Source organism: Nicotiana sylvestris, chromosome 4 (assembly GCF_000393655.2).
Source record: "Nicotiana sylvestris chromosome 4, ASM39365v2, whole genome shotgun sequence".
Classification (NCBI taxonomy): Eukaryota; Viridiplantae; Streptophyta; class Magnoliopsida; order Solanales; family Solanaceae; genus Nicotiana; species Nicotiana sylvestris.
The window spans coordinates 148,764,859-148,836,947 of NC_091060.1; the positions used below are offsets into that span (position 1 = coordinate 148,764,859).

General features: G+C 37.3%; 2 protein-coding genes and 1 long non-coding RNA gene across 3 annotated transcripts; all 3 read right to left on the bottom strand.

The window, feature by feature from the left end:
• Positions 1 to 11,278: 11,278 nt before the first annotated feature.
• LOC104228204 (uncharacterized) lies at positions 11,279 to 13,109 on the bottom strand. Its single transcript, XM_009780634.2, has 3 exons — positions 12,378 to 13,109; positions 11,859 to 11,973; positions 11,279 to 11,746 (listed from the first exon to the last, which is right to left on the bottom strand). Exons 1-3 carry the CDS (start codon positions 12,843 to 12,845, stop codon positions 11,319 to 11,321), a joined length of 1,011 nt encoding a protein of 336 aa, XP_009778936.1. The 5' UTR covers positions 12,846 to 13,109; the 3' UTR covers positions 11,279 to 11,318.
• Positions 13,110 to 20,367: 7,258 nt separating this feature from the next.
• On the bottom strand, positions 20,368 to 27,806 carry LOC104228205 (kinesin-like protein KIN-7N). The gene is made up of 18 exons (XM_009780635.2): positions 27,355 to 27,806; positions 27,177 to 27,266; positions 26,502 to 26,620; positions 25,925 to 26,038; positions 25,749 to 25,830; positions 25,547 to 25,614; positions 25,367 to 25,423; positions 24,768 to 24,910; positions 24,583 to 24,685; positions 24,420 to 24,500; positions 23,663 to 23,731; positions 23,526 to 23,585; positions 23,280 to 23,432; positions 22,382 to 22,642; positions 21,838 to 21,924; positions 21,396 to 21,554; positions 21,047 to 21,301; positions 20,368 to 20,814 (listed from the first exon to the last, which is right to left on the bottom strand). Exons 1-18 carry the CDS (start codon positions 27,500 to 27,502, stop codon positions 20,368 to 20,370), a joined length of 2,496 nt encoding a protein of 831 aa, XP_009778937.1. The 5' UTR covers positions 27,503 to 27,806.
• A 5,506-nt stretch (positions 27,807 to 33,312) lies between these two features.
• LOC104234851 (uncharacterized) lies at positions 33,313 to 33,872 on the bottom strand. Its single transcript, XR_011406632.1, has 2 exons — positions 33,558 to 33,872; positions 33,313 to 33,457 (listed from the first exon to the last, which is right to left on the bottom strand). It is a non-coding gene; the product is annotated as an uncharacterized lncRNA (long non-coding RNA).
• Positions 33,873 to 72,089: the final 38,217 nt, after the last annotated feature.

Here is a 72,089-nt window from a genome sequence, read left to right on the forward strand (position 1 = left end):
CAAGAGCAACCCCTTATATGCTGGTATACAGTACAGAGGCAGTCATTCCCGTTGAGGTAGAAATTCCTTCCTTAAGGATCATACAAGAAGCAGAGCTCGACGACGTAGAGTGGGTGAAGAGTCGTTACTAGAAAAATAGCTCTTATAGACGGAAAGAGAATGAATGCAGTTTTCCATGGTCAGCTCTATCAGAACAGAATGTCCAGAGCCTTTAACAAAAGAGTCAAGCTAAGACAATTCACACCGGGGCAGCTAGTGTTAAAGAAAAATTTTCCGCATCAAGATGAATCCAAAGGGAAATTCTCTCCTAACTGGCAGGGTCCATACATGGTTCATCGGGTTCTGATAGGAAGAGCCCTCATACTTGCAGAAATGGACGGAGAAGTTTGGACAAAGCCGATAAATTCAGACGCAGTCAAGCGATACTATGTATAATCTTTATGCTTTCCTTATATGATGTAATTTGAACTATGCCTGACCTGATTCCCGTTTAAGAGGAGATACATAGGCAGCCCTATGGGTTCAGTCACAATTCAATAAAATTTCCATTTCCCCCGCTATTGGAAACTGGGGCAGAATTTTGAGGAGGACCCTCAAAATTCCGAAGTCGATTCCAGCCATTTATCATTAACAGTCATCAGAAGCAACAACCCAGTAAACTGGGGCAGAATTTTGAGGAGGACCCTCAAAATTCCGGAGCAAGGGAAGTTGCAATGTCTTGAACCACGTCGCAGTCGTTAGTTCATCTAAAGAAAACTATTCTTAATTATGTACTTATGTTATACTTTTACTGAATCATGCATGTTTATTACTAAATTGCCTTGTTTAGCAACGCTACCCTAGTGATATATACGGTATCGCTGGATCAAAGCCGAGAAGGTCAAGCAAAGCCATCGGGGATACGAACTAACCTTTTCCCCTTTACAAACTCACGATTTTTCTTTGGATGTAGGCACTTGAGTTGCAAGATCATCAAATATACTATACGCTCACTCACAAAGTTCAGGAATACAACTCTCTGAACCGTTGCACTTGCTCGCAACTGCTATCCGCACAATAGTGTCCCCAGCAGGCACAATATCCCCAACAATCACGATACCGCAATCCGCTATCAGCTAAGAAAACTCTATTGCCATTTGCCATTTTTACTTCCTGCATAAGGCTACCATTCTACCTTCTGAGACTAAGCTCTATCTCCATCTGCATTCTTTGCATTGCATAAGGCTACCATTCTGCCTTCCGATACTGAGCTCTGTCTCAATCTTCATTCTCTACATTGCATAAGGCTACCATTCTGCCTTCCGAGACTAAGCTTTGTCTCCATCTGAATTCTCTGCATTGCATAAGGCTACCATTCTAACTTCCGAGGTTAAGCTCTACCTCCATCTACATTCTCTGCATTGCATAAGGCTACCATTCGGCCTTCAGAGGTTAAGCTCTACCTCCATCTGCATTCTCTACATTGCATAAGGCTACCATTCTGCCTTCCGAGGTTAAGCTCTACCTCCATCTGCATTCTTTGCATTGTATAAGGCTACCATTCTATCTTCCGAGACTAAGCTCTGTCTCCATCTGCATTCTCTACATTACATAAGGGTACCATTCTACCTTCCGAGACTAAGCTCTATCTCCATCTGCATTCTCTGCATTGCATAAGGCTACCATTATGCCTTCCGAGGTTAAGTTCTACCTCCATCTTGCATGGCTGAAAGATCGCTACTTCATTTACATCTTGCATGGCTGAACGATCGCCACTATATTTACATCATGCGTGGCTGAAAGATCGCCACTTCATTTACATCTTGCATGGTTGAAAGATCGCCACTATATATCGCCACTTCATTTACATCTTGCATGGCTAAAAGATCTCCACTTCATTTACATCTTGCATGGCTAAAAGATTGCCACTTCATTTACATCTTGCATCGGCTGAAAGATCGCCACTTTATTTACATCTTGCATCGGCTTAAAGATCGCCACTTTATTTACATTTTGCATCGGCTGAAAAATCGCCACCTTATTTACATTTGCACTGGTTGAAAGATCGCTACCCTATTTACATTTGCACTGGCTGAAAGATCGCCACCTTATTTACATTTGCACTGGCTGAAAGATCGCCACCTACTGCATCTCATAGGTTGAAAGATCGCCAAATCATCCAAAGACGTCATTGTTCAGAGGCATCATTCTCATGGCCCGAGAGCACTATTTCATGGCCTGAGGACCCCTTTTATCTTTTGCATGTCATTATTCAAAGGCGTCATAGTTTGGAGGCATCATTCTCATGGCCCGAGAGAACCATTTCATGGCTTGCGAATCCTTATTATACGCTTCATGGCCCAGGACGTCATGGCCCAGGACGTCATGGTCTGAGGACGTCATCCTAACCGTCCAAAGACAACATTTCATGGTCTGACGGGAACTTGCATCATGTTTAAATTTCCACACAACATATTGTTCATCTGCAGGTAAACCGGAGAGAAATGGCCTCTCAGCAGGAGCAATCCCGCTCCAGTTCCTGCAGCCCCATTAGGCCTTAACCATCCAGCCCAACCTAAACATTGCGTCCGTTCTTGGAAAACCTCCATCGGCATACACCGCCAACGGATCCTGAATTACATATGGCCTGATTCCTATAAGACCAGGGATATGTAGGCAGCTTAGGAACCAGAGCACGGTCAACCTTTTCAAACCATTTCGTTCAGTCAAAATTGGCCATCATATCTTTACCCGACAACTTTTTCATCCTTCCCGGGTAAAGAGGGGCAGCTGTTGATACCCAATTTTTTTTCTATATATTTTTTATATACAAAATACTTTCTAAATAGCATATGTATACATATATAAGCATGTCCAAGTGTTTCATTATTTTTCCAATTTTTAATAGATTTTTAAATCAATTTATTGCCCTATTTTAGCAGTACAAAAACCAATAATTATTCCTCAAATTATTATTTTGGTGATTAACTTATTGTATTCTCATGTTTATACCAAAATATAGTTAAGGTAATTTTTACACATTTTTACAAATTTATTTAGTATTTTTAAAGCTAAATTGCATATAATTGTAATTTCAGCCTATTGTAAGATTTAATTGCGTTTATAATTACAAAATTGATCCCAGTATTTTTAGTTTAATATTTGTGTATTATTAATTAATTTAGTACCTTCAATTTGTTTCCAGAAATCATTTTGCTATTTTTTATAAAAATAAAGAGAGAAAAAGTGGTTATTTAATACTAGCCCTACCTATTTAAATTTTAGCCCAAATCGACCCCCCAATTAACACCAATTTCAATTTCAAATGGACCGGCCCAATTCCTAAACTACCCGCCCCTGATCCAATTAAGTTCAACCCGCCCGTCCCCCTATTAAATCCAGGCCGTTGATCAAAATGATCAACGGCCACAATCCTTCCTTTCATTTTTTAATCCACCAACACCCCTTAACCCTAAATCATTTCACCTATCCAACCGCTTCTGAAACCCTCCCATCTCTCAAAATACTCTCGAACCTTCTCTAACCCTAGCCGCCTCCCATCCCTTCTACCTTGAAACCCACCGGGATCCATGGCTTCTCAGGCTATGGAAGTCTTATACTCACTTCCCCTTGCTCTTACACACCTGATACCTGAAGATTCGAGGCCAGGCCTCGAAGGTTTTCACCAGACCTCTGCCGATTCAAGGTTCCAGAGTCATCGCCGGCTTGCTCCGGCGTACCATGGTGTTTTGAGCCTGGTTCTGACCTCTCCGACTCAGATCAGTGACCTTTTCAAAGCCTTTCTCATTTCTAGGGTTCTTCTGAAACCCTAACCCTTCGAGGTTTTCTCCGATCTTTTTAGATCTATTGTGTATTTGTGCTCTCATTTAGTTTTCAAATTATCTCCCTAACTTTTCTTTCGAAAATTACTTTTCAAAGTCTTTCTTTTACGATTTAGGGTTTTCTGAAAATGCTTAAGTGTTTCTCTGACTTTCTTTCCCTTTTCTTTTGTGTGTATTTGCCTCTATTGTGCTCTATGTTTTCCTTCTACCATGTATGTTCTTCTACTGTGCTTTCTATATTCCGTTCTTGTATGTTTTTCTACTGTGCTTTCTATATTATGTTCTTGTATGCTTTTCTACTATGTCCCGCTATTTTCTTCTACTATGTTCTAGTATGTTTCGCCTATTGTATTCTTCTACCGTGTTCTTAAGTGTTCTTACTATTTTTCTTCTATTGAACTTTGTTTAAGTTTCTTTTAAAAGGATCTTCTTAAGCATGCTTTCTTCTACTGTTCTTATCAGTCTTTTCTCATCATGTTTCGAATTAGTTTCTTTACTCTGTTTGCCTTGAACCCCTCTACTGTATTTACATGTTATTCATGAGTTCTGTTGCTGGAAGAAGCATGTTAGAAGTTTCAGTTCTTTTCTGAAACCTCTAAATATGTTTTGATTCGACTACTTGCCTCCTCATCTCTGTACTTGATTCAAGGTGGAAATCCTAGAATTTGGGGGTTCTACCGAGGTTGATTGAACTAGGGTTTTATTTTAGAACCCTTAACTCTTTCAGACTGACTTTGAGTCTCTGAACTGAGTTTGGACATCTTTGTTTTCATACAATACTGAACTTTTTGCTAAACTGTTCTACACTGGATTTTTTCTACTAATTTACACGACAGTCTTCTTTCATGCTCACATGCTCCTTATATATGATGAATTTTCCTATAAATGGTTTTCAAATTTGCAATTAGTGCAAACTTCCTTCTGAATATAGCTTGATTGATTTCTTTCCATCTTTTACTGATTTCCTCTGTTACTCGACTTAAGTAAAACCCTTCTTCATCTTTTCTGACTTGGTTCATTCATACCAAATCTCAGACCTTGTGATTTACTGGCTATTAATTGACTCCCTTACCTTATTGTCACAAACAGTGTATTGTCAAAACCCTGTCCTTAAATAACCTTTATGTATTTTCCCTCAATTGAATGCTTTACACAAAGTGTTTATTCAATTCCTTTCCTTAAATGATTTTACTCGTTTTGAATCTGAATCCCTTAATTAAGGGAAGCCTTGTGTAATTGATTAATAATCAGTTTTCAAACTATTTTCTTACCTTATTTCTGCCTGCTTTCTACACTATAAAAGGCACGACCCTTTTTACAAACACACACTTCAGACTTCACAATTTCACAATCTCTTCTAAACTCACACTTATAGTATTTTGTCTTCCTGTTTGCACTTTGACTTTTACAAGACTACTGCTTTTTCTACTTATTTCTTTGAAACTGGTATGTCCTAATTTAAGTTTCAGCATCACCCCAATGTGTTTACTTACAGTCTTTGTATCCATGTCTAGTTTATTGTTTTCTGTAGAGTTCGACATTTAGCTTAGTATGCATATGTTCTACTGCCTGTTTCTGTTGTGAATCTTTGCTCCCTATCCCATTACCCCTATGTGTTTGTAAACGGTGGCTTAGGGCATGGAAATATGAGTTGTTTTCCATGAACTGAGCTTTGATCCAATGGGGTCTTAACCTCTAAACAGGCTGGAGGGTGTGCCAGCATATCCCATTGTTGGGTATACCCATCAACCTGCTCTTCTTGTGCTCTCGCAATCCCCCATTCCTTATATCCCTATGTATACTGTTTCCCTTTCTTTTTTCCCTTTCAGAATTCTACACTTGCACTCTCTCCTAGTCTCTAAGTTCTGGCCCCCTCTTGTGAGCCTTGCCTTGGGACCTTGAGTTCCCTCTAAACTTGGACACCTGAGGGTTGGCCCTTCCACACTGCACTATGGCAATACATTTAGATGTAAGCACTGCCCGGAGTTCTTATGAAACTCTTAGGAAACTCTGACACACCCAAGTGGTAGAAAGGCTTTGAAATATGATCTTTGGAGTTGGTTTACTTCATACTTCAGACAGGAAGTCTAAATCAGGCTCTCCTTGGTTGTAATTTTCAACTTCTGATGTATTTTCTTTACTTTATTTTTTCTGGACTGTAATAACTTTGTAATAAACTATTGGGGATGTCTAGTGAAAAATGGGAGGAATAACTATGTGTGTAAAAGGGGTAGATATCCCGCTCATAGGGAATTTCTGATCTCTGCATATCACATAGATATCCTGCCTATAGGAATTCTGCGCTTTCATATGTAGATACTATGCTTATAAGGAATTCTGCACACATATAGATATCTTGCCTATAGTTTTTCTGAAATTCTGCATTCTCATATTAGATGACCTTACTATAGGAATTTCTGCACTCTCATGTAGATACCATGTCTATAATTACTCGAAAATCTAAATTCTGCATATGCATGTAGAAAATATGCCTATAGGATTTTCTGAATCTTGCATATCCATTTATCATTAGACAAACATGTTAGGTCTTAGTAACCAACTGCAATTAGATATCATGTTCATATAGTACAGTACCTAGATATCATGTTTGTAAGATTTCTGCATTTCACTATGTCTATGAAGGTGTTCTAAAATCGACAAACGCATAAAAACATGCCTATAGGAGCTTTAATCGAATCTGAATCACCTTACTCGTTTATAAGCCTAAAATCAGCAGTAATAATGCATTACCAGTTGCAGAACTGGCGATCTTTTGCTGAAAAACTCGCCTTTCTTTCTTCAGTATGTAATCAATTCACTTCATTGTTTCTGGAATCAGTAGATATCATGCCTATAGGTCTTCGTCCAGCACTTAGGCAAGCCATAAGGTGAAAGTTTATAAACTGAATCAGATTTTATATGATACAACCAGCAGGCAGGCCTGATTCGGGCTTCTTATCTGAACTATGTAATAAATCAGTCTGCCTCGACCCTTTAAGTTTTAATCAAACCCTAAACAGTACATGCAAGTCGTGTTACATTATGTGCTTTCTTTGGTTTAAAGGAGGTCTGTTTGAGCCCTTGTATTTGTTTATATGCTTCCCCAAACTTGCTATATGTGTTTTGTTTGTCGCCTTATTATTTTACCTTTTGAAATCACAAATAAGCCCAATACCTCCTCCCTCTAAGATTAGTAGTCCCAAGTGCCTCCGGGGCTGATAGGATTAGGGCGGGTAATAGCATGCAATAAGTAAACGAGATCATTCCGTGCTTTAATACCTTAACGGGGTGGGAGAGGTTAGATATGGATATGATGACCACGCGATAACATCACGTGTACCCCTCACTGAGGAGTGATTACCGGATGTTGTGTGGGGTGATCCATATTATTAATAAACCTAGGACCCCCCCCCCTTCCCTTTGTTTTCTTTGTTTCTTTTAAATCTTTTATAACTATTTCTTTTAAGAAAATCAACTCTTTTTAGTTCCTTTTTCTTACTTTTGTTTAGTTGTAACCATTACGTGAAAATCCCTTCTTATTTGAAGCCTTTATTTGCCTATGTGTTATTTGCACTTAAGCCACAACAATAGTTTGGTCACGAACCATACTAGTGGATTCTGAGGGGTGCCTAACACCTTCCCCTTGGGATAATTTCAAGCCCTTACCCAATCTCTGGTTACTCAAAACAAACCTTTTTAGTGTCCTAATGCACTTTAATCATTAGGTGACGACTCTTTTATGCAAACCCAATTGACAAAAGGAACGAGTTGTCCTCTCAAATGTCATAAACCCGATTTCGCGAGAAAAAGCGGGCGCGACAGCCTTTAGATAAACAACTTTAACATAGTAATCAGGTAGCAGGAGATGATAGTTTGTGCCCGCGGAATAATATGAGCAACTTTTACCTCAAAGGAGTTGCGACTATTATTTATGTTGCACGGGGTGATCCTTTAGGTTAAAAAATTTAAGACCCCCTTTCTTTATGTACTTGTTATTTACACATAGTCATTTAACATAGATCAATGTAGTTGTATCCTTGTAGTCGTTAAGATTTGTGCCGATTGTCATGTGTCATAATAAGACTCTTCGACTTCTAAATTTCCCTTTATTTACTTGATCACCTAGCCTAAATACATAATCTACATATTTTAAAGTTCGGCCGGGACCCATAGTTGTGGACCCCAAAGAGTGCCTAATCCTTCTCTTTGAGGTAATTTGAGACCTTACCCGATCTTTGGTGACACGGACTAGTCAAACAGAGTTATTTGCAAATAGGTTCCCTAACGCGCCTTATAATTATTAGGTGGCGACTCTTCTCTTTTAATACCCATTTAAAAGAGTTGTCACACGTCGAAATCCGCTTTCGTGAAAAAATGGGGCGCGACAAGCACGACCAATATCATAAGTAAGAGAAACTCTATAAGAAAGACTAGTGAACAAATAACGGATATATGTATGATATTGTCCAAAAAGCCTAAAGATATCAGCTCTGCAAGTATTTCTAGGAATACCTTTAAACAAAAGGTTATAAATTCCTTGAATATAAGTAATAAGATATGGTGAAGCAGCAAAACTAAAAGGTAAAGTTTTTATTGGCTGGGTGGTTATCTACCATATTCCTACAAAGTTGACTCATTCCCCCTTGCTTACCTCCGGTCTCATGCTTATAAACTTCCTTACAAATTTGCATCTTCATAAACTTTATCTTCTAGTCTTTCAAAAAAATTCCAACACTTACTTCTTAATCTTCGATACTTCTTAATAGAGAGCGAAGTCGGGTGTATTACAACGACCTCCGCCCCTAGTATTTGACTAGCAGTACCGGGTGTAGGTGGTGTTGTTTCAAGATTATCAGGTGATTGAATATCATTTAAATTATCACCTATACCATAATCTTCTTGAAATTGCTCATAATCTACATTTAAATTTCAGAAATATGTGTAAAGCTACTAGAAGAACTAGTACCACCTCTTAATCTTTTAGGATTTTTACTCTTATTACTACCATCCCTACTAGTACATACTTTTTTGACTGCTCTAAATATATCCATTATGTAAATTAAATTAAAAAACTTAATTAATAATTCTAAATAATAAAATAAAAATATACACCAAAAAGAGAAATAGATAGAACGAGTGTACCGGGAGTCCGGATACCGCAACTAATTTGATATAATACTTCAACTGATATTTGATGATATTGATACCACACTTCACTTGAATACTTGATATTTGATAATTATATTTTTGTAGTGGCTAAAGTAAATATTTGATGAAACTTGAAATAATAAGTAATTGACAACTTGAGAGCAATAAACAATATTATCAAGAGCGAATTGAGAGAGAATTAGAGTAATAAGAGAGCAAATTATGAGAAAAAATAAAGAAAATGGGGGAGAGGGGGATATTTTAAGTTTTTAAAAGGTTAAAATTGTAATTTATCAATTTTGTGGGGGCTATATTATTAAGGGGGGGGGCCTAAATGGCTAAAAATGCAAAATATGGTCGTTTCCCAATGCTCATTTTTGAATTTGACTGTTGGCAATAGTTAAAAAATTTTTTATATAAAGGTAATCGGGTTGGACCGGGCTGTAGCCCGGTAAAAACTCGATAGTGGGTTACCGGGCTAACCGAATTCCGGGGCATTGGTTATCAAAAAGGCCTGCCCCATCCGGATACAGCCCTAACCCTCCCCGACCTGTCCCACCTCCTAGCAGGTGGATCGGGCTGACTCGGACTAAACCGGGTTGTTAGGGAGCTGGCCCGGACCGTTTAACAGGTTTAGTTTTAATCCTTCAAATTTCCTTAGTTAGAGTCAGTGAATTTTTGATATGACTCAAAATTAATGATATTTGACTTAAAATATCGTTTTCTGTAATTTGATATGAGAAAAGAAAAATTCAAGCAAGAATAAATATAGGACTAATTTAGTTTTGAAAGTTGTGACATACTATTTGATTAGAGTTCTTGGAATTGGAATAAATTCGACCATGGACAACGAAATTTGGTGATATTCTCCATCTAATGAACGGGGAGCTTGTTTTAATATCATGACAAAACTGTAGAATGTAGGATTAATAACTTCAGCATGCATTAGCATGAAGTTTTAGCTTCAACGTGAAACAACTTCATGCAAGTGTGATTCTGAAGATGAATCTGGACAAGTTTCTGGTTTTTTGATAAAGGTGCTGAGAGGAGAGGGGGAGATCTTTTTCACGAATGAGGTTGCAGATCACGCGATTAATGCGTGATACAGGTTTTATATCTTTTGTCAGGGGTATAATTGTCATATTTGTGCGAATTTTTTGTCAGCTGGCTACCAAATTAATAATTTTTTAAAATATGGTGCATGTTAAAAGGTGTCATAAATATAGGGTGCAGATGCAAATCCCCCTTGTGTTTTGGGCTATTTCACACATATTAAGGGATTCACATTTTAGCATTAATTAACAATCAAATTGACCATATTAACCTTAATTTATTCATTGAAAATATAACAAATACTCTAAGCTCTTCACTCCAAGCGCAACTTTAAAAAAAGAAGTTAATTTCTTTTTGATATCTGAAAATAAAATATTATGGATCACAAAAAAAGGCCGAAAAGTCAAATAAAGTGGATCAGAAGGAGTACACTTTTAAGAAAGTACCCCTATATAATTTTGAGACAAAATAATAATTTTTTTTAAAAATAGAACTTGTAAATTGGACCACTAGAATGTCATATAAATTTAATTTTGTTAAGAAGAGATGGATTCATAAACTCTAGGACGCAAGTTTGGCTTAGGTATATGTCTAATGGTCGTCCTAATCACATGTAGCTTTAGCAATTTATATGTCCGAAGAATGACTTTTTCAAAGAATTGCTCAACTTCAGTTTAATTTCACATTTATTTAAAGGATTTAATTCACGTATACTAGCAGTATAACTTATTTTATACTGTCGGTGCATAATATATTTGTTATAGCGGGTCACTTGGATTATTTTTTAGGTAACTGTTTCGTATTTATCATAGATAGTTATATATAATTATCTTTTATACGACCTGATAGTATTATAAAATATTATTTAGATTATCCGTGTATAAACGTTGAACTCATAGTCATATTAAATTAATATTACGTGAGATGTGCTTGACAATCCTTTAGGACAACATTCTATATTTATTTATTTTTTTGCACTTTCTAGTATTTGAAACTCACCTATTCAACTAATTCGGATTCTTCAATGTTTATTCAGAGTATAAAGGATATTAAAATGAAACCTTTGGGAATCATAACTTGTGGTGAAGAAGCACTTAATAATTATATTGGCAATGATAAGTCATTGGATTCTAGTGGTTAGGAATGAAAGATTCTTGAGTTGGTATATTGCATGAGCTGTTAAAAATTTCTTCAGAGCTAGCAGAATAGCAACTACTAATAATAACAAGAAAAAGACACTTATTAAAGCCAGAGTGTGATTATAACTTTTTTTTTCTAAACTCTTTAAATTTATCTTCAAGAAAAATAATTAAACATGTCTATGACAATTTCATCAAAAATTAAATCACCAATCACCTTATCTATTTCCCTTTTCTCCTCAAGTCCACTTGACTGTTCAAAAGAATTCAACAGATCAAAATGCATTAAGTTTTTAATATTAGTTTCATTTATAGAGTCTTGACTCCATAACCTAATGTTCTCCAATAGAAGCTCCCAAAGTTGCTCAGCTCCTAACATTCTTTGAAATCCTTCTTCTTCTTGAGGATCTTTCCTTTTCTGATTTTCCACCACTTCCTTCACACAGTCAAAAAGGAGCTGTTTTGATTGTTGTATTGCTTTCTTGTTATTAATGTACTGAAACTCAGGGCTTGTTTCCCCTGATTTAGAAACTGATTGGGTTGAAAATTCCTCTTGTAATTTCTTTGGCTTGAGACATTCTTGTTCTGTTTTTGTTACATAAAAGTAGTTAGAGTTAAGATGTATATTTACACTAAATTCTAGTATATGATTAAAGAAAGTTGCTATTATAAAAAATATTACTTAGCTTGTACTTACTTTTAAGATCTGGGGATTCGTCATCAGAAGATTCAGTTTCTTCTAACACTGACACAGGGCTGAGTTGCTTGCTTTCTTCAAGAAAATCCAGTCTTAGCTTTCTGTCTTCACAAACCTGTTACCTTATGAACAACCAATCTGAATTTATAGCAGTAAAGTCACTAAATTATTCTTTATCACATTAAAATTAATCTCACGTATGGTCAGTGGCGTAGTTACATACATTGAAGAGTGGTCCGGAAAAATTATACTGTGTATATATATAGCAACTTATATTGTGTATATAGGTTAAACATTACTTTTTATATATGTATATTAAATTTTGAACACCCTTTGCGAAATTCTTGGCTTCGCCACTGCGTATGGTCACTGATTTTTTCAAAGCCAAAATCTATATTTTGTCACATTTAAGTTAATTTTAGCGTATGATCACTGGATTTTATCGACTATAACAGTAAAGTCACAAACTACTATTAAGTTTCATATGCATGTTTAGTTGCTACAAAACCAAGTCTTTACCTGTTTTTCACTGAGGAAGTTGTCATCTGCAGCTTGTGGTGATAAATTCTCTACTTCTTCTACATCACTAGTATCTGAACAAGAATTGAACACAGTAGTACTGCTTGCTGAAGAAAAGTTATCGTCATTTGCTTTAGTATTGCCTTGGCCATTCTTGATTGTAGCATTATTGTGTTCTTCACTTGCCAAATTCTTGATTTTTTGGTTATGGCTAATGGTAACAAGCTTATTCAACACAGATTTTACAAGCTTAGAACAATTAGGAATAACTTTCCTTTTCTTGTTTGTACCACAACTGGCTGATTTCTTCAAGAATTTAGTTGTAGAATTTACAGAACAGCAGCGAAAATCGCCATTTGAGTTTGAGCTAAGGGTGTGGCCTCTTTCAAGAAGGTAAAGCTCTAAGGTAAAAGGTTCTTGTTTTTCTTGTAGGAATTCTCCTAGTTGTTTTGACATGTTTTGAACCATTTAGGTTGTAGAACTGTGGGTGCTAAAAGTAGAAATGAACTTGAACAAGTTATAATGTTGAAAGAGTTGCTGGTCAGGGCAAAAGGATAAGGAATTGGGCATTAATTGTGTTAAGCATCTGTCTCATTTTTGTGACAGAATAAGTGTTTGGATCAGAGAGAAATAGAAGAGAAGCACACTGCAGATTTAAATTAAGGGGATGGGGCATTTGAGAAAAGACAATAACATGATTCGCTTTTGTGAAAAAAATGGATTTTGATATTAAAATTTTTACCTAACCTTGTGAGACCATGCAATATGAAGTCAATATGCTAGGTATTTCTATAGTTAAAGCCACCAAGCCTCAAGAAGGCGGGTGTGCCCTGGTGGCCCCACCTGAAAGAAAAAATATTATTTAAGTTATATACAAAGATGACGTAAATTTTTTCACATTATTAGTGCAATTTAATGTGTTATCTGATTTTTTACACTCTCAGCATAGTTTAATATGTGATAACAAATTAGTTACAATTTTTATCAATTTTTTTTATTTATAGTTACTTTATAAATAATTTGATCATCGTATAAATATTCTTTTATACTACCAATGCATGGGACTTAAACTCAAAGAAAAAGCAAACAAAGAGACATGAACTTACTATAGTATGTGTGGTCCTGATAGGTTTTGGTTTTATTCAAAGAGCAACCTATCTAAAAAAAGCAACAAAGGAACAAAACGAAAATTGATGACTTTTGCATGGGAAGTTTAATTTGAACGTGACTGGTTACTGATTTGTCTAAGCAATAAGCTAAAGGAAAGATGAATATTTGTACTGTAGATAATTTTTTTCAGCATACTATAAAATATATTGAACACAAAATTTTGGAAATGTTCATTCATAAGTCATAATCAACAAAATTGGGAATCCAGTTAAGTAAATAGCGGGATAATTTGTCTCTCCTATATATGCATGTGCATCATCCTCAAACTTCGTTTTCATGTCCCCTTATCTTTTTCCTCTAGCTCTTTAATTTGACAAAAAAATTGGTGGGAAAATGTATGTGCTTTTTCTACTATATTTTGGGAAAGCCACATGGTAACATAAGACTCAAACCTAATTCGTTTCAACATTTTAAATGACTTCATTTTATTATGTAATAATAAATACTGTAATAGTAAAATCATGGTAAGTTTTTTATGAAAGGTGAAATAGCCATTTAATATACTATTCAAGGAGAAAAAGACGCTCGAATATGGAGATAGTTGCCTCCAACTAGCTTGAAAAACTATGTAGGGAGCTTTTTTCCCTCTAATAAACCTTAAATGTGAATTAGTTAGGCCAATAAATTTCGACTATCAAATGATTAATAAAAGAGTTAGTTTGAAAGACTGCCCAAATATATTATAAAAATATATAATCGTATCTCTTTCATGATCAATTATTTTCTTGTCCGTATTATAAACTACTAATTTTAGTATACGTGCGTTGCACGTGTGTGTAGTGTCTATCAATTAAAAATATATATATATTGACGTTAAAATAAAATAAAATATTTGTTTAAATGATGAAACTAATTTTTCTCACACTAACATAGTAACTGTATTCAATATCTTTTGAATTAGTAATTGTATTCAATATCTTCTGAATATGCATAGATGATGAATTTAGTTAAATTAGTTGTACATTATTTTATAATTTTACGTATCTTATACTCCCTTCATTTCAATTTAGATGACTCGTTTGGCTTATCGAGAGTCAAACTGTGTGGCGTTTGACCAACATTTTAAATATCTTTTTTTTTATCGTATTGACATGAGATAAATTATAACTTATAGTATTTTTACTATAGTTTTTGAATATTTAAAATACTAAGTTGAACTAATCTAATTTTGCTTCAAAGTTTAGTTAAATTAATTCTCAATAAGCAAAAATGTGTCATCTAAATTGAAATAAAGGAATAATATGATTTAGAAATATGTTAATCACCTGACATCTCTTTATGAATACATTTTGTCTTCTATTATTTCATCTTTTATTCCTTAAAGTTTGTATTTCAATTTAATTATTAATACTATAGCTGATTTTGTTTTATGTTCTAATTTTTTTAAATTCAAATACTTAATTATCGTTTTTAATCAATAAAAGAAATAATTTATTTTTTGAGGATTCAAATTATTAATATTAATTCATACCATATATTAAGTAGTTAATGATAGCTATATTTTTATCCACGAAAAATCTTTGTCAAATGATAAAAAATCAAAGTTTTGTATTTTATATGTGTCGTAGGTTTAGTAAATGACTTTTGTCAATCACTTTTCTTTCTCTCTTTGTCTTGCTATTATCAATATTTTTGCAATTATTTTTTCTAATTATGTTTTAAAATCTATATTAATATTTATATCTAAATAAATTATTAATCGAATAATAAAATTAATAGTTAGTGGACCAATCTCACGTAGAGTACTCATAGCATTTCTAGGTTGATTACTCATTTGGGATAAATGACAAAGCAAAATGCTTCCTCTTTCTTTAACTTTTTCTTTATTTTCTTTGTTTACATCATAATTTTTTACCTAAAAGTTAGCACAATTGTACAATCTGTTTTGCACTAAAAAATGTTCAAGTGGAGAATATTCATACGCATAAAGATTTAGCGTTATTTAATCATACTTTAATTGTAAAATTAATATAAGGTAAAACTTTAATAATTTTAAAGTACTATTTATAAGGACCTCTTACTTAATCTAATTAAGGAAAAACTTAATAAGTAATAAATCCGATTTAGCTTAAAACTCATAGGTATTAACTAGGAGAATAATTAAATGACTATTTTGTCTAGTATATTTTATTTTAAAAAGGATAAAAAAGACGACATTTCGCTAAAAACTTTCGTGCTTTTAGGATATGCGCGAGTACCATATATCAGTATATATATTTCATTTTAAAAAAATCATAAATATTATTAAACACAACATGTTTGAATGATAAAATAAAATTTAGAAAATATAAGTTTTTAAAATGATGAATATTAATTCTATTTAGTTAATAAAGCAGTGAATCAGGTAGCTAAGCATGATAACAATGTAACAAAGATAATATTGGAAGCTCAATTCTATTATGTATCCCTTTCTTTTGTTTTAATTTTGTATCAACGTGATCATTTAAGTAACATGTATTCTAAAGAGGTCAGCTGCAAAAAGAAAGAATTAGCGATGAACAACATATGTAGTTACAAAATAAAAATTCATCACTAATTCTATTTTGCGATGAATTAGCTACACATTATCCAAAGATCCTATTAGCTACAAGATGAATTTCGAGCTAACTCTTATTTTCGGTAAATTATGTAAAAAAATTTTCTTAATAATATTATTAGTTTCATTTTTACCAAAAAACAAAGTCTTTTTCATCTATTTAACGGGAATATGTATTAAATGTAAATGATATTTCTAGCTTTGGTTCTATTTCATTCTTAACAAATGATAATTTAAAAAATTTCATAAATAAATCAGTACTATTTTTTCTAATAATAATCATTATTATTTCAAAACCTAATGGTAGATAATTTTAAGAGTAGAAAAAAGGGTTTAACTACCAAGCTTCTAAAGAAATATGATTTAAATTTTAACAACAGCAAATTGTTCATATGAAAGGAAAATAAATGTATATCATTGATCTCGTATGATTAAATATAAGGACATAGAACCAAAAAAAAATAAAAAAATCGTGAAGTTTCCTTGTTCGAAAAGAAACTTTCCTCCTACTTTTTTTTATATATATTTTATTTACTTAATATTTTGTTTCTTTATTAGGAAAAGATCTCCAACAGAAAATTATATTGGAAAACAACTTATTTTATTTCGAACTCCTAAATATTAGGTAAATTTTTTGATTTTATAATTTTATCCAATGTAGAATATATTTTTAAAGGGTAAAAAAGGCGAACAACATTTTGCTAAGGGTCTTCGTATTTTTAATATAGTATAGATATAGATAGATAGATATAGATAGACAGGCTCATGTCGCGATAATAAGACCCTTCTAAATATCTTTTCGTATACACACATATGTCCACTTAAACATCTAATGATTTAAACTTCATAGACTCTTTAACATTTGTATGGATTCTCAACTTTAAACCCTAAAAATCCTGGTCGAGCCTAATCAATAATATGTGGTTCTATGTGTGAGAATGAATGCAATGAACATAAAGCTTCAGCTACTTTGATTCTTATGCACCAACAAACAATGAATGTCTATGATTTTCAGAGCATATCTTTTTCCTCAATAATTGTAGACAAGGCGCTGTTTGTTTTCGTTATTATAAAATTAAACCTCAGTTTGGGGCTGAATACGAGGAATTCTGCCAAAATCTTCCATTTTGTCTCATATTAGACGAATATTAAATCACCATCCTCTTCCCTTTTCTTTAGCTTTTAATTTGCCTACATTTCTTCCTTTTGTGCAATAGTGTATTGTGAATTTATTTTCATTTTGGGGGTTGTTGAATTGATTAAGTATCACCAAACGTATCAAGAAATTTAATATGATTTCTTGTGTCTACTCTCCATCCACGGAGATAGATGTATATAAAAAAAACTTGTCTTTCAATCGAGAAAGTTTGGAACCCAGTGTTGCGACCAAAAACACTCACGCAAGTGCACGTGATCGTTACGTAATAGAGTAGTGAGTAGAGTATCGTTCCCACGAAGACTTATGATTAACTATTGACTAATTCAAACTCAATTAATTTGTCTATTCAAGAGGTTTTTTTCACAAAATAGAGATGTAATTGTTTTACTACCTAACTACCAAGCAATAATCTAACTAGAGCAATTAACAAAACAAATAACAATTCTGAGTAACAAACAGTAGGAGAGGATATTCCAGGGTCACAGGCTAGTTAACAATCGTGTTATGTTCTTAGCTTAAAATGACTAATCGATTTACCTGAATTGTTGATTGACAGGGTTAATGTTACTCATAAGAATCTGTCGAGTCCTTACTTGCCTATTCAAGTTAACTCAATGCATATATGTCTATGGAATTAAGATTATCAAGAATGCATTTACAATTCATGTATTTCAACCAAGCAAGGCAATTGGGTATATGTCTATCCCAATTGCTAATCCGTTCCCCGAGGCCCGGGTTCAAGAACTTGCTCTATTTAATTCTATATGCAATCTAAAGTTCCTACTTTCGAGTTAAACTAAAGATTCGTAGATAGTATTTCACTGTTAGCTACTTAGCAAAATAATTAAAAACAGAATTAAATAAACAACTCAATATGATAAACCAACTTTGTCAAATTAAACTTCAAACAACAACATTCATGTTTCACCCATGACCCTAGAACAATGGGTTTTAGCTACTCATACTAGTGTTCATCACAAATAGGTTCAATTTCATCCCAAATAGCAAAAACCAAGAGAAGAAAAGAAGAACTTGACGGTCAAATCTCCTTCTTGCCTCTTGCCTCTCTATTTCTTGCACTAGACTCTGAAAAACTTCTCCTTTCTTCCTTGGGCGAGCTTGACTTTATATAGGTTAAGTGAGTTTTCCTCCAGATTTCCAATTCTGCCCCTAAATAACTCTTCCCGGATTTTGTACTAGCGCGACCGCGCACCTGGACGCGCATCTGGCCGCGGTAGTTGGCTGAGATTCTGTCATGGACGCGCTAAAAGGAGCGCGGTCGCGCACCTGGACGCGCATGTCCAGTTCGGTGTTTCATCACTTCTGTTCCTCGTCTTCAAGCGTACTCAGCTCTGAGGGGTTTTTCTTGCTCCAAAATGGTTCCAATCACAACTGTTTAAGGCATCACCTAGGCTCCTCATCCTGCAATATATACAATTCACAATTAGAGCCTATTTTTCATCAATTAATCATATTATGATATTGGAATATAATCAAGTGGGAGCATAAACAATCGCCAAATTACCTAGATTTAACCTATTATCACTCAGCTTTAGTTGGATAAAATCAGTACACTAAACATCACAATCTAACTTGTTTTTGTTAATCTTACTAGCCGAGGGTTTGTCAAAAATAGCCTTACTATCTGTACAGTATACAAGATAGGCATAAGGCTGTGTACTTATTTCGTTCTCCAATCTCAGATCACACTTATGAAATTACACCGGGTCTATTATTGTAGTTGCTAAAAGCTCAACTCTTCAAAGTTCTTTTCAATAATGACAGTCTTTGATTTGGCGTTAAGAGAGACGTGACTATACGAAATGACCAGCGTAAGATATCTAATGGGACTTCTCTTTTAAATTTCATTAATATTTGACGAGGACACTTATGTTTCTTTTTCCCTATTTTCCGTCTCTAGCGAAATTGCAAGAAAGTTCAGGGAAAGACAATGATATAATTGAGCTACAATATTGAACATGAGGTTATAGAGAAGACACGTTATACATCAATCTTCATTTCCTTCCAAGAATAAGATGCCTACATCTAGAAGAAAAGAGAACTAAACGCAAAACAGTAAGGTACAAAAATACCCAAGTCTTCAAATCATTTACTCATACCGTCGGTAAACTCGTGACCTCGCGTGAACATAATTGAATTCAAAAATCAAAAATTTTACTAATAAATGAAGAATATTAGCAATATTACCTACTATACTTTTGGGACAAATTGTCGCAACTTTAACATAAATGTATATTTTTTTTTAAAAAAAAAAAAAAGAAGAAATGTTCGCAATAGTATAGTAGCAACGCGAAAACTTAGTGGCTAGAGATGAAACATTCTCTGAACAGATAGAAAGAATCCTCAGCTTATTACGCCTTGTGCAGATTACAGCAGTTAGAGCAGACAGAGTTATGGGCACAGGAGATGCTTTGGTAATGACGTAACCATGGAACACCATACTGTTTCATGTGCACTTGTTTCAAACTTCAAACATGAAAAGACAAACAAAAACCAAATCTGCAGGTGCTATCTTCATTTCTGCTCACGACAAAACTATCAATTATTTGTCTCAGTAAAACCATCCTGCGCTAAAAGACAAACAGAAACTTGAGGCGATGAAGTTTTTTCCTGTTACCATTATAGACCTATGTTCCTGTTACCATTATAGACAAGTGACAAGTGCTAGGTGTTTGTTGCATCACAAATTTGTATGACTTACATTTCTTTTGATATAATTCAAGGGTTTTTTAGTTTCTACATAAAGAATTTTTTTGATGAAGTCCCATTTGAGACTAGGTTATTCTAGTCCCTTGTTTGAAACCGTAATGATACAAATTCTAATAGAGAATATAGGGACATTTGGTTTGTTCTGTCACCATTTGCAAGATATTTTTATTCGAGCGAAGAGGGTTTTCGAGGGTTATGTAAGTACACAATGGTGTAATCTTGTATGTCACTATGGTCAATGCATTACACAGGAGTAGTACAGATAAATAATTCAATTCATAATGGGATCCTGAATAGTATTTAGTTACTTGAATACAAAGCAAGAAGAAAGAATGAGACTACAACACCAAATTGTGCATGACTTGGGTTGTGTGACTTAAAATTGTGAATGAAACTCAACTCTCATAATCCAGGAGATCTGGATATACTGAAATTGGCTTCTGTGACTTAAAATTATCAATCACAGATTTGAAGTCACTATGAAGCGAGATGATGGATCTTTGTCGACATGCAAAAGCAACACTAAACTGTTTAATCTCGTCTTCGAGGTTTTTCCTCCTCGTTACTTCAGCATTCAAATCCTCCCATACCTTTCCCTTTTGGTTAGTAACCAGTTCTAGCTTCTCACTTGAAGTGGAAACTTTTCGCATCAACACATCCCTCTCTTCTTTCAAGAGATGAAACTCCCTTTCTAAGCTATTATATCTATCCCTGGAAGCGATAAGAAGCTGATTATTGAGGTCCAGCTCCTTTTCCAAGTTCTGGTACTTTGCCTGGATTGTTTTGATATCTTCATCCAGCTTCCTCTTCCAAGAAGCAATTTCTCCACCCAGAGTGCAGTCCTTGATCATATTAAAAACGTATACTTAAAGAAAGGAGGAAAAGCGTCTATAACTATCAAGATGGTTAAGCTAAAAACATGATTCCCCTTGTGGATTAACTACTGAAGATCATGGACCTCGGAACTTAAATTATCATGAGCCTTGAACTTAGCAGATAATATCCCATTGTCAGAATCGAAAAGCATGTAAGAATTAACAAGAGAGACCTTGAGAACTGTGACTGGGCAGCTACCTTATTTTGGGAGCTGAGTGGCTGATTCCCTGAGTTTTCATCCTCTGATAATACAAGTGATGAAATTGTTCTATTCAACTTATCATAAAGCCTGATACGTTGCGCTTCAATTGAAGAATTATTTCCAGCAGAGGACTTATCGCTGTGCATAACTACCGAGAAGTGAGATTCCAAAGTTGCAAAAAGACAAGTACCAATTTCACTTGTTGTCGAGAGCAATTTGGCCGTTGCAGATTTCTCATTAGCTACAAAATTCTGTTCAAAGGACAATGGAAAGAAGACATACATAAGAAAGAGAACTTCACCAGCCACAGAAATTTGCCGAACTTACACAATATGTAGGCATTACCTGTAAAACTGAAAGGACATCCTTGTATATATCTTTACAAGTTGTGACAGACTCGCACAATCTTTGAGGGATCTCACGGATCAAGAGTGCCTCTTGCTGAAGTTCAGATACCTCACTCATTAGCTGTTTATTTAGTGATTCTTGTTCTGTATGGTGTCTCTGAAAATTAAAGATTAAGGGATAAGCTGAGAACTAGTTGCAGCATAACAAGCAAATAGTTTGTCTCATTTCTCCTCAAAATGACTTGTTATATACTTCAGTAAGTCATGTCGTTCAAAATATTGTATCTCTTGGAAAAAACTAGGACCAGGAAGGATTAATCTATTGAACATCTCAATCTGGAAAAACGTCTTAAACAGTTGAATGCTAAAACAGGTGGGCGGTGACTGGTCAACTAAAACAAGCTTTAAGTAAAAAGAAAATGATCTCAATAGATACTAACCCTAAGTTCATCTCTTTCCTCTAAAACAAGTTCCAACTGCCTTCTGAGATTCTGTGCCTCCTGCTTGTAATTCTCTGGTGACAAACCCTGGTAGAAATTCTGGTAAGTCTTACAAATATGTATGTACAAACTTTGTTTATAAGAGTAAAGATTACTTAAATAATTGAAGGACAATTGAAACTGGAAATCATAACTTTCAATATAGTTAAATCCATGTTAACAACTATCGGTGAAAGAGATGATGCCCCATTTTCCACCCCCTTCCCTCTGAGCGCTTAGAAATAAGTTATAGATAAAGGGTGAGAACGTGCAGAAACTCATGCTAAACTATTTGCCTATCAGATTTGTAAAAGTTCAAGAAGGGTGCATATAACTTTCCCAGTGTAACTGAAATAGAGTAAAGCAAGTTGGCTTGCATTTTGTTGGGGAAGAGAGAATAAAAATATAATGGGTAACAACGGCATAACTAATAGAAGTAGGAGATAGTTTTGAACATTTTGGTAAGAAGTAAGATCGCAGCATATGTATGCGAAAGTAGACTCACATCATTTTCATCATTGGGTAAAGATGATTGAGCTTTTACAGCAGGAGTCATGTGAAGTGAATCAAGATCAACCACAAAGCCTTTATTTATTTTCATCCAGGTGTCTTCATCGGCAAAATTGCTAAAAGCATCTGGCATAGGGCTGTATTCTAGCTGCTGAGACCGTTGTGATCTCTTAGCAACAAAGGCACTGGGACCTGCCTTCAAACAAGGGGTACTATAAGCATCTTCCTGGCAAGTGATACTGCTACTGCTTTCTTCCTGGTTGGAAGAATGGAAATTAAACTTCAGTCAGCACCATACATATAAAAAAACAGAGAATTGTCATTCAAATTAGAGCTCTCCTATAAAAAGCATGAGGGAGCCCTTATCTACTTTTTCGTAGTCAAAATTCAATTAGAACTACAAGTTCATCAGCACGATGAAAGTAGGAAGTGCCAGAATATGAGAAAATTTTAAGGTCACTCTCTCTCATAAGAACTAGATATCCAAATTTTGACTCTCATACACTTCTACTGTACAAACGTTGTGGCGAACATTTATTTCTTCTGTGTGAATCATTTTTTGAGGAACGAAATTCAGAACATAAAGGGGTTAAAAGAGTAGCAAACGGAGATGACAAATGTTAAATCCACAGATATGTGGAAGGAGATGGGCACTGGTAATAACCGCACAACATCACTCTCATGTATGGAATGCCTAACCATATACACTCAAACTAGAAAAGCACAGTACATTCAGAGATGAAAAAGAAACAGAAATCAGGACAGGAAAGTCCGAGCATCTCATTGTGTCACAAGTGGAGCGTCCACCTGATATTCTAAAAAGGACCTGAGCTCGGGACGAAGTGACAAGATAGTCTAATGAAGTCCACAGCCGCGCAATTCACATATTTTACCTGTGTAGCATGTCCATTAGAGTCTGAGATAGATGCAAGATTACTGAGATTATGGATTTTTTTCTGTTGCTCAAGGATGCACTGCTCTCGCTCTTTCTGTGATCTTCTCTCTTCCTCCAACTCCATCGCAAGCTTTTCTCGCTCGTGTTCGTACTGATGAATGAAAATAAGGAGTCATGAACTATCTCAATGTAAGATAAGATCAAGCTTCTACCTTTAACAAAAGAAAGTAGTAATAATAATTACCTTCAGTAGGTCATTTCTGAGTTTCAGTATCTCTTGCTCGAGCACCTCGGAATGTGATCCCTATGTAAGAGGTTTCATCCCGTTTAAGATATTGTTATGGAGTTATGAATATGAAGCCTGAGAGACATGACAATCACCTGAAGTTTCATGCGTAGCTCCTCTATTTCCCGCTTTTGCCGCTTCAGTAAGGCTCCATCAGTTAATATCTACAAAGTAGTTGAACTACAATAAGCTCTGCCTTAAAGTCAAAGAAATAAGCTAGTAACTAATAAGAAGTCTCATCATTTGGTTCCACTGGGCAGAAAATCTGCAACAAATAAGAAGTCTCATGAAACTTCTCATAGGCAAGCAGATGAAATTACACGTAACCAGTTCAAGAATGCTCTATACTACTTGCAGGCAAAACTCACCTTCCTCATGCGTTAAAAATAGGTGCTTGAATGGATGTTTAAACTGTTCTGTCAATTAGGAACTTTCAGAGAGATAAATCTTATCAGAAAGGCAGAGATTGCTAACCCTTGGTCATGACAGCTAAAACAATGGAGTGCCTAAGTGCTGCAATTTCATTATTGACATTTGAACTGCTATCACTTTCAAGCAGTAAATAGAGTTTTCTCGATACATACTGCAATTTCAAAAATTAGAGATTTACCATCCAATATCTTATTAGTTATATTTCGCTCTTTCTCTGTTAACAAGCATGCCTGGAGCGTAATTTGAAATCTCTGAGTGCAAGCCGTAGTGTCTTAGCAACTAATATCAAATTAACCTGTTATACTAACAAGAATACTTCTATTTACAGGAACACACGCGACCATTTAATCTCATTAGGTGTCTCTAGAGTGGATCATAAACAAGTAATTACATAATAAAAAAATAGTAAACGGAACCGACCTCATTCACTTGAACACAGTTGGTGATCCGTTTAGCTCTACTAGCAAATTGGAGCGTTCCCTTTGATTCCTCTACGTGAACCTGGACACAAGCATTGAACTCTTTAAACTTATATACAATTTGATTTCTGTTGTCACAACATGGGTAATAATAACTAGGTTACCTCTTCTGGTGCTATTGTGCAAATTATTGAAGTTTTAGCATTGCCACCTAGAGCAGGTTGAAGAATGCGCGTGAGCTTACTGTCACGGTAAGGAATGTGTCCCCTGCACAAGTAGATAATCAGATTAGTCTCACACTTATTCTGTGCATGAACATGTATTCAACAGAGTTTCAGAAAAAATTTACCTTTGTTTTATGCCTTCACTTAGTTTATTGATAACGTTACCAAGGATCATTAGGCTCTTGTTAATGTGCTTTCCTTCCTTAAGACGAACTCCCCCAGCTCCAGTTTTGGCAATCCGTTCAGACCCAGCTAAATCTACCAAATTCTAGATTCAAGATTGAGTTGACAAATTAGACAATTAAATTAAGTAAACACTATAAATGAGGGTAAAGGGTAAGAAAGGTCAATGACCTGAATGTTAAAAAATATAAGAACGTTTTGGATTCGGGATTTAGGCTCTCCAGCCCTATGGGCTTCTTAATACACTACAACAATTCAAAACTAACTGATATGCTTTTTACTTCTTGAATTGCACCAAATAAAGCCATTAATCAGATGATCCACAGAAACTTGACATTCAAAATGACCTACACAGAGATACTTCTGCAACAACTACAAATTTATAAAATTCTCGAAATTCCTGAGAGATCTATTACTCCTCAAAGATCTCATTTTTCGAATTTGTTTTAATCAACTCTGAGAATTTTATAATAAATGATCCCAAGAAGTGTATATGGCACAATAAATTGATTCCATAGAACTTGAAGAAATGAATACCAACCAAAACAGAGACACGAACAGCATCGTCTGGATTATGCTTTCCTTTGCTTTCAATTACCTAATTTAATAGAAAAGAAGGTGGAAAAGAATCAATTCAATATTCTCATATAATAATTGGAGTCAATATACATGAGCATTCAGAGGAAACATAACCAATTTACAATTCATTCAAGATTATTACCATCCTGAAGATGGTGTGAGATCTACTGCTTCTAACATTCATGTTAGTTTCGCCAAAATGTCTGTTAACTGCAAAATTTATTGCCACATGAAGTGCATTGGTAACACAGATTAAAAAAAACTATAATAATTATAACAATCAATAAAGAGTAGACTAATTATATAAAGAAAAGTGTCATTTATTATTCTTCATGATGTCAAACCTTCTCCGCGCTGAATAAGCTCAAGTACTTGTTCAGCATCATTTACTATTTCCTCCCTCAACCCTGCGACAAAAACTCCACGCTGGAAGATAATATACATTAAGTTTCCCTGACACAATAGACTTGTGAAAGTATTACATGATGTGAAAGTATATCATTTACTGCACACAACTTACATCCAAACTTTCATGAATCTGCAATTTCTGGTTCTCTACAGCAAATAGATCATTAATGTCTTCATTGTAGATTTCCATATAAGAGACTCGAATCAGAAACTCCCTATTAGTCGTCTGAAAAAATGAACTGGAGTAAGTAAAAGAAAAAGAAGCTTCATGTGCAAAACCCCAATAAAGAACATACTATTGAGATGTATATTTATGTATCAGTTACTTAGTCCCTATATTAGTTTGTTGCTTAGCTGTCACTTAGTTGGTATATTAGTTGATAGTTAGTTTTGGATATTCTTTTGGTAGTTTGGTGAGTGGAGCTGTACACGTGTACATGTATATAAACTCTACAGCACACCAATAACAGTTCAGTTTTCATTCTCTCAAAATATCTTCTCTCCGATTTTCTCTCTACAAACTTTCCAGACTTCCGCCATTAGAGCTCGAGTTCGAGCTCAATCTATCTGCTGCTTTTGCAGCTTTACACATACCAGGGTAGAAACTGGAGAAAAAAGAAAATAACTACTCTATTTTCTATTCATAACAGAAGTTATAGTAGTAACAAATAAAAAGATAAAATAAATACCATCTCAATTTTCTGAAATATGTCATTAACTGCACGCTGGATGATTCCTGGATCATTCTGAGTACCATTCATAGTAAAAGTTTTACCACTACTGGTCTGTCCATATGCAAAAGCAGTTCCTGAACAAAAGTTCAACTACAACATAAGGACCTTTTGAGTTGAGTGAAGTGTAGTTCAGAGATTTTTCACATGAGACTAATAACAAGCACCATCTCTTCTCAAAACCAGAAAAGTTATTACCCAAAATTAGCATTAAGAAGTCTATTATGACGGGCTAATTTATTATGAAAATCCTCCAATGAGTTTTGTGATTTCCGTAAATGTTGATCCACAGATAACACATAGATTAAGTTCTGCTGTATCTTCCTTCTGAAATTAACAAATTTGTCATGAAACCCAAGTGCAGTCAACTATCAGTCCCAGTCTTTCCAAAATTTTGGAATTTGGTACACTATTCCCTAATAACCTCAAAATGTTTTACCTTTAAGCAAAACAATTAAGTTCTACGAAAGAAAATTATTTAAAAAATAAACTGCTATAACTGCCTCGAAGCAAAATTAAAATCAAACATGTATGGTAAAATTCGTCCTTGATTAACACATTAAAGCATATACATTTCCTTAAAGCTGAAAGGAGCTCACACATTAAACAAAACACATTGGCGAGAAAGCATACCGTTGAAACCTTCAAGAGCAGCATGAATAATGTCCTTAGTAAGAAGGTCATAAACCCTAGCATTGGAACAATCCTGATCGAACACATGATCTGCCAAAAATCACACATTTTGGTAAAACTTACTTCAAGTTCACACACACATATGTAATCGAAGATAGACAGTGAAAAAATTAGATACCAAAAGTGTAGGAGGCGCCGGAGATCGGAGTGCCGAGAGACTTGTGAAGAGAAATGCGATTGTCTTCAACCTTCCAGAAGGTTCCATTGTAGTTCTCTTCGTTACTCCTTGCAGGTCTCACTCTCACTGCTACGCACACCTTCTCCATATCTTGCTTTAACACACAGACAGTGAACTGAAGCTGGATATGATTTGGTTCGGAGAATTGGGGATTACAGGCTTGAGACGGCTATGGCCTTTAGGAGGGGCTTTCATTTGAATTATTTCTAATCGTTGTGATTTGAATTTGCATTCTTTTACATAAATGCCCTTGATATTGTTTAGAATTTACGAGTCGGTTTGATGGGCTGATGAAAAATGTAAATATGTTTTTGGGCCATAAGGTGTTAGGGTAGGCCCAACGGGCTCATTTTCATAGGAAAATGGGGTATTATCACTTTTAGCCCACGCTAGAAATTATTTATATTTAATAGTCGAAAAAGTATATAATTTTTGTATAATACAAAATAAATATTTTTTTGGCTATTATTTTGAGAACGGTTATACAGCGTCATTTTCCCTAGAAAAATCATTTATTCATATTTTTATTTTTTCTTATGCATTTATGGTCCGTGCGAGGCTTTTTTTAGGTCAAATATAAATCAGCCGAACTACTTGCATTCGATAGTCAATATAAATAAATATATATATATATCATTTGTATCTGCTATAGAGTGGCTAAAATATGCAATTAAAAAAAATCTTTTTGGGGTCCATGTGAGGATTTACAAAGGTTTTACCTCCTTAATACACAGTAGGGGTCGCTTACTCCCCAAAGATGAGAGATAATCTTAGCATAAAATTATATATAATACTATTATATCGTCTGATTTTTGTCATAAAAACTCTTAATTAGGAATATAACATTTGATTATCAGTGTGATTTTCTTTAATAATACAAGAACAACCTTTGCGATAATTACATACTTGAGTATTTTATGTGTGATAGGATATGAAGTATGAATGTGTATTATTGTACGTTATACATGGATAAGCGAATCTTTTAAAAACTAAAATTGTTGTTGTATCAAATAGTTAGAATTTGCAATGCGCCTCTTCATCCTCAAGATTGAGTGGTTTGCTTTCAACTCTCATCAAATAGCATATATACTTAACTGCTAGTGATGTCGACGCTATATCTACATAAAATTTGACATTTCAGTCAAACCAAAAAATTTGACATTTCAGTCAAACCAAAAAATTTGACATGACTTGGGATAGTATGATGAAGAATACAAGAAAATATCTTGGTTAGGTACTCTTTGTATAATCCGACACCTTTTAAAACAAAAAAAGTAAGTTAATTCCCCAGATTCTTTCTTAATCCGTGGACCAAACCAAACGAGTGAACTAACTCATCCGTTCAATTATCTTTAATCTCCCTTATCTCATTTATTTTTGTTTTCTTTTTAAATCAGTGAGGAGACATATATACTATACTTTTTATTACCAACAAGGAACCTAATTAGAAGCATCTTCAAGGCCCTATGAAAAGTTGCCTTATCACCAGGAAAGTGCAATATCACAAAAATATGAAAAAAGGCAAAGCAAAGGAAGAGATTGCAAACCACTGAGGTACAAACTAAAGTAAACAAAGACACGTACATCTCTGTTGCTATCAACTTTATTAGGTGATAAAATCAACTTTGTCACTCAACTCTTCCCAAACTAGTCAAAAGGGAAAAATAAATTGACACTTTCAAGAACCTTCTTTGTTGAGCTACCAAAAAACTTGGAAATGAAGAAAAAGACTGACTAGAAAATTATTAAGACATGGCCCCACAAAGATGGACCTAGAGTTTAAAGTCTATGGAGTATATTATTTGTCATTAAACTCACAATTTATTCTAGCTACTTAATTCGTAATTAAATATTTATAGGTTGTTAATAAATTTTCTATTATAAATATATAATTTAAGCAAAAGCTAACGAGTTTGTCTGAATCCGTAGCTAATATTGTGGCTCCACCCATAAGCCCATGTATTGATGAAAAGGAAATGACACTGTATAACTGCTTTTATATATAAAAAAAAAATTTATATACTTTTTTGAAATGTAAATAATTTCTGGCGCGGGCTAAAAGCAGGAAAAAAAAAAAAAAACCCGGCTCGCGGCTCCCCAGGAAATTGGAAGGAAATAGCAGCCGAAAAGGCCAAAAAGTGATCATATATAGATAACAATATTAATTAATACTAATTCATGAAACTAAAACAACCGTTTAAAAGTAGGTTTGAACAACGTCTAAGGTGTCTTTTATATGATTGGTTCAGGGAAATGCTAAGGGTACATCTAAGATTGATAACTAACTACTTATGCAATTTGTGGTCTTTGTTTTACTCTTTATGTTATATCAACTTTATCTTTTCTTTTTCTCTTTGGACTTAGGGAAAATGATTTGATTTGATGGGGGCAACAAATCTATTCCCATTCATACAAATAACCTTCATATATGTTAGTGGTTCGTTAAAGAAAATCATAGGAAATCTCCTTATGCATGCATGCATGCATATATTCATTTCATTTTCGTCTATTTAAGATTGAGAATAAATACAATGTATAAACCTATTTTAGAAAGATAACTCTTCCACTCAAGCGCTTGAAATAGTTTTAATTAATTATTTTTTGGTATATAAACTTGGCACGATATATATACTCCAGTTTCTATTAAAGTTGAAGCTGTTTTATTTACGCGGTAACTTTTTGAACATTTCAGTTCCAACTTATCGTGAATTGATAAATAAAACCAAAAACTTTGTGTGCCGACATATAAAGGTTTTAAGACTATGTACGAAATGTCAGCGTCAAAACCCAAAACGAAAAGAAAACAGGAAAATTTTTATTTTGTGTCTTGACACTAGTTTTGTGAGACCTCTTTTTTGTTTCACAACTGTGTGGGTCCCAAAATTTGTTGGACCCAGATATGTAAGATATGGATCCACAAATATGTGAGATAAAAAGAGACCTCACACAATTAATGTAAATTGTGTGAGGCACAAAATAAAATTACTCAAAGAAAACGCATATAGGAGTTGTGTGATAGCTCCTTCTGGTTTTTGGGTCGTGGTATTTTCTGTATTTTCAGGAATTCTCGGAGTATTGGAGACAAGTTGGGCGCACGAGCACTGGCAAAGGAAAGCAACCTGGGCGAGTGTCAGCAAAGGGCGGTAGGAAGTGGTGCGTAAGCGTACAACTACATCGAGTACAGCAAATCAGCCACAAGTTTTGTTATTGGGAGTTGGTACCTCCTGTTTTACTGTTTCCCTTTTGGTGTTAGCTAAATTACTGTTACTTTACTTCGCAATAGTTAAACCTTTCAACTAGGATACTAGTTACCACTTGTTTCCTTCTAGTTTGATTTGTTGTCTGTTGTGTACTAGCGAGTCTTCCTTAGATTATTGTAGGTGTAGTGGCTGCAGTCTGGGATGATAGAATAAGGGCATGTCCTCGGGTGGGGCAGAGTGGGGGGCTGGGGTGTGGGGGTGGGTCGGGTAGCAGGGGAGGTAGAGGGGGCAAGGGAGCCTATAGGTTGAGAATCGGGTCATGGAACATAGGTTCACTAACGAGTAAATCCATAGAGTTGGCGAAAATCCTGCAGAAGAGGAAGATTAATATAGCGTGTGTCCAGGAGACTAGGTGGGTCGGATCGAGGGCGAAAAACGTGGATGTGTATAAGTTGTGGTACTCTGGTGTCCTGAGGGGTAAGAATGGAGTGGGTATCCCGGTAGATAGCCATCTTAGAGAGTTCGTGGTAGAGGTCAGGCGGGTGAATGATAGACTAATGACTATTAAGTTGGTGGTGGGTGAGGGTACTTTAAATGTCGTTAGCGCATACGCACCGCAAGCAGGCTTGGATGAGGATATTAAGAGGCGCTTTTGGGAGGGGTTGGATGAGATTGTTCGTAGTATACCGCCTTCTGAGAGGTTTCATAAGAGGAGATTTCAATGGTCATATTGGGTCATCTGCAGGTGGGTACACTGAGGTGCATGGCGGCTTTGGTTTCGGGGAGCGGAACGGAGGGGGCATTTCGCTGTTGGACTTTGCCAAGGCTTTCGATCTCATTGCGAACTCCAGTTTTACGAAGCGGGATAAACATTTGGTTACTTACCAAAGTTCGGTGGCGAAGACTCAGATTGATTATCTCCTCCTCAGGAGATGCAACAGAAGGTTGTGCGAGGACTGCAAGGTTATCCCAGGTGAGACCCTCTCAACGCAGCATAGGCTTTTGGTGATGGACATTTGTATTAGGATAAGGAGGAAGAAGAGGTCAGTACAAGGACGCCCCAGGATTAGGTGGGGCGCCTTAACTAAGGATAAAGCTAAGGAGTTGGAAGGAAGGTTATCGGCAATGGGAGCTTGGAGAAGTAGTGGGGACGCAAACACAATGTTTTCGACGACAGCGGACTGTATAAAAAAGGCGGCGAGAGAGGTGTTAGGGATATCTACGGGCCACAATGGTGGCCACAAAGGAGATTGGTGGTAGAATGCAGTTGTCCAAGGTAAAGTGGAAGCAAAGAAGGCGGCTTACCTGTGGTTAGTAGGGAGCACTAACGAGGAGGAGAAGAGAGAGAACAGTCAAAGGTATAAGGTAGCTAGGAAGGAGGCGAAGATGGCAGTGACGTAGGCTAAGACGACAGCTTTTGCTCGTCTGTATGAGGAACTAAGGAACAAAGGTGGGGAGAAGAAGTTATTCCGACTCGCTAAGGAGAGAGAGAGGACAACTCGTGATCTGGACCAAGTGAGGTGCATAAAAGATGATGACGGCAAAGTTTTGATGGGAGATGACCAGATTAAGAGGAGGTGGCAGACCTACTTTCATAAACTTCTAAGTGAAGAAAGGGATCAGGATATTATACTTGGGGAATTGAGGAATGCCGACAGTCACCATGAATTAAGTAATTGTAGGGACATTGAGATCGATGAAGTCATGGAGGCAATGCGTAAGATGAGAAGGGGCAGAGCTACCGGGCCAGACGAAATTCCGGTTGAACTGTGGAGGTGTGTGGGTAGAGCAGGCTTGGAATGGCTTACTGCATTGTTTAGTGTTATATTCAAGACTAATAGGATGCCTGAAGAGTGGAGGTGGAGTACAATGGTCCCGTTGTATAAGAACAAAGGTGATGTCCAGAGCTGTAACAACTATAGGGGCATCAAATTACTAAGTCATACCATGAAAGTTTGGGAGAGAGTGGTAGAAATGAGAGTGCGAAGGACGGTGTCTATTTCAGACAACCAGTTCGGGTTCATGCCGGGACGATCTACCACAGAAGCTATCCACCTTATTAGGAGGATGGTGGAACAGTACAGAGATAAGAAGAAGGATCTCCACATGGTGTTTATTGATCTGGAGAAAGCGTACGATAAGGTTCCTAGGAAGGTCTTATGGAGCTGCTTAGAGGATAAAGGGGTCCCGAGTAACTATATTAGGGTGATTAAAGACATGTATGATGGAGCTAAGACTCGGGTTAGGACAGTAGGAGGCGACTCTGAACACTTTCCAGTTATTCCAATTTATGTGATGCATTTTCCATTTTCATCTCCAATAAAGAATGATATTTTTTATATTTAGAAATAATTTAACTTTAAGCTTTCGATTTTAACCATAATACGATGATTTATAGCCGCTCAAATATCTGTGAGTTTTTTCAGACTAGCTTCAAATGTCTTTCTTTATTTAAACTATGTGTCCAATCAAAGTGAATCACATAAAATGGTACGGAGGGAGTATCAAATGTGTCTGAATATATAAATGATTTAGTAATGAAATAAATAGACCCCAATAAAGTGAATTGTATATAAAGGTCTCCTATAGCCAATCCCAAGTCCCAACTAGTTTGTGATTGCGATGCACTTAACTGATTTATTTAGTGCACATTCTAAGAAAAAATTGATGAATTTAATATAAAAGAAAGGTGCATTACTTGTCACAAATTTGCTTGGGAGTAGAATTTTCTTCCAAAGCTTTAGTCTCAGTAGCCGTGCCATATTCATCAGTACCACACATGTATATTGCATTGTAATTCCGAAGCCTACAGTATCTCGCGAACACGTCCGCACTCAACACACCTACAATAAACAAAAAAAGAACATAATTTGAATATAAAATGAGACATCAAAAACAGAGCAAAGAGAGGGAAATAAGGATTGAATTGCTGAGATTAATTACTTCCGATGATGTTTCCGAGGTGAGGAACGTTGTTGACGTATGGCAAAGCGCTTGTGATGAGGATATTCCGTTTTCCCGGTATCGGAAGTTTCGGAGTTGTCGGCGGCAGATAGTCGCCGTTGCCGGCGGTGGAAGAATCGCCCATTTCCGTCTAGGGTTTTAGATTGACTAGGGGTTTTTTGCTTGTTGGATTGCTTCTCTTGAGTTTTTGGGCCTTTGATCTTAATCTGCTTTGGTTTACTTTTTAAGTATGAGAATTTTACCATGAAGGAAGGAGAAACCATCCAAGAGATGTATACAAGGTTCACCACACTGACAAATGAACTAAAGTCTCTTGGAAGGGTTATTCTTGAAGAAGACAAAGTTGAAAAGATTTTGACAAGGGTTCTGCTAGTCTCTTGAGAAAGCAAAATCACTGTTATTCAGGAATCAAAGAATATTTCTACCCTCAAGCTGGATGAACTAATTGGAAACCTCACTGCCTATGAACTAAGAAGGCAAACCATGAAAATGGATGCACCCAAGAAGGAAAAAAGTCTGGCTCTTAGAATTGCTGAAGGTTCAGATCAGGAGGATGATGAAATGGCTATGATCATAAGAGATTTCAAAAAGTACCTGATGAGAGGAAAAGGTTCTTCAAGAGGTACAACCTTCAACAAACCAAGGGCTCTTGGGAAACAGACCACTGAGGGTTGCTACAAATATAGTAAGACTGATCACATGATCAAGAACTGTCCTCAATTGGAAATTGAGTGGAAGAAGAAAGGGTTGAACGAAGGAACAAGAGAACAGGTTCAACCAAGAAGGAACAAAGGATCAACAAAGGCTATAGTTGCTGCCTGGGGAGAAACATCAGATGAGGACTCGGAAGATGAAGCTGGAGATGAACAAGCACTTATGGCCATCGGAGAATCAGATGATGCACAAGAGGTAAATATCCTTCATTTCAAAGACAAGATTAAATTCTTGTCTAAAGAAAGGTTGTCTGAGCTATTGCTGGACTTCATTGATGAGTCTGAAATAATTAACAATGAGAAGGAAGATCTGTCTAGGGAATGTGTGATCCTAAAAGCCAAGTGCAAAAACCTAGAGTCTAGGGCTAATGAGAGTGAGAGTAAAAATGCTGAGTTGAAGAACCAGGTTCTTGAACTTGACACCAGTATCCTAGAACTTAGATCCGAGAACTTAAAATTGAAACTAGGAACAGGTAAGAAGAAAGATGACCACACACATCTCACTCTAGAAGAAAACTTGGGAAAAATGAAAGATGAGTTGTACAGGAAGGATGAGTAGATAAAAGTCTTAAAAGAAGATATAGGGAAGGTAAAACATGAACTAGACAGAACTTGCAAATGGAACAAGGCTTCTGATGCACTTTCCTAGCTACAAGAACATCACAATATCAACAAAAGAGGACTTGGCTATGGAACTCAAGCACCTAAGTGGGATCCTAAAAGCAAGTATCTCACTCTTCCTTAGAACAAAATCTGCACACACTGTGGTAAGACTGGCCATTACAAATATGAATGTAATGCAAAAGAAAAGGCCAGTCAAACGAACAAAACTTTTGTTCAAGAGAAAAATAGGCTACCTGGTTGGGCCAAAAAGAATTTCATTTATCCCTTTGCCTATAGAAAGGGACCCAAACTAGTTTGGGTTCCTAAGACTAACCCTTGATTTCGTTTTGTAGGTCCAAGTGAAGGGAAGTAGTCAAATATGGTACATGGATAGTGGCTTCTCAAAACATATGACTGGAAGCAAAAACCAGTTCCTTTCACTTGAGGACCTAAAAAGAGGTAATGCTTCTTTTGGAAATGGGAAGAAATGTGAGATTATTGGGGTTGGAAAGGTAGGTAAGACAGATTCTCACTCCATTAAGAATGTCTACTTGATAGATGGCTTGAAATACAACCTGATCAGTGTGTCACAACTATGTGACAGAGGTAACCTTGTAGTATTTACCTCTACTAAATGTTTTGTGATTAACCTTACCACTGACAAGATTGTTTTGCAGGGAAAAAGAGTTAACACTATTTACATTGTAGATTTGTCTACTCTTTCAGAAAATGAACTCACCTGTCTAAGTATGTTGGATAATGATCCCCTCATGTGGCACAAAAGACTTGGTCATGCTAGTCTAAATCAGCTAAACAAATTAGTCTCTAAGGACTTGGTGATAGGGTTACCTAACATCAAGTTCAAGGAAGACAAAGTTTGTGAGGCCTGTGCAAGGGGAAGCAGGTAAGATCATCCTTCAAAATCAAGAAAATGGTAAGCACAACAAAGTCGTTGGAACTGGTCCATATGGATCTCTGTGGTCCAATGAGAACCATGAGTAGAGGTGGAAAGAAATATGTAATGGTACTTGTTGATGATTATTCTACCTTTACCTGGGGTACTATTTCTAACATCTAAAGATAAAGCATTTGACATGTTTACTGCTTTTGTTAGAAAAACTCAGAAACAATTAGGAAATCAACTTGCATCCATTAGGTTTGATCATGGAACTGAATTTGAAAATACTAAGTTTGTTGAATTCTGTGATGAGAATAGTATAGATCATAGCTTCTCTGCCCCTATGACTCCTCAACAAAATGGAGTAGTTGAAAGAAAGAACAAGACTCTTGAAGACATGGCTAGGACTATGCTTCTTTTTAGTAAACTGCCCCACAGCTTCTAGGCAGAGGCTGTAAACACTACATGTTACATTATCAATAAGTGCATGACTAGACCTCTTATAGAGAAGACTCCCTATGAGTTACTTAAAGGGAGAAAACCAAATATATCCCATCTTAGGACATTTGGATGCAAGTGCTTTGTGCACAATAATGGAAAAGACTCCCTAGGTAAGTTTGATCCCAGAAGTGATGAGGGAGTATTCTTGGGATATTCTTCACATAGCAAAGCATATAAATTGTTCAATAAAAGAACTTTATGTGTAGAAGAAAGTATGCATGTAGTGTTTGATGAAACTAACATTCTTTCTGAGAGACAAGAACATGAAGATGAAGCCATTTGATTGATAAAGGATTTGACTGAATCCTCAGCACAAGTTAAAGTGACACCAAAAGAATGAACAGGTGATGGAACAGGTTCTTCCATTCAGGGTAACCTGACAGTAATTCTCTAACCCTCCGTATATACTTTTGTCTAACAAAAGAGTTAAAAAAAATCCTACCATAAGAGTGAAGAAAGCAAACTCAAACTGCAGGACTACAGTGGCTAAAGCTTGAGAAAGCAAACTTTAAGTTTTTTTTTTGTTCATTCTTTTCATATAAAGAGGTAAATAAACTTTCAGTTCCGAAAGAAATATATAAAAAAGTATAAATTTAGTAAATTATTTTCAGATTAGGCATATTATTAAACACCTTGTAGGTATAGATTTTTACATCTCATAACCGTAGTATTAGTTCATCCAACTATCACTATTAACAAATAATTTATTCCACAATCGTTCCTAACAAATTTATAACTTCCAACAATATATGCATGACCATCCATTCACACCCAACCAACAAATCTTATTAAATAATCACCTTTCAATCTCTACAATAATTATGTATTTATATTGGGAACTTATGGCTTTCAATCACCACACCAAGAGTTCAAATACTTAATTCATACTCATATTCCCATAATATAACCATATATGTAAGTCTAAGGGTGTAGGATTTACCTTTTGGAAGAAATCTTGCAAACCCTCCTTTGAGTTCTTGAAGGAATTTCTTGAAGATCTATGTGTTTTATGAGTAGATTTCATCAATACTAGTGTAGGAATGATGGAATTTTATACCAAGTTAATGGAGATTACTTACCTTGAAGATGGGAGGGGCTGGAGGTCTTGAGAGAGTGGAGTAAGACCCTAAGAGTCGTCCAAAAGAAATGGGAGAAAATGTATCCCGAAATTGTGTTTATTAGCCCAGATTTCGGATGTTGCCTCGGATTCTTCGCATCCCCACTTCACTCCTCTCAGGAGCTCGGATGCTGACCCGGATGCTATGGCAGCACTTCACTGCCAGCTCCTTTTTTGGATGCTGCCTCGGATGCTCCGCATCCGCGTAGTCCTCCGTCAGCCTTTGGTAATTTGGTCATAACTTCTTGTAGGAAAGTCCAAATGACAAACGGTTTGATGAGTCAGAAACTAGACTCAAAGAGATTTAATTTGATAGGTTGAGCATCACACAAAACCTTATATAAATGTAGATATGCATGTCCCAAGTGTGGTCTTGTGCGTACTCATTTGGAATTTTAGTCTATCATGTAATTTTCTAACTTGGCTTAGACTTATACGCTTATTAACATATCCAATTGATATCCATTATATCATGAATCCTCATTTTCACACAAAATAAAAAAATTAGCCTACCTTGGCACTACAAAATCTTAAATTACTTAGCAAAATTTTCCGGGGCTTTACTTTCTCCCCCGCTTAGGATCATTCGTCCTTGAATGATAAGTGGAGTCAATCCGCAAATACTTAGAATAACTTATCTCTTTTCTCACACCTCTTTAACTCCCAAATTTTGACTAACTCCCAAATTTTTCAGAAATTTTGGCAGAGTTTCCCTTATAACTGGGCCTATCCACCTGTTAGAGAATCCCAGAAACACACCTCAACAACATATATGTTATCAAATGACGCAACAGAACATAGAACAACACCAATTGTAGCCCCATAATGAACATATAATTGGAAAAGAATGCCTTTACATTAGCTGAACAAGCGATACAAAATTTATGTAAAACAACTTATAGAACTATTTCATTGTTATTCAAATAAACGAGGGTACTTCTTTTTCATTTCTTTATCACCCTCCCAAGTGGCTTCCTCAATTTGCTGGTTTCACCATAACACTTTCATGGAGGCAATTTCTTTATTTCTCAACTTTCGAGCTTGCCTGTCAAGGATGACAACTGGAATTTCTTCATACAACAAATTTTCATTATCGTCAATAGTCTCAATTGGTACAATAGAGGATGAATCTCCAACTACCTTCTACAACATGGACACATGGAATACCAGGGGTACTAATGACATCTCAGGTGGTAGCTCAAGTGTGTACGCCACCTGACCAATCTTTTGAATGATTCTGTGCGGCCCGACATATCTTGGACTTAACTTTCCTTTCTTTCCAAAACGCATGATACCCTTCATGGGAGAAACCTTCAAAAATACCCAATCATCTTCCATGAATTCCAAATCTCTTCGACGAACATCCGAATATGACTTTTGACGGTTCTGAGCAGTTTTCAACCGCTCCTTAACAATATTAACCTTCTCCATAGCTTGATGCACAAGGTCTGGCCCTATCAATTCAGCTTCCCCATCCTCGAACCACCAATGGAGATCTACATCTCCTACCATACAATGCCTCAAATAGTGCCATCTGAATACTAGCATGGAAGCTGTCGTTATAAAAAAAACTCTATGAGTGAACAATGATCATCCCAGCTACCTTTGAAATCAAGAACACAAGCACGCAACATGTCCTCAAGCGTCTGAATAGTCCGCTATGCCTGCCCATCAGTTTGTGAAGGTTGTACTTGAGTACCCAAACCTTGCTGAAATTTCTTCCAAAAGTTTGCCGTGAATTGAGCCCCTCGATCTGAAATGATTGAGACTGGAGTGCCATGCAACCTGACTATTTCTTTGATATATAACTGAGCATACTATTCCGCTGTATTGGTAGATTTAACTGGCAAGAAGTGCGCTAATTTCGTGAGTCGGTCCACAATCACCCAAATTGAGTCAAACTTGCGAAAAGTGCGCGGTAATCCTACCACAAAATCCATATTGATCATTTCCCATTTCCACATTGGAATTTCTATGCTTTGTAACAATCCTCCAGGCCTTTGATGTTCAACCTTCACTTGCTAACAGTTCGGCCATTTTTGCCACAAAGTCTGCCACATCCTTTTCATATTATTCCACCAATAAACTTCTTTGAGATCATGATACATTTTTGTAGAACCTGGGCGTACAGAATACCTAGAAGTGTTAGCTTCTGCCAAAATCCTTTCCCGAAGACTATCCATATCTGGAATACATAGCCGCATTTGGCACCGTAGGGTACCATCACCAATGCCAAAAGAAAAAGGTGTGGTCTAATGTTTATGAATTCCCTCCTTCAGCTGCGCTAACAATGAATCGTTGTAATGCTTTTCTTTGACCTCCGCTACAAGCGACGATTCAGCCTTATTCTGCACAATTACTCCCCCTTCACTAGAGTCCGCGGGACGAACTCCCAGACTAGCCAACTGGTGAGCCTCCCTGGCCAACAGCCTTTGATATACCTTCAAGTGAGCCAAACTTCCAATCGATTTTCGGCTAAGAGCATCCGCCACAACATTGGCCTTTTCCAGGGTGATAAAGAATACCGATATCATAGTACATAATTAACTCGAGCCATCTTCTCTGTTTCAGATTCAACTCCTTTTGTTTGAAAATATATTGAAGGCTCTTTTGGTCCGTAAATACATCCACGTTGACCCCATACACATAATGTTGCAAAATCTTTATACAAAAACTACTGCCGCAAGTTCTAAGTCATGTGCCGAATAATTCCTTTCATGATTCTTGGGTTGCCTTGAAGCATAAGCTATCAGCTGGCCATGTTGCATCAATAGTGGACCATTTATGTCATATTTCTCTTACATATGACCTCATAGTAATTGAGTTCTTCAATAAGTTCCTTGATATGGTTACAATATTTTGTGAATACTTGCATCTTGCTCTTCTAAATTCTCAACAAAAGACATTACTGGATGATTTTTCTTATAGGACCTTTTATTTCAAAGAAATCCTATCTTCTAGACTTTGCACACACCTTCATATCATTAACATGCACGACATTGCATCAAATGTAATGTAACCTTGTGCTCAGACCTTTCCTAGACACTCTTTTTCCTCCTTATGAATATGGATATGGACTTAGCTGGAGAAAAAAGACTGCTACAACTCAATGAACTTGATGAGTTTTGGTTGCATGCTTATGAAAATGCCAAGTTATATAAAGAAAAGACCAAGAAGTGGCACGACAAACACATCCAACATCGTGAGTTTGAGCCGGGTCAAGAAGTTCTCTTGTTCAACTCAAGGCTAAAGCTTTTTCCTGGAAAGCTTAAGTCCCGTTGGGCAGGCCCTTTTGTTGTAGTAAGTGTAACTCCTCATGGAACAGTTGAACAATTCCGCGCGAGTCCCAAATTTTTGTGTGCTATAGCCTATGCCTTCCGCCTTGGGCCGGATGGATCCGTCGTGGAATCGCCTAATATTTGTCCCGGACATCAAATACGGCATAAGAAACAATTTCTACCCACTCGAAATGACCACATTATATTTTTTGGCATTTTACAGCCATAAAATGCAAATCCGCGCGAGTCCCAAATTTTTGTGTGCTATAGCCCATGCCTTCCGCCTTGGGCCAGGATGGATCCGTCGTGGAATCGCCTAATATTTGTCCCGGACATCAAATACGGCCTAAGAAACAATTTCCACCCACTCGAAATGACCACATTATATTTTTTGGCATTTTACAGCCATAAAACTGTAGAATTTAAGAAACCACTCCACTTCCCTTGTGAACATTCTCATGATCTCTTTTTACTGTTAAACACTTCCCAAAACACATATCAATACCCTTCATACATATTCAATTCAGAAAGAGCCACTGGCCAGAACAATATGCTGGTACCATCTTTTCTTTCTAACTGGAACATTCATTCCCATTCTATTTTGCTCATAGTGCATAATTGATAGCCTTATTTTGCCCCACACTTGTCTACCTCCCGTGAACTTGTAATAACATTGTGCCTGGTTTAATGAGTTTATTATACCACAACTTCACCAGCAGTAGTCTCACTTTCCATTGTATGTAGACATGAACTGTCTCTAGATCCTTTAGTTGATATTCGGTGTCACCCAAGTCGGTTGCATTACGGTTAATCCTTTATAACTTTTATTAACACTTATACTCTAAGCGAGTCCACCATTCTGATACAAGATATTTTATGATAACCATGACCATCTCAATTTATAGGTTTTCTTCCCATTTTTTCTCACCTCATTCTTCCTAGCTAGTGAATAGCCATGCATTCTTCCATATGTTACGTGGTCTTTTACCTTAGTTATTTCATCCCTATTACCTCTCAACTCTTGTTAGGATATCCGTGGGAAAGTGTGTTCATCCGCATATCACTTAACACTTCTTTGCTTGTAAATATTTTTTTTAGGCTCTCCATCAAGCCCAAATACCCTCTTGGGTTATTATAGCATCACATTATTTCTCCCACTCGTTCCACCTTTCTTAATGCCTTGGTACTTTGGTTAAATCACAGATCTATGATTAACCCATTCTAAAAACTCGCAACCTTCCACATTTAACCTATAGTACTTCCTTAGGTTCCATTGTTCCTGACCCTCTAACAAGTATAAAATCTTTTTACAAATATACTCTTAGTTTCTAGGATCGTTGACCCTATCATTCATATTGCCATGTATGAAAATTTTACCTTCCTTAACCTTCCACCTTTTTTTGGGGTACTAGTGGTCTACCATTAGCATATCCTTTCAGATAATCATGTTATCCATTATTACTTTTCTAGACTACGCATGTCTTCAATAAAATATTCAAACATCATAGCTACATGGTCGTACTCTTGTTTCGTTGTATTTAAGTGGCCTTACTATGGCCCTTCCTCCCCCACTTAGGGCAAATGTCCCGGATTTCTATACAAGTCTTGAATTTGGCAACTTCAGGGACATATGCTCATGTCTCTATCTATCATATATATGTTCGACTATTAGGGAGATTTAAGTCACCATGGTATTAACCTCATAAGTTCTCTGCTCTTATTTAGCCACACAAGCTTGGAATTCTAATTCCTCATGTCAATATCCTTTAGGAGTGTAATATCACTTCGTACACTTCTAGATTTTTATAAAGTTCGTTGTACATGGGTCTTCTCATCATGGGTTCAATTGACTCTCCTTTCATAACTTCTTGTCTCCCGCGAGAGACCTACATGTTTGTCATTACTCTCCTGGTCATGCCTTACATATACCACATGCTTATATAACAAATTTTCTTTTACACCTTAGGATCATATACATACTTCCCACACTATCCACATGTGCCATATAAGCTCGCATCTCATTTATCAAGTCAATGTCTCCTTGGAGGTGGTAATCATTTTTAACACTTTTCTCGAGTAAAGTATGCTTCTGGTACTATGTACGTATCTCATATATTCGTACCATTCGTTCAACACGATACATATGCCATCTCTTTAATATTCAGGCCTTTGCCCATTTGCCATGTCATATGACAACATTACTTGGAATAGACGAAAGATAATTTAAACTTACCTTGAACCTTAAAGCACGTGTTAGAAGACAATCTCATAGTCAAGCTCTATCGCACAATTTGGAGTGTTGAAGAAGGATAACATTCCTAAAATGTCCATGTAGCCTCCAACTTGGAGATGTGGTCGACAATACCCCGATAAGAAGGACTCTACTAGACACGGCTCCGAGACATCCTAGGATACTTAAAAACCTTAGGCTTTGATACCAAGTGTGTCATGCCCCAAAATCCGAGGAGCGCGACCGGCGCTCAACCGAGTAAACCTGACTGAGCAAGCCTGTTAGGTTTCATACTACCCAAATTCGTCTTTGAATAAAGAGGAAATGTACACCATTAATCAAGCTCTATAAACATGCCATTAACAATTCCATTTCATTTCCATTAACCACTTCGTTCACAATTTTGAAGATATTACAAGTTTTATACATCATTGCCAAACATCAATATTTCCACTTTAATTCCAATACCCGACACTACCCACAACCTAACAACGGAGCTTCTAAATACAACTGAAGAGTAATATGGAAATACCGGCAACAAGGCTCTAACTATACCTTAAATACAATGTACATGATAAACAGATAACACAAGACCCCGAAACGAAGTGGGGCTCACCAAGTCAGCTGAAAGGATGATGCAGCACTAGCTGCGACCAACACTGCCTACTATAGAAACACCTACATCCATTTAAAGACATAGCACCCCCGGCAAAAGGGACGTTAGTGCAATCGAATAGCACTAGTATGTATAACTATACACCATCTAGTTAGAAAGAACTTCCATACCAAACATAAGTAAACCACAAGTATAACTCAAAAGATTCAAACGATCACAACATTATCAAGGTAAAAGAATAATACAATTTTCACATTTTGTTACCATAGCCTTTAGTTTGGAGCATTTCATATTGTTCATCATTGTTCATAATACCACCACTAGCTTGAGCGGAGTCCGATCTCGACCCGATCGACTAGGTTGCCTCATTAAAGACATACACTTCAATCACAATCTCATTTTCCCTTTTTATTCGGGATTCAATATCAATATAATACTACCATGTGTGCGGTATGGGATCCGATCTCGGCCCGATCGGCTAGGTCGCATTACTAAGGCATTTCCCTTTTTCCATCAATCATCTCAAATCAATCTTTGTTTCACATATGTCATTTCATAGACACTTGGGGCCACAACTATCACGTCATATATTTGGAACTAGGCCACATTTCACATCATTCCCAATTTCAATGTTAGATTTGTAATTTAGGATAATATGTGCACACAAGAGCAAATAAAATTGTAAGCATAGATGAGACTTCACATAGAGGACACAACATATGTAGCTCCAATCTCAATTTAAGGTCTAAGCATTTCAGTACATGATTCATATTCATTCCAGCTATCAAGAATAGCACATTTATCATATTGAGACATATCTTTCACTCATATAAGGTCGCAACCCCAAATTCATGTGAAATAACAATCAACACAACAATTCAACTTTGATCTTACCATATTTACACAAACACCGATGGAGCTCAATTTCTAAAAGATGGGGTTTTGGCCATACGTACCTGAAATTTGCCCCTTAATGATACTACAATGATCCAATACACTTAAACAACTTCAATCTACAATACAACATTCAATAGAGCCATTATTAGTAATAAATTCCATAACTTATGCCATTTAGGCATGTTATCAAACACCGTGTAGGTATAGATCTTTACATCTCATAACCGTAGTATTAGTTCATCCAACTATCACTATTAACCAATAATTTATTCCACCATCGTTCCTAACCAATTTATAACTTCCAACAACATATGCATGACCATCCATTCACACCCAACCAACAAATCTTATCAAATAACCATCTTTTAATTTCTACAATAATTATGTATTTATATTAGGAACTTATGGCTTCCAATCACCACACCAAGAGTTCAAATACTTAATTCATACTCATATTCCCATAATATAACCATATATGTAAGTCTAAGGGTGTAGGATTTACCTTTTGGAAGAAATCTTGCAAACCCTCCTTTGAGTTCTTGAAGGAATTTCTTGAAGATTTATGTGTTTTATGAGTAGATTTCATCAATACTAGTGTAGGAATGATGGAATTTTACACCAAGTTAATGGAGAGTACTTACCTTGAAGATGGGAGGGGTTGGAGGTCTTGCGAGAGTGGAGGAAGATCCTAAGAGTCGTCCAAAAGAAATGGGAGAAAATGAATCCCGAAATTGTGTTTATAAGCCTAGATTTCGGATGCTGCCTCGGATGCTTCGCATCCCCACTTTACTCCTCTCAAAATCTCGGATGCTGACCTGGATGCTCTGGCAGCACTTCACTGCCTGCTCGTCTTTTTGGATGCTGCCTCGGATGCTTCGCATCCGCGCAGTCTTCCGCCAGCCTTTGGTAATTTGGTCATAACTTCTTGTAGGAAAGTCCAAATGACAAACGGTTTGATGTGTCAGAAACTAGACTCAAAGAGTTTTAATTGGATAGGTTGAGCATCACACAACACCTTATATAAATGTAGATATGCTTGTCCCAAGTGTGGTCTTGTACGTACTCATTTGGAATTTTAGTCTATCATGTAATTTTCCAATTTGGCTTAGACTTATACGCTTATTAACATATCCAATTGATATACATTATATCATGAATACTCATTTGTACATAAAATAAAATAATTAGCCTACCTTGACACCACGAAATCTTAAATTACTTAGCAAAATTTTTCGGGGCTTTACACAAAGCAAGACAATTTTTTAGAGCCAGAAATACAATATATTTTGATTTTCCAATATAAATTTTTACCACAGAAAGTCTCAATTTTGTAAGGCCTCATTATAATTTTAACAAATAATATTATCTAAGTTTTTCCTTCTTATAAACATGATATATATCTCTGGACACCACGGACCCTCACATTTTCAAAAATTTCAAGTCATTAAGGAGATAATCTTTTTACAACTCATAAAAAGTTCTACTTTATAAATAACAAGCTAACAATACAACTTCACCCAAAATATTTTATCTCCAAATTAGAAAATATACATGACCAGAGATATCAAATTCATGAAAAAATGTCACCAACCTTTAAATAGTATATAAATATAAATATCATTTATTCTCGTGATCTCAAGCAACATAAACAAATTGTCCTTTTGACATGTTCGGAAATTTCACAACTACCGAAATAACTAATATCATATTGCCTCTTCAAGATGTTAAAAGAGAATATTTGAAACACTCTAGATCAAGATAACTACATAATTAATGCAGTATCTCTCACTATGCAAAATGCACATACAAAATTACAAATACAAATTTACATCAGCAAATAATGTACAACTATAAACACATCTAAAATTGAAAGGACATTATATGTATCATCTTGAGGTCAAAGTTTATCTGCCTATTATATTCTCGAGAATAAGCAGAAAATGACATAAATTTAGTATTAGTCCAATTATGCGTACATGGTAGTTAAATATTAAGTCACACAAAAATATGTAAAATGGAACAAGCTATCGTGTTTAAAGTAGTAACGACCTGGCTGGTCGTTTCGAGAGTTATAGCCTCGTTTTCCTATTTCTGCTTCTTTTTGTGTTCTTCAGCTATATTATGATATGTTGGGTTAGTTGGTTCGGGTATAGAGTGGTTTCGGAGAGGGCTTGAGACGGTTAGTCTCTTTTGTGAAGGTTTAAGTTTGAAAAGTTTACCGGATATTGAATTATGTGTAAACGATCTCGGACGTGAATTCTAATGGTTACGTTAGTTCCGTTAGGTGAATTTGGACTTCGGAGCGCATCCAGAATGTGATTTGGAGGTACATAGTAGAATTAGGCTTGAATTGGCGAAAGTTGAAAATTTGACGATTTCGGTCGGCAGTGGAAAAATTTGATATCGGGGTCAGAATGGAATTCTGGAAATTGAAATATGTTTGTTGTACCATTTTTGACATGTGCGCACAATTTCAGGTCATTCGGAGGTGATTTGATGGGTTTCGGCATCTTTTGCGGAATTTAGAAGTTTAGAAGTTCTTAGGCTTGAATCCGAGGGTAATTTGGTATTTTTATGTTGTTTTGAGTGTTCCGAAGGTTCAACTAAGTTTGTATATTAATATATAACTTGTTGGTGTGTTTAGTTGAGGTCCCGAGGGACTTGGGAATATTTTGGGTGATTGACGGAATACGTTTGGAATTTGAGGAATATTGAAGTTGAACTCAGCTATCATAACCGCACCTGCGTAGTGGGAACCGCAGGTGCGAGCCCACAGAAGTAGAGAAAGAGCCGCAGATACGGCCAAGGCTAAGGTAGGCAGGAGCCGCAGGTGTGATGGATAGGTCGCATCCGCAAGACCGCAAGTGCGATATTTTGACCGCAGATGCAGATTTGAGAGAGTAAGTGGAATCTGCACCTGCGATGTATTTTTCGCAGGTGCAACGTCACAGAAGCGACAGTGGGACCGCATATGCGGTATCTCTGGGCAGAAAGTATAAATTGCACACTTAGCGAATTTTGGTCCACTCTTCACCAATTTTGGTCGGTTTTGAAGCTTTTGGGAGCGAATTTCAAGAGGGATTCAAGGGATTTTCAGTGAGGTAAGTTTCTTGAGCCCTAATACTCATATATGTGATGATTTTTCGTTGTTTAATCATGTAATTAGTGGAGATTAGGGGTGAAAATGAGGGATTAGGGCTTGGGATTTTGGAGAGTTTGATTTGAGGATTTGAGGGGCCAAATGAAGTCGGATTTTGATGAATTTTGTATGTATGGACTCGTGATTGAATGGACTTTCTAGTTTTGTGATTTTTGTTGGATTTCGAGACGTTGGCTCGGCGGGCGGGTTTGGGTGAATTTCGGGATTTGTGTCCAATTAAGTAAATTTTCATGTGGAATTGGTTCCTTGGCCTATATTGATTGCATTGTATTGTGTTTTGTTAGATTCGGGACATTTAGAGGCTGATTCGAGGGGCAAGGGCATCGCAGAGTAGGATTTTGGCTTGATTGAGGTAAGTAACGCTTTGAAACTTAGTTTTGAGGGTTCGAAATCCTGAACTATGTGTTATGTGTTTAGTATTGAGGTGACGTACATGCGGGCGTGCACCTTGAGAATCGTGACCTGGTTCATTCCATGGCACCATTTAGTAACTCTTTATTGCTAATATCTGTGTTCATATCATGTGATTAAATAAATGAGCTGTAAATCATGCTAGATATCATGTTAGGGCTCCACACCGATACTATTGGGTGAATCAATTGGTTTCTAGTTACCTTATATCAATGAAGATATAATTTCTGGGCTGTTGTGAACCATGGGAATGAAGGCCTGGCCTGGCTGGGTGCATCTTTGGGTCTGCTGTAGGCTCACTATAGTTATTTATTTCTGTAATTTATGCCATTCATTTGGGTATGTAATAATGTTGTAATAACAACTGGGGTATTTGTGATGACCTTCCAAAAGGTCATCACTTGTTTTAGAAAGGAATTCCGCATTCCGAGGCCTTACAACCTCTTCTTTGTCTTACCTCGATTTGCGTGCGCAGTCCGAGCATGTATCCGGAAAGCCATTATGTGAAAATCTGTGGAAAATATTAAATTTTGTATTTAAAATGAATTAAGGTTGACTTTGGTCAACATTGTGGTTAAACGGACCCAAACCCGTGATTTGAAGGTCCTGGAGGGTTCGTAGGAAAATATGGGACTTGGGCGTATGCCCGGAATTGAATTCCAAGGTCCCAAGCCCAAGAAATAATTTTTTTTAAAAAAATATTTTCTGGAAATATATAAGAGTTTTTGGAAATGGAAGGTGTTTGAAACTGATGGTATCGAGCCCGTATTTTAATTCCAGATCCCGGTACAAGTTTAAAATAATAATTTGGTTAAATCTGTAAAATTTGGTAAAAATCGGAATTGGTTTGGTATAAAACGGACTTAAGGTTGAGAAATTAGAAATTTTGGTGTTCTTGAATGATTTCATGAATTTGGGGTTTAATTTATAGTTGTTGATGTTATTTTGAGGATTTAATTGCACGAGCAAGTCCGTATGATGTTTTTAGGTTGGTGTGCATGTTTGGTTTGGAGCCCCGAGGGCTCGGGTAAGTGTAACTTTTGGATTGGCCACAGAGCGAAATTTGGACTTAGAAATTGCATGTTTTCAGCTGGTATGTGTTACAGGCCCTGATCTCGCAATTTCGAGGTCAGGTGCCGCAATTGCGAGGTCTATGAACTTGGTAATTGCGAGGGGATCTTCGCTAATGCGAAGTAAGCCCTGGCCAGCCTTGCTCGCAATTGCGAGCATCCCTTCGCAAATGCGAAAACCCCCAGAAATCCCCAGTCGTCGCAAATGCGACAATCCATTCGCAAATGCGAGTTCACAATTGCGAACATCGATAGCAAATGTGAGGATAGCAGGTCCTAAAGAGGTTCTCAATTGCGAATCCTGGTCGCAATTGCGACATCTGCAACCTGCTAAATTCTAATTTAGCCAAAAATTTCCCATTTTCAAACTCTTTCAAAACATAAACCCTCTTGGGCGATTTTCCAAAGAAAAGTTCTTCTCCAAATTGATTGTGAGTCATTTCTAACTCGTTTTCTTCAATCCTTAATATCTTTTCACATGATTTCAACTCAAAATCAAGGGTTTTCATGGGGAAATTGGGTGTTTTGGGTAAAACCTAGGTTTTTCAAACTTTGAGGATTTGGACTTCGATTTGAGGTCTGATTTCATAACAAATTACATATTTGGGTTCGTGGGTGAATGGGTAATCGGGTTTTGGGTTCAAACCTCGGGTTTTGACCATGTGGGCACGAGATCAATTTTTGACTTTTTGGGGAAAACATTGACCAAACTTATTTCCATGCATTAGAATTGATTCATTTAGCATTTATTTATATAATTAAGTAACGTGTGGCTATATACAAGCGAATTGGTGGTGGAAACAAGAGGTAAAGCGGTAGTTGAGGCTTGAATTGTGTTCGTGGCATCGAGGTAAGTGTTTGGTCTAATCTTAGCCTAAGGGATTAGGAGTTGTGTCTTATTTGCTATGTGTTAATTATGGAGTACGACGTATAGGCATGGTGACGAGTATCTGTACGTCGGTGTCAAGCATACCCGTGGGTGTAGTGTTGTAATTGTAGTGACTCCGTTGAGATTTATTCATACTTAAAAATGTTGATTATTAATGTTGGTTCCCTTGTCGGGATGTTATTGTTTATAATATTGTCTCCCTTGCCGGGATGTTATTGTTATAACATTGTCTCTCTTGCCGGGATATTATTGTTTACGATATTGTTTCCCTTGCCGGGATGTTGTTGTTATACTCTTGTTCCCTTGCTGGGATTCTTTTGTGATTGTTGTTGATTTATAAATGGGATCGGGTGGCATGCTACCACGGAAATATATGAAATGGGAGCGGGTTGCACGCCTGCAACGAGATATATAAAATGGGAGTTGGTTGCACGCCTGTAACAAGAAATATGAAATGGGAGCGGGTTGCGCGCCTACAATGAGATATATGAAATGGGATCGGATTGCACGCCTGCAACGAGATACACGAAATGGGAGTGGGTTGCACGCCTGCAACGAGATATATGAAATGGGATCGGGTTGCACGCCTACAACGAGATATATGAAATGGGATCGGGTTGCAAGCCTGCAACGAGATACACGAAATGGAATCGAGTTGCACGCTTGCAACAAGATGTGAAATGAAAGTGAATTCTGTATTTGTTTTCCTTATCCTTGTTAGCAAATGAGATTTTGGTTTCTTTATATTCCTCTTGATATTCTGTTGTTATCTGTTACTCCACGAAGCATGTTTTTCCCCTCCCATCTTTAACTGTAATTATCTGCTTTTATTTTTCCGTTGTATATGATTTAACTGCACAGGTTTATTTGGTAGTCTAGTCCTAGCCTCGTCACTACTTCATTGAGGTTAGGCTAGGCATTTACCAGCACATGGGGTAAGTTGTGCTGATACTACACTCTGCACTATGTGCAGATACTGGTACCGAAGCGTTTGGACCGTAGTGAGGTTGTTGCCTTCAGTACAACAGGTGACCCGAGGTACTCTTGCAGGCGTTCGCGGGCCTTGACGTCTCCTTCTATCATTTCTTTTCTGTTTTTACTTATTCACAGACAAATTCATGTATTTCTTTTCAGACCTTATTTGTAGTATTCTTAGACAGTCTGTGAAATTGTGACACCAAATTCTGGGTATAGTTGTATTTAGACTTTCGCAGTTTGTATTAAGTTAAATTATCACATTTTGTATTCCGCTTAATTATTACCGCTATTTGTATGATATATACTCATCACTGATAATGGTTCAAACTGAAAAGGTTAAGTAATTAGAATAATTTGCCTTGCCTAGCTTTTACCAATAAGCGCTATCACGACTTCCGAGGGTGAAAAATCCGGATCGTGACAGTATTAATAAATTGGAAAAAGGGGGCTTCTTAATGCTTGCATAAAAATGGGTAGAGATCCTGCCTATAGGTGCTCTACTTTGCTCAAATGTGTTATTATGCACAAATGCGTTAGAAAGCTTACCTATAGGTTCTATACTTTGCTCAAATGTATTCTGCTTTTACCTGTTAGAAACCATGCATATAGGACATTAAGTGACTAACATCTCGATGTGTACATGCATTATGTTGTGTAGGAATCTCTTAATTTACATGCTACCTAATCTGTAATTTAGATACCATGTCTATAGGATCTAAAATCAGTCTCAATCATGACTATAGAAATCCTGCCTATGTAGACATGTAATTTTTTATCCTCCTCGAGATTTTATACATTTTTAACATTTAAATATTTAGTTTAGGTTTAATATCGCTATTTTAAATAGTTTTGATTCTTTTTCTTTATTTTATCACAAAAAATAAAAATTACAAAAAATATTTTTTTCATCTTTAGTTTAAAGTCAATTAGTATATTTATATTTATAGTATTTTAATTTCACCGTGGCTTTAGCCTATTCTTCCTACTTTTTATTTTATTATAACATTTGAAAATACAAAAATTAGTTTCACTTTTAGTATTTAGTTTTATATTAGTTTATTTTAATTAAGAGTGATTTTTACACTTTATAGATATATTGTATTATTTGATCTTCTTAGCCTAAATTCAAACCCAAAAGACATGGTCCATCCCAATTTCCTAAGTCCAAGCCCATTTACACATTCTCTTCTTATATCCTAATTAAAAATAACTCTAATAACCCCTAGACAATCTTCAACACCCTTCTCCTTCATCTTCCTTAACACAAACCCTAGAGAAGAACCCTAAGGAGCCGCCGTCAACCTTCCTCCTCCACCAAACCCGCCGAAAATCCGCACCCTCACCACCACAACCTCACACCAACCAGCGACCTCTCATCCCGTTCACACTTCCAGCTGTTGCGCCATCCCCGCCACCAGAACTTGCAGAAAACCAGCAGCACCCACAAACAACCACCCTCCAGTCACTACACACACATGACCCATCTCTAACCAAACCAGTCGCCCACTTAGCCCTATCTCCCAGCAGCTTCAACACACACACATACGAGCAGAAACCGGCAACCACTCTCAAATCTACACCTCCCTTCACCAACCGGCCACTCCTCCCTCACCTCACCTCACAATCGCCGGACCTCCCACGAGAGTGCCACCAAAACCCACAAAAACCAACAGTAGCTCTGAGGAAAAAAGAGAGGAGAACGGAGAAAAAGGAACGACGAAATGGGGAAGGGGATTTCTGGTCTTAAAGTCTTTCACTTTTTTAACATAGAAATAAAGTTCCTTAAGATAATTGTTTAGATAAAAAGTCAATAGAATTGAATACAAGAAAATATATATATATATATATAAAGAACAAGTCAGAATCGTAGAGCTCCATTTTAGTTGGAAATAGATTAACCAATTCTCGCCAGTTCGAGTTCTTGTTGCCGATCGAGTTCTCCGTTCGATTTTTCGGTCCAGGCCCTATTCCCAAGTTTCATTCAAGTACTTGTACGCGATCTCATGCATTTGCATTTCAAATCTTTCAAACAATCACAGTCAGATTTTGTTTCTGAGATCCATTTCTAAATCTTGTGCTTAATTGATTTTAATGTTCTTCCTTGTGTGATTTGATAGAGAATGAAGTTCTGGTTGATTCTAGTTTACCCAGTTGTGTGCATATGGCTATTTTATCTTGCACTGGTATATTAAATGTTTATTAATGTCTGATTTCTTAAACAAACAAAAATGCTTAGTGGATTAGCCGTGAATTGATTTGGGGCCGGGGTTTGAATATTATAAGTGTTGATACCCAATTTTTCCCTATATATTTTTTAATATGCATAAATACTTTCAAAATAGCATATATATGTATATATATATAAGCATGCACAAGGTTTTTATAATTTTTCTATAATTTTAAAGATTCTAAATTGATTTATTTCCTCCCATTTTACTCATAAAATCCCCGATAATTACCCCTCAAATTATTATTGTGGTAATTTAGTCATCTAAATTATATATTTAAGCAAAAATATTGTTAAAATATTTTTAATGCATTTTTATCATTGCATTTTTGTATTTTTAAAGCTAATTTACATATAATTATAATATTAGCCTTACTAATGTACAATTACGTTTTAGATGCATAAAATTGATCTTCTATATTTTTAAATGTTAAATATATATTTTAAATCATTTTAATAAACAAAATTATTTTCTAGGAATTATATGTTATTTATTATAAATTATATGGGGATAAATTGGCTATTTAAAATCTAGCCAGATTGCATTTAAATTTTAGCCTCAATTTTAACCCAACCCCAGCCCAATTTCGGATTAAATAACCCGACCCAGACCCTAATTACCCCTATCCAACCCAAAACCTATCAAATCCTAGCCGTTGATTTAAAAGATCAATGGCCCTTGTTCGTTCTTGCCTTTTTATTCCAAACGACCCCCAACCCTAACCATTTTTTCAAATCCACCGCCCTAAAATCCTGTTTTCTCTCAGTAACTCTCAACCAAACCCTAGCCCTTCAACCGCCGACCTCTCCTCTCCGGTCATCTCTGGTGACCTCTCATCGTCTCCTAAGCCTCCAATGGCTTCTCTCATGCCATGCCTGCCTTCTCTAAGGTCTTCAAGGACCCAGGGCCATGCCGACTTGCATCTAGGGTTCATCACTTGTCTGTTCTTGGCTACTCCAGTGTGATTTCGAATAAAATCATGTTGTATCTAACACGATCCTTGGGATTCTAGACAGGTTCTTTCATCTCTCTATGGGTTTCTTCTAAAACCCTAATTTCTTCCTATATCTCTTAGATCTGTACAGATCTAAGACGATTTGAGTTTGTTTCTTTAATGTTTTACACTGTCCTTGGAACTCTTTTGCAAGAATCATTGATTTCAAGTATTTTTCACCTTCTTCTAAAACTTAGGGTTTCAGAACTTCTTTTAAAATTTTGTTTAACTGATTCTTTGTGTTTAAACTTCTATTTCTTGCATATTTTTGACTGATCTTATGATTTTACTACCTCTTCAACTCGTCTATGTTGAAATCCCTAATTTTCTAAGTTTCTTCGTTTGGTTCTGTGTATTAACATGACTGATCAATTCTTCTTTGAGTTTCTGTGACTATCTTGCCTCGAATATGTTCCTACTATGTTTTTAGCCTAGCTTATATCACATCTATGTGCTTGTGTCCATCTTGATTGTTCAAGACTTGCTTCTTTCTATCAGTGTTGTTTAACCTTCATGTTTGCTATGTCTGGTTGTTCTTATCTCACTCTATTTATATGTTGAACACTGAATCATGATTTTCTCTTTGATTGATTCTGGATTCCCTATTTCATGGTTTGATTGGAAGACCTTCCTTATTCCTACTCTTTCTATTCAAATTGATTGATTTGCTTACCTTGTCTGCATTAGTATTTTATTCGTACTGATTATCTGTTTAATTAGAGTTTTCTGAACTTAGCCCTAATTGTTTACCCTATACTTACTAAATTTGAAATCTTTCCTTATTGGTCATACATTGATTTCTTTCCTTATTTGTTAGTTGTTCTTACCGTTTGAACTGATTCCCTTAACTTATGGGAATACTTGTACTGATTTTGCTCTAATTGGTTCTGAGTTCCATAATTACTATACTATTGTGATTATTGCCTTATTTTACCTAGTTTCGAACTACTATATATACATACTTTCTTATTGACACAAACACGAACACATTAGTTCAAAAACTCCTCCTTTCACACTAAAATCTTTCTGCTCTCTTTTGTGTTACTTACTACTATCTAAAGTCAGCCGACTGCAAGCCAAGGCTAACTACTGGTTTCTCTTTCACTTTGTGCTTACTATCCCCTTACTGGTATGTTCCAATTTTAATTCAAGTCCCAAAACAATATGCTTCTCCTATTACTTCAATTTGTCATGTTTCTAATATGCTTCTATCTATGATTTTGTTGTTCAACATGCAATTAATATGTATATTTCACAGTTTTCTTTGTTGCATGCTATATACCCCTTAGGATCCCCTTCTAGTATGACCCAATGTGACTATGTTTCTCTGATCCCTGGCATGCGCCTTCCGGTATGAAGTAATTGGCTATCATAAGCCTATTGATTCTGTATTAACTCTACAATTCATGATATATTTTAAAAGCCTTGACCCCTTTTAAGGCTCCTTTGATTCTGTACCTATGTGCATCTGTGCTTACTATGTACCCTATGCTTACCCCAAATCCCCATTACCCTTAAGTGGATGTGTGCACCTGTTTGACTCTATGTATTGAAATGCTGATGAACCTCTTTCTGGTTCTGTATTTGGTTTGACTGATTGTTAGTCACCTTACCTTTTTAATCTATCTTATTTAGTAACTCCCTATGTGTTTTCTTACAAAACTATTTCAAGCAAATCTTGTTATAACTCTATTTTCTCACTAAAACCTTTCAAACTGTGTCAAACACTCTCACTCTACTCCTAAGTCACTAGGTTCTGCCCCCTCCAGTGTGTGTACTGCCTTGGGATCCTCTTGAGAACCCTCTGAACTCAGGCACACTGAGGTTGGCCCTTCCACACTACACTTACTCATTTGGTTACAAAGTCTGGGTGTGAGCACTGCCCGGGATCCTTGAGATCCTTAGGAAACTCTGACGCACATAGATAATGAAATTTTCTATTAAATTGGCATTTGAGGCTATTGTAGGTCTTGGGAAATCACTTGGACCTGCTTCAGACTCCCTATAGTGTAACTTCTTCATTTCTTTTTTATCTATTTATGTAATTCATTCATCTGGTTTGTAATAATTTGTAAACGAATATTGGGGTGACTAGTGAAAAAGGGTGGGTAGTTACATATTTGTGGGGTAAATGGGTAGAAACCATGCCTATAGGATTTTATACTTGATATATTTGCCTTACCATGTTAGAAATCATGCCTATAGGTCTCAAATGGTTCCAATAATAGAAAGCATGTTTATAGGTCTTAATATCAACTTCACAAGTAGATGTCATGCCTATAGGATATGATCCAACTCAACTTTTGTTATGACGGGTATTTACATGTGTTTTCATTTGTTATCATGCCTACAAGTTTCTAACATCAGCTCTTAACAATTAGATACCATGCCTAAAGGGAACAACGTCAGAAATTCTGCCTATAGATCTAAAAATCAGTTTAGTTTAAATAAGTTATTCCAGTTCATGATTAGTTTACTTTGAAACTGGTCTAATCAGTGGTTTGTTTTCCCTGAAATGAATTCTTCCAAAAACTGCCCTAATCTGTCACTAGGCAACATGCCTATAGGAACTCAAGAGTTTGTTTTAAAATCTGCCCACTATTTTACTATATCAAATGTAGTATCATGCTCTTAGGATGCCACTATCCAGCGTTTAGGCAAGCCTATAGGGTAAGTATAAATTCTGCAACTCTAAAACTATTTCCGCTACTTAATGTTGTTCTGATTTTAACAAGCTTAAAATCAGTAGGTAAACGTATAGGGCCATCACTTCTGAGTTAATAAAACAAAAATGCATATCTCATGTGTTCTGATATTCGCCTAGACATCATGTCTTAGGATACAGTTTAACAATATTGCTCTTATTTGTGTTTGAGTCGTGTTGTTTACATGCATTATCTGTGGAGGTGAACTTGAGCCTCTAATTGCTTCTTTTTTGCCTTATGTCCTAAGGTCCTATTTGTTCTTACCTGTCTTCTTAGAGGTCAGATTTAGAGGTCCTAAAATACCTCCAGGGCCACAAGGAAGGGACGGGTAGTGCATGCGTAGGCATCGTCAAGTTTACTAGAACGCTTTAGGCTAAGACCGCGGGGTGGGAAGGGTAGATATGGGATATGATGATTATGCGCTAATGTCACGTTTAGCCTCTCATTGAGGAGTGTTTATCGGACATTGTGTGGGGTGATCCTGTAGGCTAACCAACCTAGGACCCCTCCTTTCCCAAAATCCCTTCTGTTTAAAACTTTGTTTATATACAACTTGTTTAAAGCCTTTGTCTTATTATTTAATGTTATACCATGTCCAACGTGCTTTACTTGTAAATTATTTGATTCAACTATTTATTTATTAATGGACTAATTCGTGAGTACAAGTTTTGCCGGGACCCACCATTGTGGACTGAGAGGGGTGCCTAATGCCATCCTCTCAAGGTTATTTCGAGACCTTACCCTAATCTCTGGTAATGCAAACTAGTCTAAGAGTTAATCGCTCTAGGTGCCCTAACGCACCATAATCCGTTAGGTGACGACTCTTCAAATACCCAATTCCCAAAAGAAAATGAGTTATTACCCCCATTTAGGCTCTTACCATAACGAACTTATCTTTTTACAAATTAGTCCAAGCATGCTTTATCCCATACCATTCTCCCTTATTTGAATCTAACTGTCCATTTTTAAGCATTTATGGTTCTTTATCCCTGGAACTGACTTGGCTCTTTATTTTCTTTTTCCTTGTAACTTCTTTCAATTATTTAAATGTTGTATTTATTTTTCCCTACGTGAAAATACTTGACTACATGTTATTAATTGCTGCATAAATCATGCTCCACATCATATTCCACTCGTGCGTATCAAATCCTATAGCAATGCTTTAATGAGTGGTTGCGCTCTTCCTATTTACTACACTTAAATTCGGAAAGGCTTATTTGCGGTAAAACCAATCGATCAACAGTGTAGTTGACGGTTCCGTGCCTTCCCCCTCGAGTTGTCCGCTTGAGGGTACCAGTCTAAAACCACATAGAAACCTTACTCTGGTTAAAATTGTGCATGCATCATGGTCAAACCTAGTCGGATCAGTTATGTTGTCCACATAATGATCCTTTAAGATAAGCCTTATCCAAAGTCCATCGGGTTTTCCATAATCCCAACAGACACAACCACGTTATGTGCATTAATTTGAAAAACTAAATGTCGACATGTTGATCATAAATGTATACATAGTCGAGTCCAGTGGGGGTAAGGTCTAACCCTTTTATTTTGCAGAAAATGAGGCACGAGGTCCCCAGATTCGGTATGGTTAGCAACATCCCACCATTGCTACTAGATTGGTGGGAGGACCTTTTCTCAAGTGACAAGAAACATGTGAGAAAGTACCTGAGTAACCTGCCTTCCTTGCTAGATATTGAGCCATACAACAAACTGATCGAGGCTACCACTTTATTCTGGGATAGCGAAAGGGCTGTGTTCAGTGACATAGAAATGACACCACTTCTAGAGGAAATTGGAGGGCTTGCGGGATTGACTTGGGACAGTCCCGGGCTATTGGTACCAGAAAACCGTACGTGCAGGGGATTTTTGAAGATGATGGGGCTGAAGAAGAATGTCGACTTAGTGTGCTTGAAGGAATCTTACATACCTTTCGAATACCTATACGAGAGGTATGGCCATAGCAAGTCTTTCCGTACTTACCACAATGAGATCTCTCTCACTTCTCTAGGTCACATCCACCGCAGAGTGTTTGTATTCATTGTGTGCTTCCTAGGTCTGATAGTGTTCCCAATGAAAAAGGAAAGAATCCACACTAGGTTGGCCATGGTCGCCAAGACTTTGATGGAAGGGATTAATGGATAGACATATACCATAGTCCCCATGATCATAGCCGACATCTATAGGGCTCTGGAGCGCTGTCAAAGAGAGGTCAAGCATTTCGAGGGTTGTAATTTGTTGCTGCAGTTATGGTTGTTGGAGCATTTCCAAAAGGGTCGTTATCGCCAAGAATTTCCGCGAATGGCTTGGAACGACCATATTGCCTTCCATCACCCTAAGTAGATGACTTACATTCCAGATAGATTTGCTCATCCGGAAAGCGCCAAAGAATGGGTAGAGTTCTTCGACAATCTGACAGAGGAACATGTGTAGTGGATGTTTGAATGGTTCCCAACAGACGAATTTATTATCAGATACAGGGATGCTCCACACGTGGTGATGATTGGGTTAAGAGGGATATACTAGTATGTCCCTATGCGAGTTGTGAGGAAAGCAAGAAAAAAATAGGTTGTACCAAGGGTTGTCAAGATAAGTCATTTTAGGGCAGATTTTCAAGACGACGATGTCCCTTACAAGTGCCAAGCTCAGCACATGTGGCACTGCAAAATCATTGTGGAGAAGAATGTCGTTGAGCCAGACAGGTATCACGCAGGGTACGAGCCTCTCTACTTGGCATGGTTGGAGGACAATCTGAAAGGAATGGTGACACCAAGGGCCGGTCGAGGGAACAGAATCATAGATTAGGAAGCTGAAACTCAATTCAAGTATAACAGGCTACACAAGAGGGTCCACGGCTCTGAGAATGAGCACCGGGAGATACATGAGGGAATGCGAGGTTGATAGAGGAGTGGAAAGAAATGGCAGTCACTTCCAACAGGAAACTAGAATATCTGGAGCGATGAATATTGGGACTGGAAGGTAAAGTCATAAAGAGGATTGAAAATTTCCAGAACGCTGAAGGAGCTGAAGGAGGACATCTGGCTAGAGCCTATTTGCTGCTGGGGCTGTGCGAGCTGGGGGATCTATATAATGGAGTCCCGAAGATCGAATCTGCGGAAGGTCCTTCTGGGACCAAATAAGCTAGATTTATTTGCTTTTCCTAAATGTAATAAGGCCAAGTGCTAGTAGTGACTTATTTTATTATTATCTTAGTGTTATTTTGGGATTCGTCTATTTTTTATATTATGCAATGAAACATTTATTAGCATTAAAAGTTCTCCAAGTTTATTTATCTCTAGGCCTACCTCGGGCACAACGAGGTTCCCAAAGTAGGACAAGAATTTACATTTCCGCAATATGTATTTAAATACTACAAATGTTTTAGGATCCTCACTGACTTGTTACCTTTTTGTTTTCGCTAATTTTTACTGTTATTCCCATCTCCTTAGGTTGGTTCACTCATACTAGCCTCGTTAGTATATCACACCAGATCTAGAGGCCCTTCATCTCCTCCTCCTCCAAGCAACACAAAAGGCAAAGTCAAAATAATAATGGACGACTTAAGTGGTATCCGAAAGGAGAATATTGAGAATGCAGAGACTTCAGATGGCTATAGTACTCCGGCCCTAAATGATCTAGTCTTGAGATTGGAATAAAAGATACTGGAATTGCAGGGAGAACTTGAGCAGGTTCGTAACTTGGCAAACTTGTCACTCACCCTCAATGTCCCCAATATCCACCAACAAAACACAAAGAACCCAGCACCTCCTCAGAACACACAAAACCAATAGCCACAAAATCCCACCGCACCAAATCAATATGCAACTCCACCCCAAAATATCAATTCGTTTCCAATACCAACTCCACCGCAACATCATCATCAACCAATTCAGTACCCACCAAACACCACTTACCACACTCCCCAAAACACACCACAACTCATTCTCGATCCACAAAACTCTACCAATGACCATCACTACACCCAAGTTCCTGGCACCCATCAAAGCAACCCTATATATGTGGAAACTATACCTCATTCTGCCCAACCAACCTCCTGTACACCGAAATCTTCTGAGAAGGACTTGCTCATTAAAAACATGGCTGAAGAACTCAAGAAGTTAACAAGCCGAGTTCAAGGTGTTGAGGGCGACTGAGGAATAGAAGGTTTGAACTATGAAGATCTGTGCATACAGCCGGATGTCGAACTGCCAGAGGGGTACAAACCTCCCAAGTTCGAAATGTTTGATGGTAAAGGTGATCCCAGGGTTCATCTAAGGACCTATTGTGACAAGCTTGTCAGGGTCAGGAAAGATGAGAAGATCCGGATGAAACTCTTTATGAGGAGCCTTACCGGGGATGCTTTGTCTTGGTATATTAGCCATAATCCCAAGAAATGGTCTAGTTGGGTAAGCATGGCATCAGATTTCATGGACCAGTTTAGGTTCAACATAAAGAATGCACCAGATGTCTTTTACATTCAGAATCTTAAGAAGAAACCTACTGAGACTTTTCCTGAATACGCTACTTGTTGGAGGTCGGAAGCGGCCAAGGTCAGGCCCTCTTTGGACGAAGAACAGATGAATAAATTCTTCGTCAGGGCATAGGATCCACAATATTATGAGAGGTTGATGGTTATCGAAAATCACAAATTTTCTGACATCATCAAACTTGGAGAAAGAATCAAAGAAGGAATCAAGAGCGAGATGGTAACAAACTTCGAGGCCTTGCAAGCCACGAATAAGGCACTACAATCAGGGGGCATATCGAAGAAGATAGATGTTGGGGCGGCAATGGTGGCCCAGGGACCAAAATATCCACTTACCTATCAGACACCTCCACCCACATATCAGATACCTCCACCCACATACAAAGCATCCCCACCTACATATCAAACTTCATCTCCCAGATATTCCCAACCAGCCACTGTCCATCACACCTATAACTCTCAACCATCCCACTTCCAATCACTACCAGCTCGCCAAAATTATCCAAGACCAAGACCCAACTTCGACCATAAGCCACCCAGACAATACACTGCCATCGCTGAGCCCATCGACCAACTGTATGAAAAGTTGAAAGCAGAAGGTTACGTCACTCTTGTTCCCGCTGTGGCATTAGAAAATTCATCCCAATGGGTCAATCCAAACAAACTTATGTGTACCATTCTGGTATGAAAGGGCACACCAATGCTGAGTGCCGAACATTGAAGGATAAGATCCAGACGCTAATTGACAACAAGTCCATACAAGCAAAGGAAGCCGTACCTAATGTCCGCAACAATCCCCTCCCTGATTACAGAGGTGATAGTGTACATATGATAGAGACAAATGAAGAATGGTACCCTGAGGGGTCGATCAGGCTTATTCGAGAAGGCGATGACTTTAAGGCTGCAGTCACACTTACTCCTATTGTGGTTCGGACTCAGGCACCAATCGAGGTTGAGGTAACTACATCAGTTCCATTCGAGGTGGAAGTGGCTCCACCCGTAGCCACCCCCGCTCCATTTGAAGTAGAAGTGATCACACCTTTCACTGTGACAATATCAACCACACCCCATTCAAGTCAAAAGCAATACCCTGGGATTATGTCACCGAGGCTCGGCGGAAAGGGAAGGCCAAGTTAGAGGAATCTGATGCTGCACAAGGAATGACTAGAACCGGAAGAGTTCTCTCGGAGGAAAGTGCAGGCAAAGGAGTACTCTGTCGTTGACCATCTGAACAAAGTCCCTGCTTAGATATCTATCCTGTCACTATTGTAGAATTCAGAGGCTCACAATAATGCGTTAATGAAAGTGTTAAGCGAGGCTTATGTACCCAATAACATCACCAATGGAGAAATGGCCAACATGGTTGGGCAAGTACTAGAAAGCCATAAGATCATCTTCTACAAAGATGAGCTACCACCTGAGGGACTGAATCATAATCGAGCATTATATTACGGTGCAATTTGAAGACAAATTCATTGCTATGCTCTTGGTAGATGGAGGTTCGAGCCTAAATATTTTGTCCATTGGACACTCTGAAAAGGTTGGACAAAGGTTTCCATGAGATACGGGTAGGAAGCATGAATATGAAGGCTTTCGATGGGTCACAGAGGGCCATGATCGGGGAAATCAACCTTTGCTTGCAGATGGGGCCAACTTGGTTTGGCATTGAATTTCAGGTGCTTAACATACCAGCCTCATATAATCTTCTGTTAGGCCGGTCAGGGATCCATGCCGCTGGAGCCGTGCCTTTCACACTACATCAAGTCGTGAAGTTTGAATGGAACCGCCAGGAGGTAATCATTCACGGAGATGGAAGTAACCCCATCTACACTAGTCAATCCATCCCGGCCATCGGACATAGAAGAAGGCTAGGAGGGGAAACCTATCATCACATTGAACGGGTCAATGTCGTCGAAAAGGATAAGTGGTGGAGTAACAAAATAGAAAGCATACTAGCATGGTCTGGATATGAACCCGGCAAAAGGTTGGGAAAGAACCTCCAAGGTATCACTAAACCAATACAGCTAAAAATTATGGTACCACCTTTGGGCTCGGATACCAGTACACATGGCAAGAGTATAGGATTGGTCGCCTCCATGGCATGGACCGTATTACCCTCTTGAGCAGTCAGTGCTACGTTTGGAACAAGCTTTTCACCAAGCTGATACGATATGGGGGAATACAGAAGAAGAAACACTAGTTGGGTTGAAGAATTTGTTCTTGGAGGATGAAGACATGGACTGCAGTGCCATAATTGAGGAGGAGGAGGAAGAAGAAAACCTCACTATTCAGACTGTAAAGAAGGGAGTTGTTCTCAGAAACTGGACCTCCACACCATCCCGAGCCCGCCGAGTCCCTGGGTAGCTTGGCAGAATTTACTTCTATAAGCCATTTTAGGCATTTAAAATTTCTCATAATTTTGTTTTAAGTTTTACTTGTTTCAAAATGAATGCTCGATTCGTCGAGCCATACATTGTTTAGACAAATTTCAAGTTTTAATCAAATGCATTTGCTTTTTATTATTCACTACTATCTTTACATTTTTCCTCTCTACAACAGTATTATTACTTTTCCTGGTGAACCAGTGACTGTGACATGTAATGAGGCAACACAACATGAGAATAGTGATTTAGAGGAAGAAGATGAGATACCCTAAGAAGTTGTCAGGGAGGTTGAAAATTTTGAGAATAAGCCCAAGTCCAATCTGGACGAGACCGAAGCCATAAATTTGGGAGACGCTGAGACCGTCAAGGAGACCCGCATCAGCATTCACTTGTCACCAGCTGAGAAGGACGAGTACATTAGTTTCCTAAAAGAATATGAGGACATTTTCGCATGGTCATATGATGACATGACCAGTTTGAGCACTTCCATAGTGGCTCACAAGCTGCCTATTAATCCCATGTGTCTGTCAGTAAAACAGAAACTCAGAAAGTTCAAACCAGACATGAGCCTGAAATTCAAGGAGGAAGTTACCAAGCAAATCAAAGCAAAAGTTCTCAGGGTGGTTGAGTACCCAACCTGGTTAGCTAACACTTTTCCAGTTCCAAAGAAGGATGGGAAGTGAGAGTATGTGCTGACTATCGGGATTTAAACAGAGCAAGTCCTAAGGCCGACTTCCTACTGCGAAATATATACATTTTGATCGAAACCTACGCTAAGTATGAACTCCATTCCTTTGTGGATTGCTTCGCGCGCTATCACCAGATTTGGATGGATGAAGAAGATGCAGAGAAGACAGCTTTCATCACACTATTGGGTGTATATTGTTACAAGATGATGTCATTCAGTCTGAAGAATGCTGGGGCCACTTACATGAGAGCCATGACAACTATCTTCCATGATATAATACACAAAAATAGAGGTATATGTGGACGATGTCATTATCAAATCCAAGAGGGCCGCAGATTACATAACAGACTTGAGGAAGTTCTTTGACAGGCTAAGGAGGTAGAACTTGAAACTAAACCCCACAAAATGTGCATTCGGGGTTCCCGCAGGAAAATTACTGGGATTCATCGTCAGTCATCGAGAGATCGAGCTGGATCCGTTTAAAGTCAAGGTTATTCAGGAGTTACCATTACCTAAGAGCAAAAAGGATGTGATGGGCTTCCTAGGACATCTCAACTATATCAGTCGTTTCTTAGCACAGTCCACAGTTATATGTAAACCTATCTTCAAGATGCTGAGGAAGGATGCCGAAACAAGCTAGACAGAGGATTGTCAGAAAGCTTTTGATAAGATCAAGGAGTACCTGTCCACACCACCAGTTTTGGTCCTGCAAGAACCAGGATAACCTTTGCTACTATACCTATCTGTGTTGGATGGAGCCTTCGGATGTGTTCTAGGACAACATGACGAGACGGGAAGGAAGGAGCAAGCCATATATTACTTGAGTAAGAAGTTCACACCTTATGAAGCACGGTATTCTCTGCTTGAACGCACTTGCTGCGCTTTGACCTGGATAGCTCAGAAATTGAGGCACTACTTCTACGCCTCACTACATATCTCATATCTAGGATGGACCCTCTGAAGTATATATTCCAGAAACCCATGCCGACCGGGAAGTTGGCTAAGTGGTAGATACTACTAAGTGAGTTCGATATCGTCTATGTAACTTAAAAGGAGGTCAAGGGAAAAGCATTGGCAGATCACCTTGCTGAAAATCCGGTGGGAGGAGAATACGAACCCTTGAAAATGTAATTTCCTAATGAAGAAGTATCATTCGTAGGAGAAGAATTACCGAAGCATATGACGGTTGGAGAATGTTCTTTGACGGAGACGCAAATTTCAAAGGAGTGGGCATTAGAGCAGTTTTGGTATAAAAAATGGGTCAGCATTATCCGGTATCTGCTAAACTCATATTTCCCTACACTAACAATATGGCAAAATATGAAGCCTGAATATTAGGGCTCAAAATGGTAGTCAACATGAACATTCAGGAGTTGCTGGTGATCGGTGATTCAGATTTTCTTGTGTACCAGGTACAAGGAGAGTGGGCCACCAAGAATTCCAAGATATTGTCATATTTGCACCATGTGCAGGAATTGAGAAAGAGGTTTACAAAGATAGAATTCCGACATGTGGCCAGAATTCAGAATGAGCTTGCCGACGCATTGGCCACTTTGTCATCCATAATACAACATCCAGATAAGAACTACATTGATCCCATTCCGGTGAGGATCCATAATCAGTCGGCATATTGTGCTCATGTCGAGGAAGAAGCAGATGGAAAGCCTTGGTTCCATGACATCAAAGAATACTTATCATAAGGAGAATACCCGGAGCACTCAAATCACACTTAGAAACGCACGCTCCGGAGATTGTCAAATCACTTCTTCCACAGCGGAGGGAACTTATACAGAAGAACTCTTGGTTTGGGTTTACTAAGATGTGTTGATGCAAAGGAAGCTTCTAAGCTACTTGAGGATGTGTATGCTGGGACCTGTGGTCTACACATGAATGGTTTCGTCTTGGCTAAGAAAATACTCAGGGAAGGTTACGTTTGGATGACCATGGAGATGGATTGGATTCAGTATGTCCGCAAATGCTTTCAATGTCAAGTGCATGCCGACATGATAAAAGTGCCGCCAAATGAGCTTAATGCAACAAGCTCACCTTGTCCATTCGCCGTAGATTTTGTCAAGGATCGTATTATCTGCCGATACGGAGTTCCCGAGTCCACTGTTACCAATAACACCGCCAATCTCAACAGTGATATGATGAAAGCTATGTGTGAAACTTTCAAAATCAAGCACAAGAATTCCACAACCTACAGACCTTAGATGAATGGAGCCGTAGAAGCCGCCAACAAAAACATTAAGAAGATACTAAGGAAAATTATAGAGAACCACAAAAAATGGCATGAGAAGTTACCCTTTTCTCTATTGGGGTACCGCACCACGGTTCACACATCAACCGGGGCAACTCCCTACATGCTGGTTTATGGTACCGAGGTTGTCATCCCAACCGAGGTAGAGATTCCTTCTTTAAGAATCATACATGAAGCTAAACTCAGCGATGCAGAGTGGATAAGGATCCACTATGAACAATTGGCCCTTATAGATGGAAAAAGGATGAACGCAGTATGTCATGGCCAACTTTATCAGAACACAATGTTCACAGCTTTCAACAAAGGGGTCAAACCAAGGCAATTTGCACCAGGTCAGTTGGTGCTGAAGAAGATCTTCCCACATCAAGATGAATCCAAAGAGAAATTCTCACCCAACTGGCAAGGTCCGTACATGGTTTATAGGGTGCTAACAGGAGGAGCACTCATACTCTCGGAAATGGATGGAGAAATTTGGTCAAAACCAATCAATTCAAATGCAGTCAAGAGATACTATGTTTAGATTATTTACATTTCATCGTCTGATGTAATTGAACTACGTTTGACCTGATTCCCATTTAAGAGGGGATACGTAGGCAACCTTATGGGTTCGGTCATATCATAATAAAATTTTCATTCCCCCCCAAGACCAGAAACTGGGGCAGAATTTTGAGGAGGGTCCTCAAAATTCCAGAGTAAGTCCAACCAACGCCAACATGTGTCAGATGGTCAGTAACCAGTTAAGAAACTGGAGCAGAATTTTGAGAAGGATTCTCAAAATTCTGAAGAAGTTTGGGCAAGATCCATTATCCGCAAACGGTCAAAGATCATCTACCAAACTGGGGCAGAATTTTGAGAAGGACCCTCAAAGTTCCAATATGAGAGAGTTGCAATGCCTTCGAGATGTGTTACAGTCACTAGTTCATCAAAAATTACTTGATATATTAATACGTTTCCAAAACAACTCTATTTTTATCAATAATTGCATATTTTTGAAAACTCTATTTCCATAACAGTCAGGTGTCACCCAGGGGAACTCGAAAGGCTTTCAGAACGGAGCAAAGCAAAGCCAGCCGACAGGAGCATGAACCAACCTCCCCCCACAAAACTTATGATTTTTCTTTGAACGCATGCACATTTGGCATAACGATAGCATTTAAAAAACATGTATACACAAAGATAATTCACTATCAATCAGGCCATCAAACATTGAATACATCTCTAGCTAAGACATACACTACTCTTATTTGCTGCTCACTCTTTGCATGGGACTAATCCTTGTCCCCCATATTTGCATTAGACTAATCCTTGCCTCCCCATGTTTGCATGAGTCTAATCCCTGACTCCACACTTGCATGAGGCTAATCCTTGCCTCCCTATCTGCATGAGTCTAATCCTTGACTCCATGAGGCTAATCCCTGCCTTCATACTTGCATGAGGCTAATCATTGCCTCCATACTTGCATGAGGCTAATCCCTACCTCCCTATTTGCATGAGTCTAATCCCTGACTGCACATTTTCATGAGGCTAATCCTTGCCTCCCTATCTGCATGAGTCTAATCCTTGATTCCATGAGGCTAATCCCTGCCTCCATACTTGCATGAGGCTAATCCTTGCCTCCCTATTTGTATGAGTCTAATCCCTGACTCCATGTTTGCATGAGTCTAATCCCTAACTCCACACTTGCATGAGGCTAATCCCTGCCTCCCTATTTGGATGAGTCTAATCCCTGACTCCATACTTGTATGAGGCTAATCCTTGCCTCCCCATTTGCATGAGGCTAATCCCTGCCTCCCCATGTGCATGAGTTTAATCCTTGACTCCATGAGGCTAATCCTTGCCTCCACACTTGCATGAGGCTAATCCTTGCCTTTCTATTTGCATGAGTCTAATCCCTCACTCCCTATTTACATGAGTCTAATCCCTGACTCCATACTCGCATAAGGCTAATCCTTGCCCCCATACTTGCATGAGGCTAATCCTTGCCTCCCCGTCTACATGGGATTAAGCAATGTCCCTATTTGCACGAATATTGCTCTATTTCTAAGTACTCTTTATTAGCTTTTCAATCGGGCAAAGCTCTGCCCTACATTTCACAAGACTAAGCATTGTCTTGATAACATCATGACTATTGCATATCATGGGCTGAAATATTGCCAACATATCCAAAGGCATCATAGTCTAGAGGCATTATCTTCATAGCCGGAAGACACCATGACATGGCCTGAAGATCTCTCAAACTTGCATATTATTATTCAAAGGCGTCATGGTTCAGAGGCACCATCTTCATGGACCGAGAACATCATTTCATGGCCTGCGAATCCCTCGCTAAATAATTCATGGCCCAGGACGTCATGGTCTGAGGACGTCTTCTTTAACCGTCCAAAGACAACCTTCATTGTCCAACGGAAATTTGCATCATGTTTAATTTTTCTCATATACATGCTTGTAGCATCTTTTATCTGCAGGCAACCAGCAAGCAACCGCTATCCTAGAAGGAGAGATCTCGTTCCAACTCCTTCAACTGTTTCGAGCTTTAACCGCTCACCATAGCCGCTTTGGCACCTCGTGTCCGTTCTTGCAATGATTCCAAAGCATCCCGCCGGTCAACATTGGCCATTATTTCTTTACCCGAAAACTCTTTCATCCTTTACGGGTAAAGAGGGACAGATGCTCAATTTTTCTCTATATATTTTTTAATATGCATAAATATTTTCAAAGTAGCATATATATATATATATATATATATATATATATATGCATATATAAGTATGCACAAGGTTTTAATAATTTTTCTATAATTTTAAAGATTTTAAATTGTTTTATTTCCTCCCCTTTTACTCATAAAATCCCCGATAATTATCCCTCAAATTATTATTATGGTAACTTAGTCATATAAATTCTATATTTATGCAAAAATATTGTTAAAACATTTTTAATGCATTTTTATAATTGCATTTTAATGCTAATTTGCATATAATTACAATATTAGCCTTATTAATGTACAATTACGTTTTATATGCATAAAATTGATCTTCTATATTTTTAAATGTTAAATATATATTTTTTAAATCATTTTAGTACAAAAAATTATTTTTTAGGAATTATCTATTATTTATTATAAATTATGTGGGGATAAATTGGCTATTTAAAATCTAGTCAGATTGCATTTCAATTTTAGCCTCAATTTTAACCCAACCCCAGCCCCAATTTGGATTAAATAACCCGACCCTGTCCCTAATTACCCCTACCCGACCCAAAACCTATCAAATCCTGACCGTTGATCTAAAAGATCAACGGACGTCATTCGTTCTTGCCTTTTTATTCCAAGCGACCCCCCCAACCCTTATCATTTTTTCAAATCTGCCACCTTAAGATCCTCTCTTCTCTCAGTAACTCTCAACCAAACCCTAGCCCTTCAACCGCCGACTTCTCCTCTTCGGTCATCTCCGGTGACCTCTCATTGTCTCCTAAGCCTCCAATGGCTTCTCTCATGCCACGCCTGCTTTCTCTAAGGTCTTCAAGGGCCCAGGGCTATGCCGACTTGCATCTAGGGTTCGTCACTTGTCTGTTCTTGGCTACTCCAGTGTGATTTCGAACAAAATCATGTTGTATCTGTTACGATCCTTGGGATTCTAGATAGGTTCTTTCATCTCTCTATGGGTTTCTTCTGAAACCCTAATTTCTTCATATATCTCTTAGATCTATACAGATCTAAGACGATTTGAGCTTGTTTCTTTAATGTTTTACAGTGTCCTTGGAACTCTTTTGCAAGAATCGTTGATTTCAAGTGTTTTTTACCTTCTTCTAAAAATTAGGGTTTTAGAACTTCTTTTAAAATTTTGTTTAACTGATTCTTTGTGTTTAAACCTCTATTTCTTGCATATTTTTGACTGATTCTATGATTTTACTATCTCTTCAACTCGTCTATGTTGAAAGCCCTAATTTTCTAGGTTTCTTCGTTTGGTTCTGTGTATTAGCATGATTGATCATTTCTTGTTTGAGTTTCTGTGACTATCTTGCCTCGAATATGTTCCTACTGAGTTTTTAGCCTAGCTTATATCACTTCTATGTGCTTGTGTCCATCTTGCCTGTTCAAGACTTGCTTCTTTCTATCAGTGTTGTTTAACCTTCGTGTTTGCTATGTCTGGTTGTTCTTATCTCACTCTATTTATATGCTGAACACTAAATCATGACTTTCTTTTTGATTGATTCTGGATTCCCTATTTCATGGTTTAATTGGAAGACCTTTCTTTAAACCTTCGATTCCTACTCTTTCTATTCAAATTGATTGATTTGCTTACCTTGTCTGCATTAGTATTTTATTCCTACTAATTATCTCCTTAATTATTATTTTCTGAACTTAGCCCTAATTGTTTACCTTATACTTACTGAATTTGAAATCTTTCCTTATTGGTCATACGTTGATTTCTTTCCTTATTTGTTACTTGTACTTACCGTTTGAACTGATTCCCTTAACTTATAGGAATACTTGTACTGATTTTGCTCTAATTGGTTCTGAGTTCCATAATTACTATACTATTGTGATTCTTGCCTTATTTTACCTAGTTTCGAACTACTATATATACCTACTTTCTTATTAACACAAACACGAACACATTGGTTCAAAAACTCACTCTTTCATACTAAAAGTTTTATGCTCTCTTTTGTGTTACTTATTACTGTCTAAAGTCAGCCGGCTGCAAGCCAAGGCTAACTACTAGTTTCTCTTTCACTTTGTGCTTATTATCTCCTTACTAGTATGTTCCAATTTTAATTCAAGTCCCAAAACAATATGCTTCTTCTATTACTTCAATTTGTCATGTTTCTATTTACTTCTATCTATGGTTTTATTGTTCAACCTGCAATTAACATGTATACTTCACTGTCTTCTTTGTTGCATACTATATACCCCTTAGGAACCCCTTCTAGTATGACCCAATGTGACTATGTTTCTCTGATCCCTGGCATGCACCTTCCAGTATGAAGTAATTAGCTATCATAAGCCTATTGATTCTGTATTAACTCTATAGTTCATGCTACACTTTAAAAGCCTTGACCCCTTTTAAGGCTCCTCTGATTTTGTACCTATGTATATTTGTGCTTACTATGTACCCTATGCTTACCCCAAATCCCCATTACCCCAAAGTGGATGTGTGCACATGTTTGACTCCATGTATTTAAATGCTGATAAACCTCTTTCTGGTTCTGTATTTGGTTTGACTGATTGTTAGTCACCTTACCTTTTTAAACTGTCTTATTTAGTAACTCCCTATGTGTTTTCTTACAAAACTATTTCAAGCAAATCTTGTTTTAACACTGTTTTCCCACTAAAACCTTTCAAACTGTGTCAAACACTCTCACTCTACTCCTAAGTCACTAGGTTCTGCCCCCTCTAGCGTGTGTACTGC

Excerpts from the sequence above, each read along its gene's own strand:
- LOC104228204 (XM_009780634.2), bottom strand. The coding sequence starts at position 12,845 with ATGGTTCAAAACATGTCAAAACAACTAGGAGAATTCCTACAAGAAAAA. Across the intron at positions 11,974-12,377 it reads ACTTCCTCAGTGAAAAACAG|GTTTGTGAAGACAGAAAGCT; the intron begins GTAAAGACTTGG and ends ATAAGGTAACAG. Across the intron at positions 11,747-11,858 it reads CGAATCCCCAGATCTTAAAA|AACAAGAATGTCTCAAGCCA; the intron begins GTAAGTACAAGC and ends TAACAAAAACAG.
- LOC104228205 (XM_009780635.2), bottom strand. The coding sequence starts at position 27,502 with ATGGAGAAGGTGTGCGTAGCAGTGAGAGTGAGACCTGCAAGGAGTAAC. Across the intron at positions 27,267-27,354 it reads CGGCGCCTCCTACACTTTTG|ATCATGTGTTCGATCAGGAT; the intron begins GTATCTAATTTT and ends GATTTTTGGCAG. Across the intron at positions 23,732-24,419 it reads ACTGTGTTCAAGTGAATGAG|ATATTAACTGATGGAGCCTT; the intron begins GTCGGTTCCGTT and ends ACTACTTTGTAG.